At 39.9% G+C, this 72,089-nt stretch overlaps 1 protein-coding gene across 3 annotated transcripts; it reads right to left on the bottom strand.

Moving 5' to 3' along the window:
- Positions 1-24,264: 24,264 nt before the first annotated feature.
- LOC107804866 (uncharacterized) lies at positions 24,265-40,970 on the bottom strand. Of its 3 annotated transcripts, none has more exons than XM_016628802.2 (5): positions 40,835-40,970; positions 40,433-40,530; positions 36,262-36,427; positions 36,057-36,188; positions 34,313-35,985 (listed from the first exon to the last, which is right to left on the bottom strand). In XM_016628802.2, the coding sequence occupies exons 4-5, from the start codon at positions 36,181-36,183 to the stop codon at positions 35,552-35,554; spliced, it is 561 nt and encodes a 186-aa protein (XP_016484288.1). In that variant the 5' UTR covers positions 36,184-36,188; positions 36,262-36,427; positions 40,433-40,530; positions 40,835-40,970; the 3' UTR covers positions 34,313-35,551. The 3 variants fall into 3 exon arrangements, 2 of the variants coding, with proteins under 2 accessions (XP_016484288.1, XP_016484289.1); XM_016628803.2 differs by having other exon boundaries at positions 40,433-40,512; XR_012710399.1 differs by lacking the exons at positions 34,313-35,985; positions 36,057-36,188; positions 36,262-36,427 and adding an exon at positions 24,265-24,590.
- Positions 40,971-72,089: the final 31,119 nt, after the last annotated feature.

The raw sequence follows: 72,089 nt of genomic DNA, 5'->3' as shown, positions 1-72,089 counted from the left end.
TTATCATTTCATTTCGGGATTTGGATGAAAAATTGGGGAAAAGTTGAGAAAAGTTCTTAGGCCTAATTTTGGAATTTTGATCGAGGTTTTGGAATTTGATTTGAGTGATTTTGGTATGGTTAGACTCGTGAGTGAATGAGTGTTCATAATTTGTGATTTTTACTAGATTCCGAGATGTGGGCCCGGGAGGATTTTTGGGCGTTTATCTATTTTCTTACCTTAGCTTCGATTCCTTAAGCTAAATTCGTTGGTTTTAGTTATATTTACATTATGAAATTGATTTGAATAGATTTGGGCCACTCGGAGTTGGATACTCATGGCAAGAGCATGGTTTCGGATTGATCTTGAGCTGGTTCGAGGTAAGTGGCTGGCCTAACCTTGTGTGGGGGAACTCCCCTTAGGATTTAAGATTTGGTACTGTTGTTATATGAGTGTCGTGTACGTGAGGCGACGAGTGCGTACACATGCTAATTGTTGAAAAACCCCATTTTTATTAAGTAAATATCTATGTTTTCTTGTAATTGAGCAATAATTGTACTTGAAGCCTCTTGTTTAGCTTAGGAAAAGCATGCTTATGTGATTTAATTGTCTTACCTGCTTCAATTGCTTACTTGTACTCTGTGCAGCATGTTTAGAGTAGAATTTCCTGTTTAATTCTCGAATAGAACTGTAAATTCTTTCTTGAGACCGTTGTGTGTTTACTTTGGGACTATGGGACGATTTTCCCAAGAGATCCCCTTGCATGTTTATTTTGGGACTACGGATCGGTATTCCGGTAGATTCCCCTACACTTTTACGTTTGGGACTACGTGACGACACCCGAGAGATTCCCCTGTACGGGATATTTACTTTGGGACTACAGATTGGTATTCCGGGAGTTTCCCCTACATATTTATGATTCGGACTACGGGACGACATCTCGGGAGATCCTCTATATATTTACGTTTGGGACTATGGGATGATATCCTGGGAGATCCCATGTTGCTATCTTTGTGTACCGAGTATGTTCTGTCTGATTTTACTCTTATTCGACTGTTAGTGCTTTTAATTATACTACCGCACTTCATATTGTTTTACCTTGTTATATATATATATATAACCAATAGGGCCCTAACCTTATTCGTCACTACCCGACCGAGGTTAGGCTTGACACTTACTGGGTACCGCTGTGGTGTACTCATGCCCTTTCCTGCACATGTTTTCGTGTGCAGATCCAGGTTCTTCTACTCAGCCGTTCTATCAATGAGGCAGGCGACATCAGAGACTTCAAGGTATATCTACCGCGTTCGCAGACCTAGAAGTCCCTCTCTATTCTTCCCTATAGCTTTAGACTTCCTATATTTTTCTCTTGATTAGACATTCTGGAGATAGAACACTATGTAGTATCTATAGCTTGTGATTTCATGAGATTCCGGGTTTTGGGACTTGATTTGGTTTTGAGAGTGAGTATTTGTATATGCCGAGCGGCATCTTAAATGCTTTTATTATGTTTTATCCGCAGTTGTTGCTAGTTTCGTATTTCACTTCCTTTTTCGCAATTTATTAGGCTTACCTAGTCGTAGAGACTAGGTGCCGTCACGACAGTTCACGGAGGGCTAACTTGGGATGTGACAACGGTGTTGCTTTTGCGACAAAAGTTCCGCTTCCGCGGAGAGGCACGGAAGAAATGGACCTCGCACCTGCGGAAAAAAGATCTGCTCTTGCAGCATCGTAGGTGCGACACAAGGACTCGCATGTGCGCCAAAGCCCGCTCCTGTGCTCAAATCTCGCATCTGCGTGCATGCAGGTGCGCTATAAAATCCGCTTTTAAGGTCTTCCTCTCCCAGCTCTCACCTCGCATCTGCGATGACAATGCCGCTTTTGCGGCTCCGCACCTGCGCCCATGACTCCGCAGGTGCGGTTACACCTGAACCTCTACCAAACCAGCCTTAGCCAAAATTTCCAAAATGTTTCGAACCTCGTCCGAAACTCATTCGAGCCCCTTAGGATCCCGTCCAAATATACCAACAAGTCCCGTAACATAATATGAACCTACTCGAGGCCTCAAATAAAAACGACGAATCGCACAATGGACTTTGAACTTTTCAACATTCATAACTCATACCGAAACATAGCAAATCAACCCAGAATGAACCCAAAATTTTGCACACAAGTCCCAAATGACATTACGAAGCTATTCCAATTCCCGGAACCACAATCTGAATCCAATATCATCAAAGTCAACTCTCGGTCAAACTTATGAACTTTCCAAACTTTCAAATTTTCAACTTTCGTCATATAGTGCCGAAATCTTCTAGGAACATCCAAATGCAAATCCGGGCATACACTCGAGTCCAAAATTACCATCCGGACATAACGGGACCATCAAAACTCCAATCCTAGGTCAAATACTAAAAAGTCAAACTCTTCCAACTCTTCCAACTTAAAGTTTAAACAGTGAAATTCATTCTTCCAAATCGATACCGAATAACCTGAAAACCAAAATCGACGATTCACATAAGTCATAATACATCATACGGAGCTACACAAGACCTAGCGAGCGAAGTGTAAATACCCAAAACGACCGGTCGAGTCGTTACAGTTTTGTTGGAAATTTAGTGAAAGAAAAAAGAAGCAGACCAACTTTTCCTACTAATTTTATGACCTTGTCCTCATTTTTCTTGTTTCCTTTCCACTTGAATGTGTTTTCAGATGTTGGTTATCAAAAAATAGTTCTGAAAATGACTTCTCTTCCTTTTGGGCGAAAGTATTTTCAATAATCTGAATTCTTAATGTCACATTACTGCTCCAATCAACATTTGAACATTGTTATCAATTTTAATCGAAAAGTTTCATCAACACACTATTCAAATTTGTTAACATTATAATCAGTTATTAATAAATTATTTGTTAGAAAATATGTTTCGCGCTCCAATTATCCTGATTCTGTTCTATGATTTTCCCGTGAGCAATATACAGTAAAAGCTTTTACGCGTTGGTAAGACATGACATACACCTACTTTTACATTTGTCAGCAAAATATGCCGATAGATACATTTTGTACGGAGTTCATGTGGCCAATAGGAAAAAATTTAAGTTGAGATGTTTAAGTGAAAATTTGTAAGGAGCTCAGGTGGCTAATAAGAACAAATTTTGGTTGAGGTGTCTAAGTAAAATTTGGTGCCAAATTTAAAAGGGTTGCGTATATATTTGGCCTTTCTTAAATTAAACGAGCTCCAAGCCACATTAGCGTTGAAAACTTTTAAAGAACCATGTCATTTACTTATCGGTGTCTCCACTAGTACATTAGTTTTCAAAAATAATATATCCTTCTGCACCCGAAAAGAATAATTTCAAATGAAGTTTTACTAGTGGTAAATTGTCTAAGAAAGATATTTCTTTTGTTTGTATCGCAAAAGTCACTTTATTTTGTCATTTTACCTACAAGGTCACTCACTAGATTCAAGTCATTTGAGCTAATGTAGCAATTTGTTTTTTTAATTTTAAATTCAACTATTTAAAAGATAACAAGACTCACTAAAATTATTTTTGACCCACTCCCAAATCCTGTATGGGTCAAAATCTTGCTGAGAAAATTGGGCGTGGGAAGATCGTAAGGTAAAAACACTATATTCTGATTTGGACAGATAGGCCAAGGTCGACCAAAGCCCAACAACGAGCAGTCGTTGAGTAAGCCATAGAGGTCGAGTAGCGAAGAGTAGGAATAACGGCTAGTGTAGTCTTGGAACTAGTGATAGGAATATTCTCCTGAATATTCCTCTTGTTGTACTTTTTAGAGTTTATAGAGAATATCCCATATAAATAGAAAGATAGGGAGAACAAAAGGGGCACGTGAGATTGAATATGAGAAAACGATTATAAGGAGTTGATCTTTGAGAGAGAATACAACGTCTACCTTTCCATAAGTGATTGATTTTATCGATTATTCTTCCTTTTCACTCACATGATCAAAGAAAGCATTTGTATTGGAAAAAATTGAGTTTACATATTAAAGTGGTGTAAAGATGACGTGTCATGACACATAGACTGGTCAAAGAGTTACAACTGGTGTCACACCTCCTTTTTGCGCGCCCGCCCCGAAGGGTTAAATGCGCGGGTGGAGTTTTTCCAATTTAAGTAACAATATTCGAAATGGGATTATTTATTTAATTCAGAGTCGCCACTTGGGAAAGGTTTGGCTTTTGGTGTCCCAAGTCACCGGTTTATCTTGAATCCCAAATCGAGGAAATTTTCGACTTTTCCAAATGAAGTCTGCGAACCAGAAATTCTAAGTAAGGAATTTTGTTGACCCGAGGGAAGGTGTTAGGCACCCTCGAATCCCGTGGTTCTAGCACGGTCGCTTAAATTGTTATAATGGCTAAATATCTGATTTAAATACATGTTATGACTTACGTGCTTTTATTAAGTTTAAACCACTTTTATCATTATCACTTATTTTTATAGAATTGCAACATCGTGAAAATGCATCTCGAACCACGTCACAATCAATGCGCCCGTGATCGTCAACACATTTGGACTTCGTTGAGATTTGGATTTGGATCACATCAATGTGCACCCGAATTTAAGAATATGGTTTAATTAAGCCGCGCCTAAAGAGTCTAACGCGTTATTATTTTTGTGGAAGGCCATGAAATTCGCTAAACGGCCTATCCTGCACTCTAAATAATTATTATGGTTATTTATTGAGGGCCACGCAATTTTGCATTTTTGTTTGGCGAGGCTCGCCTCTATTTTAGAAAAGGATATCCTAAAGTGGCTACATTTCTAACTATGTTCAATCTAAAATAGAAGAAAGAAGATACATGTCAATTCAAGTATATGCTTTGGGCCTAAATCTTATCAATTTCTAATTAGTTATTTGTAAAGTAAAAGACGTCCTACTTTTATGAGAAATGTTCTACTTTGATAAAGAAATTACGTGACAAATGCTATGCTCATATCCAAAACATCTCTTGAATTGAATTCAAACTAGACTCATTTAGGCTAGGTTAAGGGAATTAACCCACTAAGCATTATTATCACTGGGGGTTCGAACGCGCTCCTATATACTGCCTAGCGGGTTTTGACGAAAGAAACTAAAATAAAACAGAACATCATTGTGTAAGGTGGAAGTATCCTATCCTATGCATATCATTATAGCTAAAACAAGAATCTGATCAGTCACTGTGTCAAATATTTGTACATCCTACGTACCACACCATTACTTAACCCATATCAACAAACAACTATAAACTAAGATACAAGAGGCTAAAACTCAGCTTAAGCATTAACTAACTGGCATTTTTACTATTGAATTATACACTGATCAATTCATACGAAAGGAGCAATAGACCACGAGCATTACAGACAGACATTTAAACTTCTTGGAATTCCTTTCATTTCATGCTTTCGAACGGTTACAGTTTACACCCACATAGGATTTGAAATGTGTACCTGGAATGCTGAAATGCAAAGAGGAAGAAGAGAATGACAGGGAAAGGTCAGCAGCAGCAGGAAACCAAATAACAGCAGCAGCAGCAGGTAACCAAATAGAAACAAAATCCCAGTGCAAGATGCAGTTATAGCCAATGGGCAGAGGCAACAAAAATGACAGCAACAAGCAGAGAAGTGGGCTCAGGATTCAAACGGTCCAACTCCAAAAGAAGGCAAACCAATAAGAACCAAAACAAAAGAAACCTAGCTGATACTTGAGGGGAAATCAGCACTTATTTGAAACAGGTTAAACAAACTGGGAATCGAACAATTAGCAGGAAGAAAAGACAGTTTCTGCTTTCTGTATATCCACCCTCTATCTCCTTTCTTTCCAAAATCTAAAACCAATCTTCAGTTTTGAAATTATACTGAAGTTATTAAAAGAAATCTTTTCCAGTTCCTGTTTTCAGAATTTGAACTCTCAGATGTTCCCTCTCAGTGTCTCTCTCTATCTCTGTATGCTCTGTCTGTATGTATATATATCTGTATGTATTTCAACTCTCTCTTTTAAAAATTCCTCACAGTGTGTGTATTTTTCTCCTCTCCAATCTTCTGGGTTCTCTGACCTCTAATCCTCTCTTTATAAGCCTTCGCATTACCCCTTTTAACAGCCTGTTTAGACTATCACCATACCCCTCCCATGTGCCTTCCATTTTCAGTTCCACTTTAGCTAATTAAGTATTAACCCCATCATTCCCCTGGCAGGCTTAAACTTTCCCATTTTATTAACTAAAAGCAAGCATGGGCAGCAGGATGTAGTCTGACAGCACATGCTGTCAAACCATTTTTAAATCCAAAGCCCTTTTATGCAGGAAACAGGCTGTGCACAATGCACATGCTGTGCACAAGTGCACATGCCATCAACTCAGATTTCAATTAACAATCTACCCTCAGATTCAAATATAGCAACTATAAGTGAACCTACTTGATCCTTACTTTGATTCAAACAAAGCTGCAGCAAGCAACATGTGCAATCGTTAACATTTGAACTACTGAAATTAATTGACGACATTTGTCGACTCGACTATACTAGTTATAACTCATACAGTCGTAACCAAAAATCAAACATTTAACAGTATCGACAAGGTTCGCATTACACTGACTGAGCAGAATTGTGCTTCGAGGAATCGGTTAATCAGTACAAATTTGGAATTCAACTAATTGCTCAACAAATACATACATACACACTATCAGGACAAGTAGAAAAGGACACTTAATCAAACAACAAGGGTTCAGGCAAAGTAGACAGGACACAATTAATAGAAACTCAAAACAAAACAGACTTCAACAATCACGAACAGCTTTTAAAACAAATCACACGGACTAAAACAAGTAAAGGAAAGAAAGCAAACTCACCTTAAAACTCGAAAAATCAAAAGTTTTGAACTCAGATTTGGACAGACCTTTCTTAAGGCTGAACGGACTTTAATCGAAGTGTTTCTCAGATGAGAAACACCTCGATTAAGGTCCATTAGGCCTTAATTTCTTTGGCTCGAATAAAACACGGACCAGTGACGAAGAATCACAAAGTTCCAAAACTCAGATCTGGGATTCATGCTTCCCTGATCAGATTCGGACCAAACCAAGTTTGGTCACGAGGGGGGTCTGGGGAGTTTCTGGTGTGAAGCTGGGGTTAAACGGTGTAGATCGAGTTTTGACTCGAATCTTCAAATGAAGATTCGAGGACCTAGAGGATGATTCGAACTAAACGGTCAACAGGTCTATGTTCAGGGTGGTGAGGGGGTTCTATGGTGTTCAGGGCGAGGTCACCGGCGTTCATGCCGCCGGTTTTCATGGTGGAGGATACAGGGGCGGCTCTAGGGTTTGATGGGGATGAGGTTGAAGACGGGAGCTGGGGTATCTGATGGGGGGGCAGGGTAAGGTTATAGGCTTATATACTTATATATGGAATGGGTGGGTTGATCTCAACCGTTAGATCAAACTAGGTCTACGGTCTGGATCTGAGGGCTTAAGTGGAACGGTGTCGTTTCGAGGGTAAAGGGTTTGGGTTGGTCCGGGTGGAAACGGGTCGGGGCCATTAGTAGGTTATGGGAAATGTGATCTTGGCCGTTGATCAATCTGAGATCAACAGCCCAGATCAGGCTCAAACATTACGACGTCGTTTAGACGTCTTTGGTGTCAACTGGACAAGGGCCGGGCAAGCCTGGTTCTGGGCTGTTTGTTTGGGCCAATTTTAATAAATTGGCCCAATCCGGAAGAAGAAAGGATCTTTTTCTCTCTTTTTTTTTAATTTTTATTTCTTTTTCTTATTTATTTTAAAAACAAAACTAAGCAAAAATCAAATTAAAATTAAATACACACTCAATACAATTATTTGCACACACACTAAAGATATTTCAAAACAGGTAAAATCAAACAAAACAAAATCACGGACAAAGATGCCTGTTTATGCCTTTCTATTTAAACCATGTTACGGTTCAGATTATGCATGACACGTACATTTTTTTTGTATTTTGTTTTAATAAAGTAAAAATGGGCCAAGGTCATAAATAATTAACGAAGTGCCATAAAAAAAATTGTACAACAAGATCAATTGTCGTTATTTTTCATTTCTTTTGGAGCGATTGTCCCGTGAAACAAAAATCACGTGCTCACAGCTGCCCCTCTTTGTTCGGAAACACGAAGAGTTTTCGTGCAAAGATAAAGTGAGCGTGTATGAGCGATTTTTGCCTATGGACCACTCCGTATGAAGCATGTTTTTTTTGAAAGATCTGACCGAATCCTGCTTCAAAGATTTCCTACATATCCTGGGCTAAACAGGAATCAGGTCAATGTAGTTCGAGAAGTTTTGGTAGCTGGGACTACCATGGGATTGCAATGCTTGTTGCTGCTGCTGTTGCTGTTGTCACTGCTGCGTCACTGACCGCCTTATTACAACCAAACGAAAATTGGAAACTGAACTAACTACTTATATGCATGTCAACTGCTAGTTACAAGATTCCTATCTATGATTCTTTTACGACTTGATCTTGGGTCTTAGCTGATTCTGCTTGTAGACTCCGACCTGAATCTTGATGCTTGCGAGTTGCGGCGACTTGTTTAATCTCTGAGATACTAAGTGAGACGCGATCAACAGGGTTCAGGACCTTAACCAAATGTTGGAGTCAATCCGCCTTCCATTTATTCCGATATCTCGGGACATCTTCTCTCTTTTTCTTCTTTTTCTTCATTGATTCCGAACTGGGACTCATCTCGTGGGTCATTTCGATCCATGTGGGTCGAGGTTAGACCTGCGGGAGAAAACAAACGAACGAAATTTTCTGCCCCTGTTTCACTAGGAAAATTTCGTTAATTATTCGCCAGGAAGTTCATAAAATTGATGAAAGAGGATATGCATGCTCAGTTCAGGGTTGGAGCCCTAATACCGACTAGCTGGGGAAAGGTTCAGTTTAGGGTTTAAAACCCTAACGCCGAACGAAGGAAAAATTCAGTTTAGGGTTTAAAACCCTAATGCTGATTAAAGGAAAAGTTTAGTTTAGGGTTTAAAACCCTAATGCTGACTAAAGGAAAATTCAGTTTAGGGTTTAAAACCCTAATGCTGATTGCATGGAAAAGCTCAGTTTAGGGTTTAAAACCCTAATGCTGGCTGAAAGGAAAAAGTTCAGTTTAGGGTTTAAAACCTTAATGCTGACTAAAAGGAAAAGCTCAGTTTAGGGTTTAAAACCCTAATGCTGGCTGAAAGGAAAAAGTTCAGTTTAGGGTTTAAAACCCTAATGCTGACTAAAAGGAAAATTCAGTTTAGGGTTTAAAACCCTAATGCTGATTACATGGAAAAGCTCAGTTTAGGGTTTAAAACCCTAATGCTGGCTGAAAGGAAAAAGTTCAGTTTAGGGTTTAAAACCCTAATGCTGACTAAAAGGAAAAGTTCAGTTTAGGGTTTAAAACCCTAATGCTGACTAAAAGAAAAATTCAGTTTAGGGTTTAAAACCCTAATGCTGATTGCATGAAAAAGCTCAGTTTAGGGTTTAAAACCCTAATGCTGGCTGAAAGGAAAAAGTTCAGTTTAGGGTTTAAAACCCTAATGCTGACTAAAAGGAAAAGCTCAGTTTAGGGTTTAAAACCCTAATGCTGGCTGAAAGGAAAAAGTTCAGTTTAGGGTTTAAAACCCTAATGTTGACTAAAAGGAAAATTCAGTTTAGGGTTTAAAACCCTAATGCTGATTACATGGAAAAGCTCAGTTTAGGGTTTAAAACCCTAATGCTGGCTGAAAGGAAAAAGTTCAGTTTAGGGTTTAAAACCCTAATGCTGACTAAAAGGAAAATTCAGTTTAGGGTTTAAAACCCTAATGCTGATTGCATGGAAAAGCTCAGTTTAGGGTTTAAAACCCTAATGCTGGCTGAAAGGAAAAAGTTCAGTTTAGGGTTTAAAACCCTAATGCTGACTAAAAGGAAAAGCTCAGTTTAGGGTTTAAAACCCTAATGCTGGCTAAAAGGAAAAAGTTCAGTTTAGGGTTTAAAACCCTAATGCTGATTACATGGAAAAGCTCAGTTTAGGGTTTAAAACCCTAATGCTGGCTGAAAGGAAAAAGTTCAGTTTAGGGTTTAAAACCCTAATGCTGATTAAAAGGAAAATTCAGTTTTGGGTTTAAAACCCTAATGCTGATTACATGGAAAAGCTCAGTTTAGGGTTTAAAACCCTAATGCTGGCTGAAAGGAAAAAGTTCAGTTTAGGGTTTAAAACCCTAATGTTGACTAAAAGGAAAATTCAGTTTAGGGTTTAAAACCCTAATGCTGATTGCATGGAAAAGCTCAGTTTAGGGTTTAAAACCCTAATGCTGGCTGAAAGGAAAAAGTTCAGTTTAGGGTTTAAAACCCTAATGCTGACTGGCTGGGGACAAAATTCGAGAACAACCACTAACTTCTTTTTTTTTTTGAATTTTCTTACTTTAGTATAAGAAATAAAAAGGGAGTTTCGTGGAAACTTACCTTTCGATTGAATTCCTTATTGCCAAAATGTTTCTTGCACCCATGTACCTTCTTCTTTGGGCGACACCTACTTCTTGCACGGTTGTCTTGGATTAAACCTGTTTGAACTTTTCAGACAAAGAACAATTGTTAGTTTGGAAATGACGGTCGGTTTGGTGACCTTGATCATTCCCAGTTGCTTTCGTGCGTCTTTATTTCTATTGTGAAATTCCGCCATTGATTCGATTTGAATGGCGAAACCCTTTAGACTGCTCAGGCTTGTATTTCCAGATTCTGCAATGATTTGCCTCGTAAGGCCTCCTTTTCTTTTCTCTCTTTTGTCCCGTTTTGATTGAAGGTTCTCAACGGGGATTTTATTGGAGGTATTCTTGTGGGAATTTGTACAAAAGGAAGCTTTGTGGGGGGGGGGGGATATTTACAAAGTGGATTCTTTGTGTGGAGTTTGTACAATGGGGCATGCTGGGTATTTCTTTTTTTTTTCATATTGGGGAGACTCTGTGGGAGATTGTACAAAAGGAAAAACTCTGTGGGGATTTGTACAGGGGGAGACTCTGTGGGGATTTGTCCGAAGGCGGACTTGCTGGGGAAGATTTCAAGATTTCTCTCTTTCCTCTTTACTCTAAGACACCGTCAAACGTCATGATTCATCAGGCTTGGGCAATCGTACCAACGAGATGAGGCGCTTTCCTTCATGAGACGGGATTCCGTGCAAACAAACCTGCCACCTGCCCTTTCCGGTGTGTCCTGAACTTGGGATTAAAACACAAAAGGGATTCGAAGGAAACAAAGAAAGGAGAAAACAAATCAGAAAACAGAGTGTCCTTTTCAGGACGAGAAAGACTTATCTGAGGAAGATAACGCTGGCTTTAAAGGACATGACATGCTCTTTGGACTGGACGTCTGACCTTCCAAGAACTTGCGTTTTCCTGAACCCGAACGGATCTGTGATTCCAAACCGGTGGCATTTTGCCGAAACCTTCTTGGGGTGGAGTCATTCTTTTTCGGCCAACAGCGCCCTTTGCGGGTTTTCGCTGGCTGACCTCTCTCATTTCTCTTCCTGTCATCGCTTGATAGCACTCTTTGCGAGTTTTTACTAAACAAGCTCTCTCATTTTGGTTTCTCTACTCCCGTCGCCTCGTGGTGCCCGAAGGTTTTCACCGCCGAGACTCTCTCATTTTATCTCTCTCAATTCAGAGTGTGCTGGTCTCCATTTGTGACGCTTATTGGTTCCCCACCATATTTGGTAATTGATTTGAAGGCTTGGTAAAAAGAGGTAGATGATACTAACTTCTCAACTGCTCGACGTGCCCCGGTTTCAATTTCAGGGTGGATGGGATTTTATTGTTGGTGTGACTGAACCTCAGGGAGAGGCTGCCTACGTATCCTTTCGGAATCAAGTCAAACGTAGTTCAGGCCTTAATCAATGTTTTGTTTTGTTTTCTTTTTTTTTTTTTTTTTTTGTTTTGTAAGCGGCTCAAAAGTTGGTAGAGAGAATTGGGTAGTGTTTGGGGAGTAGTGGGGAACAAAACCTTCGCCATTTTCAAACGTGTCAGGACCACTGGAGTATGATTTAGACGTAGTATCTCTTGACTGCATCTGCATTTACTGCTGTGTCGGGGTCATTTCCTTCGATATCACCTAGATACAATGCTCCTCTTGGTAATATCTTCCTTACGATGTATGGGCCTTTCCAATTCGGAGCAAACTTCCCTTTTGCTTCCTCATGATGCGGCAGAATACGCCTCAGTACCAATTGTCCTACTTCGAAATTCCGGGGTCGGACTTTCTTGTTGTAAGCACGGGCCATCCTTCGTTGGTATAACTGTCCGTGACAAACTGCGGCCATCCGCTTTTCATCAATCAACGTCAATTGCTCTAACCGAGTCTTGACCCACTCGCTGTCCTCGATTTCTGCTTCGACAATGATTCGAAGCGAAGGAATTTCTACCTCTGCCGGTATTACAGCCTCGGTCCCATAAACCAAAAGATAAGGAGTCGCTCCCACCGATGTGCGTACCGTAGTGTGGTACCCCAATAATGCAAATGGTAACTGCTCATGCCATTGTCGGGAACTTTGGATGGTCTTCCTCAAAATCTTCTTGATGTTTTTGTTTGCCGCTTCCACAGCACCATTGGCCTTTGGCCGATAAGGCGTGGAATTCCTATGCGTTATTCTGAATTGCTCGCATACGTCTCCCATTAAGTGACTGTTCAAGTTTGCTGCGTTATCTGTAATGATAGTCGCAGAAATACCGAAGCAACAGATAAGATTTGAGTGTACAAAATCCACCACAGCTTTCTTAGTGACCGACTTGAGGGTGATAGCCTCTACCCATTTTGTGAAGTAGTCTATGGCAACCAGTATAAACCTGTGTCTATTCGAGGCCTTTGGTTCAATTGGTCCAATGACGTCCATGCCCCAAGCGACAAATGGCCAAGGTGCGGACATGGGATGCAGTTCCGTGGGAGGTGCATGAATCAAATCACCGTGCACCTGACACTGATGACATTTCCGAACGAAGCTAAAGCAATCCTTTTCCATGGTCATCCAGTAGTAGCCTGCTCTAAGGATTTTCTTCGCTAAGACATACCCGTTCATGTGAGGTCCGCACACACCTGCGTGTACTTCGTGCATGATCTTTCTCGCTTCCTCGATATCGACACACCTTAGGAGATTGAGGTCCGGGGTCCTCTTATATAACAATTCACCGCTCAAAAAGAAACCACTTGCATGTCGCCTAATGGTCCTCTTTTGATCTCCAGTAGCGTGCTCGGGGTATTCTTGCGTCTTCAGGAACCTCTTGATGTCATGGTACCAAGGCTGCGTATTTGATCTCGCCTCGATTACACTGCAGTAACCGTGTCTTTCCTTGATTTGGATTTCCAAAGGATCGACGTGGGCATTGCCCGGGTAGGGTAGCATTGAAGCCAAAGTAGCAAGTGCATCTGCCAGTTCATTGTGACACCTCGGAATATACCTGAACTCTATTGATGTAAAGCGCTTGCTGAGGTCCTCCACATGTTGTCGGTATGGGATAAGTTTGACATCCCGAGTTTCCCATTCACCTTGGACTTGTCGGATAATCAGGTCAGAATCTCCCATAATCAGTAAGTCTTCGACATCCTGATCGATTGCCATATGCATGCCCATAATGCAGGCTTCATACTCAGCTGTATTATTTGTGCAAAAGAAACGAAGTCTAGCTGTGGCGGGATAATGCTGACTAGAAGGCGAGATCAAAATTGCCCCAATCCCTACACCCTTGGCGTTCACGGCTCCGTCAAAGAACATCTTCCAAACATGAGCTTCCTCCGAGATCACTTCTACGGTGTTTACCTCTTCATCTGGAAAGTAGGTATCCAATGGCTGGTATTCCTCATCGACCGGATTTTCGGCCAAATGATCTGCTAATGCCTGGGCTTTCATTGCCGTGCGAGTGACATAAACTATGTCGAATTCCGTAAGCAAGATTTGCCATTTAGCCAGTCTCCCAGTAGGCATTGGTTTCTGAAATATATACTTCAAAGGATCCAACCTGCTTATGAGGAACGTAGTGTGGGCTTGGAGATAATGTCTCAGCTTTTGAGCAACCCATGTGAGAGCGCAACATGTCCTTTCCAGCAGAGTGTATTTGGCCTCGTAGCCGGTGAATTTCTTGCTCAAGTAGTAGATTGCTTGCTCCTTCTTTCCGCTTACGTCGTGTTGCCCGAGGACGCAACCGAAAGAGTTCTCCAAGACTGTCAGATACAAGAAAAGTGGCCTTCCTGGTTCTGGAGGGACCAAGACCAGGGGATTCGAAAGGTATTCTTTGACTTTATCAAAGGCTTCTTGACACTCAACTGTCCATTTGATCGCCGCGTCTTTCCTTAACAGCTTGAATATGGGCTCGCACGTGCTTATCAGCTGGGCAATAAACCGACTGATGTAGTTCAACCTGCCCAATAGACTCATCACGTCTTTCTTTGTTCTCGGGGGAGGTAGATCCCTGATGGATTTTATCTTAGTTGGATCTAGCTCGATTCCTCTCCTACTTACGATGAAGCCCAAAAGTTTGCCCGACGGAACTCCGAAAGCGCATTTGGCTGGGTTTAGCTTCAAGTCTACTTTCTTAGTCTCTCGAAGAATTTCCTCAAGTCTTGGATGTGATTATCCTGCATCCTGGACTTGACTATCACGTCATCCACATATACCTCTATTTCCTGATGCATCATGTCATGGAAAATGGCAGTCATGGCCCTCATGTAAGTAGCCCCAACATTCTTCAGACCAAATGGCATGACCCGGTAACAGTAGGTGCCCCAAGGCGTGGTGAAGGCAGTTTTCTCGGCGTCCTCTTCATCCATCAGTACCTGATGATACCCAGCGTAACAATCTACAAAAAACTGTATCTCGTGCTTGGCACAATTATCAACGAGGATGTGGATGTTGGGCAGCGGGAAGTTATCTTTAGGACTTGCTCTGTTCAGATCTCGGTAATCTACACATACCCGAGTTTTCCCGTCCTTTTTTGGTACTGGAACCACATTCTCCAACCATGTTGTATATTGGACTACCCGGATCACTCCTGTTTTTAGTTGCTTGGTGATCTCCTCTTTAATCTTGTCACTGACCTCAGTTTTGAACTTTCGTTGCTTTTGTTGAACTGGAGGACAATCAGGATGAATCGACAATTTATGAACCACTAGATCAACACCTAGTCCCGGCATGTCATCATATGACCAAGCAAACACATCTTTGAATTCAAAAAGAAGTTGAATTATTGCCTCTCGCGTTTTCTTGTCCGTGTGAATGCTTATCTTGGTCTCCCGGATTTCTTCCGGGGTTCCTAAATTTACCGGTTCAGTGTCATTCAGATTTGGCTTAGGTTTATTCTCGAAATATTCCAACTCTCGGTTTATCTCCCTAAAAGCCTCTTCCGCGTCATATTCTGGTTCTGGGTTCATTAATTCGCAGTTAAATAACTCATTGTGATCTGGGCGTGAAGTCCGCAAGCATGTCATATTTAAAGCCGCATTATTAGGACTGAAAAGAAAGATAAAAGGAAAAATAATAAAAATCAGAACAACAGAAAGAATGGGAAAGCAATGATGATTTTTTTTATTTTCTTTGGAAAGTTGGAAGACAACAATGTTTACAACTAGGGATTCAAAACAACAACAAAAAAAGAAAATGTTCAAGTTATGTCCTGGAGATAACTTGCGACACAGGAAAGGTGGCAGGACAGGTCTACCCGGACTTCCGTCTAGTCGGGAATGGCGTGGCCTCCTAGTTTTGGAGTTTGGCGTTTGGTCCCATGTACATCATCTCAGCAGTGCTTGCGCCTTCACCTGGTTGAACCATGTGGACCTCGTAGAGAATCTCTCTCATCGCCCCACATATCTCCTTGATTTCCTCAGTTGTGAAGATCTCATCATCTTCTTCCTCAGCGTACCTTGGCCTGATGAAAGTTGCATATAAATCCGGCAGCGGTTGAGGTAACTTCCAACCTTCATTTTTCCTTTTCTTTGCCCATTCTTCGTCTGCTGGAGTAGGTTTGAAACCTAGTCCAAAACGTTTCTTGACGATTGGCAAAGTAATGGGTTCTGTTATTCCCTGAAGGGTTCGCCCAAGCCCCTTCCCCGGCCTAAATCCATGCCGGATCATCTCTTTGGCCACCATAAACGAGGCGTTAGACAGGAAAGGCTGGGGGCAGGGTATTCCCTTTTCGTGCTGCTCTGCCAGTACAACCTCGAAAGCTTGATAGACCGTATGTTCGCTTCCTTCTCTTGGTTCAAGGTACGGGATGGATGGGTCCCGATAAATGGCATGCTCATCTTCCCCATGGACCACGATCTCTCGGTCTTCGTACTCGAACTTCACCATCTGGTGAAGAGTGGAAGGAACGGCTCCTGCCGCATGGATCCAAGGTCTGCCAAGGAGAAAATTGTAGGATGTGTCCATGTCGATTACCTGGAAGGTTACTCGAAATTCGACTGGTCCTATGACCAACAACAGGTCTATTTCTCCCATGGTATCTCTCTTGATGCCGTCGAAAGCTCTTACGCAGACATTGTTGCGTCGGATTCTTCCTGTCCCAATTTCCATTCTTTGTAGCGTGGAGAGCGGGCAAATGTCAACACCTGATCCTCCATCCAACATTACCCGCTTGACATAGTAGTCTTCGCATTTAACTGTTAGATGCAAAGCCTTGTTGTGTGCTGCTCCTTCCGGGGGTAAATCATTCTTGCTGAAAGAGATTTGGTTGACGGCGAAGAATCTTTCTGTCATCCGCTCTAGTTGCTCCACCGAGGTTTCAACTGGTACATATGCTTCATTCAGGGTTTTCAGCAGGATCTTTTGATGCTCGGTTGACCTCATCAATAATGACAGCATGGATACTTGCTCAGGGTACTTGCGCAGCTGATCTATCACTTCGTAATCCGGCATTTTCATTTGTTGGAAGAACACCTCCGCTTCTTCAACACTCACAGGCTTCTTTGGCGGGAAGCGCCTTTGCGTGGCGTTGTTCAGTTCTTGGGTATTTGAATACCTTCCAATGAAAGTATTTTCTGGAAGTTCTCCCATGACCTCTTTACCTTTGTACATCACCAAAGTCTTTTGATAATTCCACGGCACTGTGGACGGGTTGGTCATTGGCTTTTGTGGCACGCGTCCGATAACCACTGGCTCATTCAGCCGAGGTGGTTGAATCGTCCCCCGGACCACATAGGCCCCTTTTGGCACGTACATAGGTTTTGTCTTTTTGATTCCGAAGTTCTGCGTCTTCTCAACTTGACCTCGTGGTATGTAAAGAACTCCACCTTTTGCTGGTACCACTTTCTTCTCCACCTTCTTCTCAAGCACTTTATTTATAGCTTTGGCCTCTTCCCCCTTTTCTGGTTTTTGGTTCGTTTCAGGCCTCTTTCCCATGTCGACAATGGCAATTATGGCTTTCAGAGCAGGGTCGAACTCTTTGTCTTCACAAATCATTCCGATCAGCGGCCCATTATTGTGAGCGGGTAATGGATTGTTAGTCACATTTGGGATCTCTTCGTCCCTTAGCACTATTTTCCCCTGCTCTATCAAATTTTCGACCACTCTTTTCAATGACCAGCAGTCGTTTGTATCATGTCCCTCGGCCCCTGAATGATATGCGCATCTGACTCCGGCTTTGTAAGAAGGCGATGTTGGGTTTTGCCTTGTTTGAGGGATTGGTTGCAAGAAACCCAACTGGACCAGCTTTGGGAACAAAGTTGAGTATGGCTCACCGATGGGCGTGAAAGTCCGCCTTCTAGGTGGCTCCTGGGGGCGGAAGTTATTCTGCGGTTGTTGTGGGTTATAGTGGTTGCGGTAAGGAGGTTGATTTCTGGGAGCTGGAGCTGGGCCTCGGTTGGCTTGTTGTGGTGGATGGTTATAAGGTTGGGCATTCATGACCATATAAGGTTGATGAGCATATGCCAAATTTGAGTGGGGGTAGTAGTGTTGTGGGGCTCTTTCCGGAAAATGGGGCCTGGGATGACGATACTCCCTTGCTTCAGAGGCTGCCATAGTCATTTCTTCCTTCTTCTTCCCCCTCGTTGTTCCTCCGGACCCGCTTTGGACGGCCTGGGAGGTCGCCCTTATGGCTGCTTGACTCAGAATTCTACCCGTTTTCAAGCCATTTTCCACCATCTCTCCAATCTTGATCGCTTCCGCGAATGGCTTACCCATAGCTGACATCATGTTTTGGAAATAGTCAGACTCTTGAGCCTGGAGAAAGGTAGTGACCATTTCCACTTCATCCATGGGAGGCTTCACTCTCGACGCCTGTTCACGCCACTTAATAGCATACTCTCTAAAGCTTTCAGAAGATTTCTTCTTCAAATTCGACAGAGAGTTTCGGTCTGGCGCAATGTCGATGTTATACTGGAATTGTTTTACAAAATCTCTGGCGAGATCATCCCATATATGCCATCGGGACATTTCCTGATCCATATACCATTCCAAAGCTATCCCTACTAGACTTTCCCCAAAATATGCCATTAGCAGTTCTTCTTTTCCGCCGGCTCCCCGCAATTGGTTGCAGTATTTCTTAAGATGTGCAATGGGGTCACCGTGCCCATCGTATTTCTCGAACTTTGGGGTCTTGAAACCCGTTGGCAGGTGCACATGAGGGAACATGCACAGGTCGGCGTAAGAGACGCTCTTTTGTCCGCTCAATCCTTGCATATTCTTCAAACTTTGTTCAAGGCTTCTCATTCTCTTGGCAATCTCATTTTGTTCTGCAATTCTGGGGTTCTGATCCTGCCCGGGTGCAAGCTCGTACTGAGGCGGTAGAGGATTAGTACTGGTAGCGAACCTAGTTGGTTCCATTGAGAACGATGGTGCTTGGAATGTAAAAGAAGATGAGTCAAAGCTTGGCTTGTACGTGGTAGGCTGTGCCGTAACCGGGCAACGCGATGCAGTAAAGATGTTCATGCTTGCATCAGTGGATGACATTCGGGGATGAGGTTCAGAAGGCGATCCAGCAGAGAAAGCTGAGGTGGCTGGGTACCCGAATGGGGTAGCAGGATAGTTTATGGGGACATTAGAAGTCCCGCTTGACCTGGAGAATAATTCAGGGAATCCGGGGACGACACTTGGCGGCTCTTTCCCATTATTCCAGTCATCCAGCATTTCCAACATGCGGAGCCGTAGGATTCTATTTTCCTCTGCAGTTGCGGATTTAGGTGTGAGGACGGCTGAGATCGAGCTTTCCTCGGAAACAGGGATTGTTTGCAATGGAATTTCTGAAGACATTTCCACACTTCCTTTTGACCTGGTGAAGTAAGTGTGAGTACTGCTTTTGGCCCGAACAACAGGTAGTTGAACACTTCTCCTTGACCTCGTGAAATATGAGTGCGAGGCCAGACTTTCACCAAACCCACCGTCTTTTCAAAAACCCTGGATATACTCAACGACAAACGCACGGTTAATTTGTAGCAAATAACAGATAGTTAATCTCACGTTGGGCATGATGCACCTATACAGTTAAGTGGATTACTATATGTTTGCTACGAGAGCATGCGTCATTCCGGCATTTTTCCTTTTATTAGTTTTTCCTTTCTTTTCTTTTTCTTTTTTTTCTTTTTGTTTTCTTTTATGTTTTTTTTAATTTATTTTGCAGTAAAAGAAATGCGACCGGATCCGATGAGGATTGCCTACGTATCACGATGCCTACGTGAATCAGATCATTACGTAGTTCGAAAAACACAGATGATCGTAAAAGAAACAACCTCTTTATTGTTGAAATGTTCTATTACAAACTACATTTTGCAAAAGAAAAAGCGAACTTTGAAAATAAACCTAGATTCAAAATAGACTAAAAATCACCCTGATGGGAAAAACGAGCAGAAGATGCTAAGATACAGATTTGACCTATGAACGCATTATGGTTTTGAAAATTGGTGTCCGCGGGGCATCGTTCGGCCTCACCGCGGTCCTAGGCGTGAGATCCCTCTCAAGTAGTCTGCTTAACATAACCCATTACTGCCGAGAGGACGGTAATGCTGGACATGTTCTCGCATCGTAGACATCGTCTGGTGATGGCATGGGCGATGGCCTTGATCCTATCTCTGGCTTGCTTCTTCTCTATGAGTAGGCATTTTATCTGATCGCTACATATCTTGAATACTTGAGCATCCTGTATATGCTGATGCTTCAGTCGCCGTACTTCCAACTTCATTTGGGCTATTGAGTCGTACCAGTATCCGCTCTCTATTTGGAAATCCTTGGCCTGATTAGCTGCTTTGATCTCAAGTGCAGCCATCTCTCTCTTTATTTTAGCAACAGTTTTTTCGTGGTCGTCTTCCAATTGATTCAGGTATTGACGATGCTTATCTGCTCTTGTATCCCACTGTGCTTTGAGCTCTGCTATGACGTTTTCAGATTTCTCCAAACCATCTTGCCATTCTCTGATCTCGCTTTTTAGCCTTTTTATCAGGTGCTCGTCTGATCGACGCCTTGGCTGTTTATCTGCATCCAACCTTATCTGTTTGATCTGGGCTCTAAGCATTTCATTTTCTTGAATTAACCTGTTCCGCTCTCCTAGATCGGTAGCAATTTGCACGTTGTGCTCGTATTTCATGCCTTCTACTTGTTGCTTTAACCTGCTGATTTCGGCACAATAGCCTCTTTCCTTTGCTAACCAATCCCAATGCCTTTGCGATGACTCGGTGAAATTCCGGATGTGGGGTCTCTTAGCTGGCCTTTCATGCTCGAGTTCCCTTCTATACCATGCAAGGTAACCTGGCGCCGTTTCTCCTTTGGCTCGATCCCGCACGCAAGTATCTGATTTCAAATATTGACCCTCATTCCAGATTTGGCGAATCTTTGCTTCTGGGAACTGTCCGTTAGGACTTATCTCAACTGCTTGAGCGCTAAGATCTTCCTCATGAGGTACTGTCTGGCATCTTCCGAACTGTCTCAAAACTCGGCCGGGTGCGTAAGGTTGAATGCTCTTAAGCCCCATCAGCAAGATATGAGTTTTAGCCGCCGACATATATAAGATCTCATCAACGGGCAACCATCCAAACGTCCATTGTATTTGGCTGGCGGTAAGAGCTTGAAAGAACGAGGTCCATGCCAGGACTCCTTTGGGCAAAATGATCTCTTTGGTTCTCGTGTAAGATTCTTCTATGCGGGTCTTTTCCGGGGAACCATGGCTTAAAATCTCGGAATGATGGCAGAGGTGCTCGGTCATCCATATCTGTAGGAGCAAGTTACAACCTTCGAAGAAATTTCCCCCAGCTTTACAAGCTGTGAGAGCTCGAAAGATGTCGGATACCACCATAGGCGCGAGAGTACTGTCACTTTGCGTGAGTAAAGTACTGACGACCCCAGATATCTTCAAATCAATGTTTCCATCTTTCCTTGGAAATACCAGAAGGCCCAGGAATATTATCATGAACGCTACCCGTCTGTGCTCGTCCCACTTCTGACGAACTCCTTTGCTGCACAGTTTGTTGATTGGATTATTGAATCCCCCCTCGTGACCGTACCTATCATATATGAAGCATGGAGTACAGAATCCGGCTGCTAGATCCGGGTTGTGGACTGTTCTAGGTATTTTCAATGAATCCAGGAACCGATGTACCGTGACGACTCTCGGGGCGACCAAGTATTTTTCCCTCAACGGAAGTTCAGTATTCCCGATGTATCCGGCCATTTCTTCCAAAGTCGGGGTGAGTTCAAAATCAGAGAAATGGAAAACATTGTGCGCCGGGTCCCAATAGGTAACCAAAGCTCTTATGATATCTCCCCGAGGCTGGATTTCCAATAAACCCACAAGACCTTTCAGATATTTCTTAACCTCATTTTGTCCTTCAACACCTAGATCATTCCACCATAGCCGTAACTTGACAGGGATTTTGGTCATTATTGAAAAATGTTCATTTCGCATCGTGCTCATCCTGCACATTTATTAAGGTGATTTTAACAAAACGAACTGACTCAAATTTTTTTTTTATTTTTACAGAGGGGATCGAGTTTTAAACACGGCCTTTAAATATTTCGGGGGCGAAGATTTTAAGGCTGTGTGGGTCTACTGGATAAAAATGCTAAACAAGACCCAAAGGTGGCTATTTGTGCAAAGTCAGCCTTCCGGCGTCCATTTCGGGAACATTCGGCTATTTATGACAAAACAGCGTCACCCGATTTATTTACGACTCTTTAAAAATATGACACATTTTTTTTATTTATTTATTGATTTTTGGCTATTTAGAAAAATGGGGTTGAACCCGACGAGGGTTGCCTACGTATCTCACATCCGGTGAGAATCAAACCGGCGTAGTTCGGGCATATCATGAATAGAGAAAATCAAATAAACCTAGAAATCAAGAATAAGTATTTTTTATTATTTTTGAAAAAAAGATAAAGACTAAAGAAAATATTTTTTTTTTAGGCAATATTTGGACTATTAGTCTGAATTTATAAAAAGGGTACTACAAAAGAAACAACAAATTTTTTGAATTATGAATTTTCCATTTTTTTTTACTTTTAAATAAATACCTTTTTTTTTTGATTTTGGACGAATTTTTTTTTTTTTGTATTTTTTTTTAACAATTCAAACTAAAAAGACAAATTTTGTTTTTATTCTTTTTTTTTTAGAAAAATTCCGGCGAGGTTTTGACAATACTTGAACATTGGTTTTGTTTTTCCAAAATAAGTAATTATCTCCCCCACGCTGCTATTTTTCTTTTTTTAGGAACCGGTCGACATGCGGAACCGAAGCAAATAAATGCACAAACAGATAGGAATGCAGCATGATGGTCTTTTCATTTCAGGTTGCCTGTCCTAGACGGACCCAACCCCTGTGTTGAGTCCCCTAAGTCAAATGCAACATGATGCAAATAAGCGTTCCTACTAGGGATCCGACATGAAGTCAAGTTATTCTAGGTTCGTAACCTAGGTATTTGTTCTAGACTGTGTACCCGAGCGGACAACTCGAATCGAGGAAGGGGCTACGTACCGGGGACCCGCGAGATCGTCCGGCTTTGTAACTTGTCCGACCTCTTTCTTATTTCAGGTATTGACACTAACAGAATAGGGAGTCTCGACCAGCGAGCTTCTCCCCGGAGGTAAGAAGAGAAGGGTTTCGGCACAGTTTATATACAGTTCAGATAATATCAAAGCGGTAAAAACAACATTTGGCACATTATGCAAAAACATGTAATAAAGATCAGATAATAAAGCCAAATATAACAATTATTCTAAGCTCGAATTCTTGAACCCTGAACCAGTGGTTCTGGGTTAATTGTCCCCAGCAGAGTCGCCAGAGCTGTCTTACACCTCCTTTTTGCGCGCCCGCCCCGAAGGGTTAAATGCGCGGGTGGAGTTTTTCCAATTTAAGTGACAATATTCGAAATGGGATTATTTATTTAATTCAGAGTCGCCACTTGGGAAAGGTTTGGCTTTTGGTGTCCCAAGTCACCGGTTTATCTTGAATCCCAAATCGAGGAAATTTTCGACTTTTCCAAATGAAGTCTGCGAACCAGAAATTCTAAGTAAGGAATTCTGTTGACCCGAGGGAAGGTGTTAGGCACCCTCGAATCCCGTGGTTCTAGCACGGTCGCTTAAATTGTTATAATGGCTAAATATCTGATTTAAATACATGTTATGACTTACGTGCTTTTATTAAGTTTAAACCGCTTTTATCATTATCACTTATTTTTATAGAATTGCAACGTCGTGAAAATGCATCTCGAACCACGTCACAATCAATGCGCCCGTGATCGTCAACACATTTGGACTTCGTTGAGATTTGGATTTGGGTCACATCAATGTGCACCCGAATTTAAGAATATGGTTTAATTAAGCCGCGCCTAAAGAGTCTAACGCGTTATTATTTTTGTGGAAGGCCATGAAATTCGCTAAACGGCCTATCCTGGACTCTAAATAATTATTATGGTTATTTATTGAGGGCCACGCAATTTTGCATTTTTGTTTGGCGAGGCTCGCCTCTATTTTAGAAAAGGATATCCTAAAGTGGCTACATTTCTAACTATGTTCAATCTAAAATAGAAGAAAGAAGATACATGTCAATTCAAGTATATGCTTTGGGCCTAAATCTTATCAATTTCTGATTAGTTATTTGTAAAGTAAAAGATGTCCTACTTTTATGAGAAATGTTCTACTTTGATAAAGAAATTACGTGACAAATGCTATGCTCATATCCAAAACATCTCTTGAATTGAATTCAAACTAGACTCATTTAGGCTAGGTTAAGGGAATTAACCCACTAAGCATTATTATCACTGGGGGTTCGAACGCGCTCCTATATACTGCCTAGCAGGTTTTGACGAAAGAAACTAAAATAAAACAGAACATCATTATGTAAGGTGGAAGTATCCTATCCTATGCATATCATTATAGCTATAACAAGAATCTGATCAGTCACTGTGTCAAATATTTGTACATCCTACGTACCACACCATTACTTAACCCATATCAACAAACAACTATAAACTAAGATACAAGAGGCTAAAACTCAGCTTAAGCATTAACTAACTGGCATTTTTAGTATTGAATTATACACTGATCAATTCATACGAAAGGAGCAATAGATCACGAGCATTACAGACAGACATTTAAACTTCTTGGAATTCCTTTCATTTCATGCTTTCGAACGGTTACAGTTTACACCCACATAGGATTTGAAATGTGTACCTGGAATGCTGAAATGCAAAGAGGAAGAAGAGAATGACAGGGAAAGGTCAGCAGCAGCAGGAAACCAAATAACAGCAGCAGCAGCAGGTAACCAAATAGAAACAAAATCCCAGTACAAGATGCAGTTATAGCCAATGGGCAGAGGCAACAAAAATGACAGCAACAAGCAGAGAAGTGGGCTCAGGATTCAAACGGTCCAACTCCAAAAGAAGGCAAACCAATAAGAACCAAAACAAAAGAAACCTAGCTGATACTTGAGGGGAAATCAGCACTTATTTGAAACAGGTTAAACAAACTGGGAATCGAACAATTAGCAGGAAGAAAAGACAGTTTCTGCTTTCTGTATATCCACCCTCTATCTCCTTTCTTTCCAAAATCTAAAACCAATCTTCAGTTTTGAAATTATACTGAAGTTATTAAAAGAAATCTTTTCCAGTTCCTGTTTTCAGAATTTGAACTCTCAGATGTTCCCTCTCAGTGTCTCTCTCTATCTCTGTATGCTCTGTCTGTATGTATATATATCTGTATGTATTTCAACTCTCTCTTTTAAAAATTCCTCACAGTGTGTGTATTTTTCTCCTCTCCAATCTTCTGGGTTCTCTGACCTCTAATCCTCTCTTTATAAGCCTTCGCATTACCCCTTTTAACAGCCTGTTTAGACTATCACCATACCCCTCCCATGTGCCTTCCATTTTCAGTTCCACTTTAGCTAATTAAGTATTAACCCCATCATTCCCCTGGCAGGCTTAAACTTTCCCATTTTATTAACTAAAAGCAAGCATGGGCAGCAGGATGTAGTCTGACAGCACATGCTGTCAAACCATTTTTAAATCCAAAGCCCTTTTATGCAGGAAACAGGCTGTGCACAATGCACATGCTGTGCACAAGTGCACATGCCATCAACTCAGATTTCAATTAACAATCTACCCTCAGATTCAAATATAGCAACTATAAGTGAACCTACTTGATCCTTACTTTGATTCAAACAAAGTTGCAGCAAGCAACATGTGCAATCGTTAACATTTGAACTACTGAAATTAATTGACGACATTTGTCGACTCGACTATACTAGTTATAACTCATACAGTCGTAACCAAAAATCAAACATTTAACAGTATCGACAAGGTTCGCATTACACTGACTGAGCAGAATTGTGCTTCGAGGAATCGGTTAATCAGTACAAATTTGGAATTCAACTAATTGCTCAACAAATACATACATACACACTATCAGGACAAGTAGAAAAGGACACTTAATCAAACAACAAGGGTTCAGGCAAAGTAGACAGGACACAATTAATAGAAACTCAAAACAAAACAGACTTCAACAATCACGAACAGCTTTTAAAACAAATCACACGGACTAAAACAAGTAAAGGAAAGAAAGCAAACTCACCTTAAAACTCGAAAAATCAAAAGTTTTGAACTCGGATTTGGACAGACCTTTCTTAAGGCTGAACGGACTTTAATCGAAGTGTTTCTCAGATGAGAAACACCTCGATTAAGGTCCATTAGGCCTTAATTTCTTTGGCTTGAACAAAACACGGACCAGTGACGAAGAATCACAAAGTTCCAAAACTCAGATCTGGGATTCATGCTTCCCTGATCAGATTCGGACCAAACCAAGTATGGTTTGGTCACGAGGAGGGTCTGGGGAGTGTCTGGTGTGAAGCTGGGGTTAAACGGTGTAGATCGAGTTTTGACTCGAATCTTCAAATGAAGATTCGAGGACCTAGAGGATGATTCGAACTAAACGGTCAACAGGTCTATGTTCAGGGTGGTGAGGGGGTTCTATGGTGTTCAGGGCGAGGTCACCGGCGTTCATGCCGCCGGTTTTCATGGTGGAGGATACAGGGGCGGCTCTAGGGTTTGATGGGGATGAGGTTGAAGACGGGAGCTGGGGTATCAGATGGGGGGGGGGGCAGGGTAAGGTTATAGGCTTATATATGGAATGGGTGGGTTGATTTCAACCGTTAGATCAATCTAGGTCTACGGTCTGGATCTGAGGGCTTAAGTGGAACGGTGTCGTTTCGAGGGTAAAGGGTTTGGGTTGGTCCGGGTGGAAACGGGTCGGGGCCATTAGTGGGTTATGGGAAATGTGATCTTGGCCGTTGATCAATCTGAGATCAACGGCCCAGATCAGGCTCAAACATTACGACGTCGTTTAGACGTCTTTGGTGTCAACTGGACAAGGGCCGGGCAAGCCTGGTTCTGGGCTGTTTATTTGGGCCAATTTTAATAAATTGGCCCAATCCGGAAGAAGAAAGGATCTTTTTCTCTCTTTTTTTTTAATTTTTATTTCTTTTTCTTATTTATTTTAAAAACAAAACTAAGCAAAAATCAAATTAAAATTAAATACACACTCAATACAATTATTTGCACACACACTAAAGATATTTCAAAACAGGTAAAATCAAACAAAACAAAATCACGGACAAAGATGCCTGTTTATGCCTTTCTATTTAAACCATGTTACGGTTCAGATTATGCATGACACGTACATTTTTTTTTGTATTTTGTTTTAATAAAGTAAAAATGGGCCAAGGTCATAAATAATTAACGAAGTGCCATAAAAAAATTGTACAACAGGATCAATTGTCGTTATTTTTCATTTCTTTTGGAGCGATTGTCCCGTGAAACAAAAATCACGTGCTCACAGCTGGCAAAGAGGCACGAGTTGCAACAGATATGAGCATAAGCAAAGGAAGAGGCACGAGCGGTTATGTAAAAGACTCAGCGCTCATACTTATTTAAGTCCAAGAATTAAGGGGAATGAATCTGACACTACATTGGAGTATAGATACAATATTTATTGAGCCTTGAATAGTAAAAACGTTAGAAAATCTGTATTAAATGCAATGAATATGTAACGTAGCATTTAATGTCTTTAATTGTCCATAATGGACTATTTATGACAAAGGCAAAACGCATATCCCCAAAATAGTTATAAAAAGGGGAGAATGGGTCAATTGTAACACACACGAAAAACTATCTGAATATATTGGTTACTTGTTTTCTTTTGATTATATCATTGCTAGTAAAATTACTTTCTTCTATACTTTCTTTGATTATCAGTAACCCGAGTTCTTCTAAATTATCGCTTAGACCAAAATCCCAATTTTTGGTTAAACAAATTGGTTCTGTTACCGGGAATTTGATAATCTAACCTCTTTTAGCTTAACTTTCCTTGTTGCATCAACCATGTCGAACAACAATGACAACATTCAAGGAAACCAAGGAAACCAACAACTTCAGGGAAATCCACAGGGTAATCAAACCCCGGTCCCTTCTCCATGAGGCTCTCCTCGGAGGTCTCGTGAAGGATCTCCTAATGGATCTCATACAAATGGAAATGCTCAATTTGAAAATGTTGAAGCTATCAATGAAGCTTTGCAGAAACTAATTGCTGCACAGGTCAATAAAGCCCTTGAGGCTTTTGCTAGCCAGTTACCTGCTGCACCACCCACACCCACTCCAAATAACAACACTTTGGAGAACCCTCGTTCCGGGCTTGTTAATTCAGGTAGCGGTGGAACCCCCAGCGAATCACAGGAGGGAGAACCAGGTAACTTAGTCAATTCTGATTTACAAAATTTAGTACTAACATTGCAAAAACAGTTCAAGGAGCAAAGTGACCGCATAGAGCAAATACTCGAGGTGCCGCCCGTAATCAAAGGGATAGATACGAATAAATATTCGCAACAACCCTGGAAGCCAAGTGCTGCTCCCCTCCCAATTCCAAAGAAATTCAAAATGCCTGATATTCCTAAATACGATGGAACAACAGACCACGAGACCACGTGACAAGCAGGAGATTGAATCAGTATTAGTTAAAAAATTCGGTGAAGCACTCACCAAGGGTGCATTAACATGGTATTCTCTTTTACCCGAAAATTCTATAAATTCTTTTGCTGAGCTTGCAGATTCTTTCATCAAAGCACACTCGAGAGCTCAAAAAGTCGAAAAAGAATGGAAGATATTTTCAAGATCAAGCAAGGGGACTCAGAATTGCTTATGGAGTTCGTGGACATATTCCAACGTGAAAGAATGACATTACCACGTGTACCTGATAATGGGGCAGCTATAGCTTTCACAAGTAACTTGAATGAAAAGAGCTCAGAAGCTACGAGGCGACTCAAGGAAAGTCTTCATGAATTCCCAGCTATAACATGGAATGACGTTTACAACAGGTATAGCACGAAGCTAAGGATAGAAGAAGATACTGTTCCATGATTCCAAAAAGAAGAAAAAGTAAGTTTGAGACGGGCGGAAACTGAAAAAAGATCCAGTAAAAATAGGTACGAGCCATACATGGGACCTACGGGAAAAGATTCACGGTCAAAACAAGACAATCAAAGGTATTATCATAGATCAATAAATAGAGAGTCAGGCTCTTCATCAAGATTTAGGAATGATCGAAACACCCATGAATCACGAGATGATGATAGAAATTTGAAGGCGAGATTTGGCGGTTACAATTTCAATGTGAGCACTTCCGAGCTCGTAGCTGTTTGAGAAACATGGGTGATAAGGTACGATGTCCAAAAGAGATGAGATCGAATCCAAACAGGCGCAACCCTGATCATTGGTGTGAGTTTCATAATGATCACGGGCATAAAACAGCAGACTGTAGATTTTTACAAAGTGAAGTTGATCATTTATTAAAACAAGGGTATCTCACCGAGTTATTCAGTGAGAAAGGTAAGCAAGCTTACATGAAGAATAGGCAGGAACCCCCTAAACCACCTTCTCCCAAAAGGACCGTCAACGTTATAAGCGGGGGTGAAGACATCAATAGCGTAACGTACACTGCAGCTAATAGAATTTCCAAAGTCACAATTACCCAAGGGAAACGGGTGCGACATGTATTAGAGGAAGACAACATTACATTTGATGATGCTGATGCGGATGGCGTACTATCTCCTCATAACGATGCCCTGCTAATATCTTTAATTGTACATGATACTAATGTGAAACGAGTTTTGATTGATCCAGGTAGTTCCGTTACCATTATTTTGCTAAGAGTATTACGAGAGATGCAAGCTGAGGATAAATTAATACCAAAGGCGCCTACTTTATCTGGATTTGATAATTGTAGTGTTGTGACGAAATAAGAGGTAACACTCACCACATTCGCAGAAGGAGTTGTCAAAGATACAAAGTTTCAAGCAGTAGAGATGGAGATGGCTTAGAATATGATCCTTGAGAGACCATGGATCCATGAAATGGATGTCGTTCCTTCAACCTTGCATCAAGTTATTAAATTTCCATCACCATGGGGAATATGTCAAATCCGCGAAGATCAACAAACATTCAGGAGCATCAACTCTGTAGAAAATTCAAGTACGAAAAAAGAAGAAAAATAGCAATTACAGAAGACAGTTGAGGGCACCACTGCACAAACCTCAACTGAACAAGGGCGGACAGATGTGGATTCAACGCCTGATACCATTCAAGAACCAGAAGAAAACGAAAATATCAAAACAAAAATTGAAGAACTGGAGGCTGTGATGTTATTTGCACAATGGCCTGATAAGAAAGTCTATGTAGGGGCCAATCAAAGCCAAGGCATGAGAGGTAAGTTATTTTTGAAAACTAACGTGGACTGTTTTGCTTGGTCCCACTCTGACATGACAGGAATACCCCAGAGGTAATGACTCACAAATTGAATGAAGAACCAACGCACCCTCCTGTCAAACAGAAGAAAAGAAAGCAAGGAACTTTCAAGAATCAGATGATTCAAGAAGAGGTTCAAAAATTACTAAAGATTGGATTCATCCGCGAAGTAAAGTATCCTAATTGGTTAGCCAATACTGTTGTAGTTCCAAAGAAGAATAGAAACTGGCGAGTTTGTGTGGATTACACAGATCTTAATAAAGCTTGTCCTAAAGATTCTTTTCCGCTACCACATATAGATCAACTAATTGATGCTACTGCAGGGCATGAACTACTAAGTTTTTTAGATGCATATTTAGGGTACAATCAGATCAAAATGGATCCAGTAGATGAAGAAAAAACTTCATTCATAACAGATAGGGGGACTTATTATTATAAAGTAATGTCTTTTGGTCTTAAAAATACTGGGGCAACATATCAAAGGCTGGTTACTAAAATGTTTCTAGAACATTTGGGAAAAACCATGGAGGTTTATATAGACGATATGCTCGTTAAAACTCAACATTCGAGAGATCATATATCACACTTTTCTGATACATTTCAGATTTTATGCAAATTTAATATGAAATTAAATCCAGAGAAATGTGCATTCGGTGTCGCGTCAGGTAAGTTTTTGGGTTTTCTTGTTTCTAACCGTGGTATTGAAGTGAATCCCGCACAAATTAAGGTCATTGAAGAAATTCCTGATATGCTTTCAAGCAAAAAAAGAAATGCAGAAGTTGACAGGAAGAATTGCAGCCTTGGGAAGATTCATTTCTAAATCATCAGAAAAGTGCTTTAAGTTCTTTTCAGCTCTTAAAAAGCAAGATCACTTTGAATGGAACGAGGAATGTCAGTAGGCACTCAAAAATTTGAAGATATATTTATCAAATCCACCATTGCTCGCAAAACCAAAGGCTGGGGAAAGACTGCTCATCTACCTTGCTGTTTCAGAAGTAGCGGTAAGTGCTGTTTTAGTCCGTGAGGACCAAGGTAAACAATCTCCGATCTATTATGTTAGCAAATCTTTGTTAGATGCAGAGACACGGTACCCTCAGTTGGAAAAGCTTGCACTTGCATTAATCATGCCATCTAGAAAATTAAGGCCTTATTTTCAATGTCATCCTATTGCTGTAGTAACTGCTTATCCATTACGCAATATATTACATAAGCATGAAATTGTCAGGTAGGTTAGCTAAGTGGGCTATAGAATTAAGTGAATATGATATCACCTACCAACCTAGAACTGCTATAAAATCTCAAGTATTAGTTGATTTCGTCGCTGATTTTAGCCAAGGGATGCAATTGGAAGTAGAAAAAGAGTTGCAGGTGTTCAACGGAGCTAACCCAGGAACTTGGACCTTGTTTTCTGATGGTTCATCTAACGTAAAGGGTGCTGGTTTAGGGATTGTTTGGTACCACCTACGGGTGAAACCATTCGACAAGCCATATAATGTCATTCTATAACTAACAATGAGGCAGATTATGAAGTTGTGATTGCATGTTTAGAACTGGCATGAGAACTTGGCATAAATCAGATTATAATGAAAAGCGATTCACAGCTCGTAGTTAATCAAATGCTGGGGGACTTATACGGCCAGGGAAGCAAGGATGCAACAATACTTAGCGAAGGTACGGGATTTGATAAAGCAATTTCAAACATGGAAAGTAACACTAATACCAAGGGATGAAAATGTTGAACCCGACGCCTTAGCTAATCTTGCATCTGCGGCGGATGTGGAAAGCAATGAAAATGCTTCAGTTATTCACTTATTTCATTTAGTTCTCGGCCCCGATAGGAATGAGGTAAATTTTAATAACTTAACTTGAGACTGAAGGAACGAGATTGTTGCTTTTTTGTAGTATGGTACCGTCCCTAAAGATAAGAAAAAAGCTCATGTCGAAAAAAGGTTACTCGATATTGCTTAAAGCAAGACAATCTTTACCGAAAAATGTTCGGTGATCCCTTAGCAAGATGCCTCGGACCTTCTCAGAAGGAATACGTAATGAGAGAAATACACGAGGGCCATTGTGAGAATCACGTAGGAGGAAGATCATTGGTAAGAACCTTAATTAGGGCATGTTATTATTAGCCCAAAATGGAAGAAGAAGCGAAAATTTTCGTGGCTAAATGTGATAAATGCCAAAGGTACGGTAATAATATGCATAGGCCTACGGAGTTACTACATCCGGTCATTGCACCATGGCCATTTATGAAGTGGGGAATGGATATCGTGGGTCCACTACCACAAGCAAAAGTTCATGTAAAATTTTTGGTCGTACTCACTGATTATTTTACTAAATGGGTGGAGACAGGAGCATTCAAACATGTGCGAGAAAAGGAAGTTAGAGATTTCATTTGGCGGAATATCATATGCCGATTTGGTGTGCCAAAGGAAATCGTGTGTGATAATGACCCTCAGTCTATAGGTGCTCAAATCACAGAGTTCTTTTAAAGTTGGAAAATTAAAAGGATTACATCCACACCTTATCATCCGGTGGGTAATGGGCAAGTTGAGTCAACAAACAAAGTCATTATCAATAATTTAAAGAAACGTTTAGAGGAATCCAAATGTAATTGGCCAGAAGTGTTACCTGGTGTTTTATGGGCATACCGCATAACAGTGAAGACAAGTACAAGAGAAACACCATTTTTTTAGTTTATGGAGCTGAAACTTTAATTCCAGTTGATATAGGAGAGCCGAGTACAATGTTCACACATGCGTCCAAAGAATCTAATGACGAGGAAATGTGTGTAAATCTTGATTTACTTGAAGGAAAAAGAGAAGTTGCGCTAATAAGAATGGCAGCACAAAAGCAGGTCATAGAACAATACTATAACCGAAAAGCACGCCTCAGATTCTTCAAAATTGGGGACTTCGTGCTCAAAAAGGTTTTTCAATCTACAGGCAGCTAATGCAGGAAAATTAAGTCCAACATGGGAAGGACTCTATAGAATTCGTGATATTGCAGGAAAATGAGCATACGAGCTGGAAACAATGGATGACAAGATACTACCTTCACATTAGAATGTTGTTCATCTGAAGAGATACTATTTCTAAGGAATACCCGCGGTCAGGTATCCATATGTCTTTAATTTAATTTTTGAATTGTTAAAATTTTACTAACAATTTTAGATGATAGGCAAAAAGCTAACCCGTACTAAATGATGAGTCACGACCTGCAAGGCACGTGGAATAAATTAAAGTTCCTTGCCTAGGGTTACAATTATTCTGATAGAAATTCAAACGGGTTAAGCAGTCTTCAGCTATAATCGTATCTCCGAGTCCCGTATATTTTTTCTTTACAGGGAAAGGACCAAATGAGAGGAACAATCAAGTGCTCAAGACTTCATACTTCAACACTCAAACACTTGGGGGACTAGATAATATACACGGGCATGAGTATAAGAAAAGGCAAAGAAGATCAAGCCCTGAAAAGTTCACTCATTGAATAAGTCAAGTGCAGAGCAAAGTCACGAGCTAAGGCCAAAGAAAAACCTTACCATAGTTAGGGTAAAGGCTATGTACTGAAATGAGTTATAGATAAAAACCTGTCACGAGCTAAGGCCAAAGAAAAACCTTACCATGGTTATGGTAAAGGCTATGTATTGAAACGGGTTATAGATAAAAAGCTCGTGTTTATTTTTCTTTTTTAAATCTGTTACAAGGAAAACAGTTACGAGAAAGTTATAGATGTAATTCAAATACGTGTAAAGTGTTATTCAAAACTAGACAAAGTTCAAATAAAAACATGTCAAAGTTATTTCAATGAAATATGTGTATTCCTATTTCTTTTATCGTATGATAATACCATTATGAAGTTGAGACGTCTTCTTCATTAAGTGTCGAGTATAAAAGGGCCCTCTTTTATAAAATTCATGATTAATGTAAATATTCATGAAGTCAATAGAAGCATTTTTTAAAGAATAAAAATGCAAATTATTCTATAAGTCCTTAGAAATAAAGGAAAGAATAAACTAAACGAAAGTTCAAGAAAACTTCTTAATATTAAAAAGCTTAAGACTAAGTACAAACTTAGTCATAAACTGCAAATTGTTTATTCAAATTGCCCCATGAAAGGCCCGGGGACTTTAATTTCCAAAACAAACCCTCAAATAAGACCAAGGGTTTTACCACAATTTTTCCAAAAAACAAAACAACACAAAGAAATTCAAATGACTTAAACTTATCACTAAGAAGATGTGGGAACTGAAGTAGGTGCATCAACAGCAGCGGGCTCAACTGGGCTTGAAGAAGTTGGGATACCCGTATCAACTTCAACATTCACGGAAGCCTCAGACACGGGAGAAGGAAAATCTTGAGTTTGCTGAGCCTTCTCAATAGTTTCATTGATTTTAGCTAACTCAGATTCCAAGTTAAAAGTTTCTTGGCTAGCCTCAACTAGGGTATCACGGCGAGAATTCAAAAACGCCCAACTCACTTCAATGGTAGACTTATCCCCAAGGATTTCGTAATCTCTTTCCCAGTCAACAATTTAATTCTTTAACTTTTCATTTCCAGCCAAGGCAGACGTGTAAGAAGCTTGAAGAGAGGTATGAGAACTTTCTAAGGCACAAACCTTATCAGTAGAAGCTCGGAGGTTTTCTTGTGCCTGAGTCAAATTCTACACGAGCTCACCAGCATAAGCTTCTTTCTCACCCAAGAGAGCCTTTAACTCTCTAATCTCTTCCCTAGCTTTTGACAGCTGCTCTGAGAAAGAAGTTTCAAGACGAGCTTTTTCTTTATCTACTTGACTTGAGGAAGCCTTTTCAACTGCCAACTCCGTAGTCAAGGCCTGAACCTGCTACTCCAAGGTACTCTTACTTTCTTCTAAATATTCCACATCAATCTGAAGGCTTTCATACTGTTCCTTCCAATTTTACGCCCTAATTGAGAATCACGCACTAACTACTCTGAGAGGGCGACCCTTTTCATCATCTCCGTGCCAATAAGATTGGCCTTAAAAAGGGATAAATAAAGGGAAATAAGAACCCCAAAGATAGAAAAATTACAAAGTAAAAGTTTTAAAAAAAAAACAAAAGAGAAGGGGAATGCCTTTAGAGAAGCGTGCACAATGTCATTCATCAAGGTCAAGGAACTATGGCTCTCTAGTATGGCTTTCTCAATTGGTCAAATTAAGGGCTTTAGATATACATCTGTTTGACCCGATTTCCTTAAAAGATTGCCCTCACCGGGGACTTCAATGATCACTTGCCTCATAGCACCACTCCTGCTTGTGGAGCCAACTTCAGCACGGGGGGTGATTGGAGGAGCAATTATTGAAGGAGGAACAATAGAAGTAGTAAAGACAGTCTAGGGAGGAATGGAAACAGCCGAGATCAGCAAAGAAGGAGTCACAGACACGAGTGTAGAAAAAGAAGCCAGGGGTGCTTCATCAAGAACTGGGCCTAAGCCTTCACCACCAAACTCGCTGATGAAAAGCTGCTCAACAGAATCATGAGCAGCAATGGGAGCAGTGTCATCATCAGAAATTACTACCGGGGCCTCAACAGACTCGGTAAGGAGAGTAGAACGGCGAGGGGATGCTTCTTCTTCATCATCAGAAATGATGCGTCTTCGAGCCCGTGGCCTTGTTACCAAAAAGCCCCCATCTTTCTCTTCTTCAGAGCCTTGGTCATCAACGACTTTACTTTTCGATGAAGAACCTAAGATTATTTCTTGGGCCCTTTCCAAAGAGATGCGAGAAGTCGCGACCGCCTCAGCAGTGACTCCTCGAATAGCAAATCCTGATAGAAAGAAGGATTGAAATAGGTTCAGGAGATAACAATATGTAAAGTAAAATAAAAAAGACTCTTACCATGAGTTTTTACTTTCCAACCAAAACGTTGAGAAAGGGTTTTCCAAGATCTACCATCCATTGGTGCAATCTTCAACAGCTTGTCTACCCAATCACGAAAATTGGGAACATCTTCCACAACTCCCATGGTTGCTGAAAAAGAAAGGCAAAATTAGAAAAATTAACAAAGTTGAAGAAAAAGGTACGAGAAAGTTAGAAGACTCACGTGCAAAATTTCACTTCTCAGGGAAGGGAACGTTCTCATCACCCCTAAACCAACAGTGGGAGCAGCGACAAACCGGGCATACCAGCCACGGTCTTTGTCATCTTCAGGGCTAACTAGAACTCTTTTGCTCCTGGATACTAGTGTAAAAACACCATTGCGAAAGAGTCTAGAGGAGTAAATGTGAATCAGATGCGGGAAAGTAAAAGGCACAATGGTTGTGTTAGTCAAATGCCTCAAATAGGCAACAACCCTCCATATTATTGGGCCAATTTGACCTAAGCAAACATCAAAGAAACGACAGAACTCGAGAATAACAGGATCAATAGCAGGTTTGAATCCTAAAGTGAAAGGGTACGTATAAACAAATGAAAATCCGGTTAAGTAGGAGGTAATTCTTTGATTCGGATTGGGAATAATGATAGGAAAGTCATGATCCCAATGGCAGTCTCTACGAACTAAAGAAATCAAACCTTCAGTGATTTGAGTGGGATAGATATCAGCGTGATCTAAAAAAGATACTTGATTTCTAAGAGATTCTCTGTCGTTATAGAAAGATAGTCCCACAGGAACTATCTCCTCTACTAGAGGTTCACGAAGAGGTTCAGAAGATTCCTTACCTCTAGAAGAAGATCTGTATGAAAGAGAAACTCTAGTTCTAGATGAAGGGCCAGAACTAGGTGAAGGAAGGGAAGAACCACGCAAGGATGAAGATCCTAAATTACGAAGCCTACCTCCTCTTCTGCTCCTACTGGGGACATCAGGGAAGTTATCAACTATGGGGACCCTTCTACGGTTAGGGTTTAATGAAGACATGATGATACGATGAAGAAGCAAATAGAGATTTGAGAAAATTGGATGTTCAAAAAACTTTATGTGGTAAAGACAAAGAAGGAAGTTATATTTATACTGATAAGCAATCGCCAAAGGAAAATGTACAATGATGGAAGGACCATAATAATGATAACTGACACTTCGTGAATAGTGAAACTGTGAAAAAGCCTTAAAAAGTGCTGCAAAATTGCAAAACTAATGAAAAGATGACACGTGTGAAGAGTATTAAATGGAAGTGACAATTAAAGCATCGATTCTGTCATAGCATTAATGGTGATAAAAATCCTTATTTTTAATGAAATCCACTTCCTAGATATTGAATCGATGAATAAATGGCAAGTTAGGGGACTATCTGTATTGAGAAAAATTGAGTTTACATATTAAAGTGGTGTAAAAATGACGTGTCATGACACATAGACTGGTCAAAGAGTTACAACTGACAAAGAGACACGAGTTGCAACAGATACGAGCAGAGGCAAAGGAAGAGGCACGAGCGGTTATGTAAAAGACTCAACGCTCGTACTTATTTAAGTCCAAGAATTAAGGGGAATGAATCTGACACTACATGGGAGTATAGATACAGTATTTATTGAGCCTTAAATACTAAAAATGTCAGAGAATCTGTATTAAATGCAATGATTATGTAACATAGCATTTAATATCTTTAATTGTCCATGATGACCTATTTATGACAAAGGCAAAACGCATATCCCCAAAATAGCTATAAAAGGGGGAGAATGGGTCAATTGTAACACACACGAAAAACTATCTGAATATACTGGTTTACTTGTTTTCTTTTAATTATATCATTGCTAGTAAAATTACTTTCTTCTATACTTTCTTTGATTATCAGTAACCCGAGTTCTTCTAAATTATCGATTTGACCGAAATTCCACTTTTTGGTTAAACAACATTGCTTATATTCTTGTTTACTGCCATATTTCGTTGTCAGAAGGAAGAATCTTCCACATCATTTGATATTTGGGTGAAGTGTTCTTCCTATTTACATTTATTGCCATTTCTCGTATTTATTGCTCATTACTCACTCTTCATTTACTCTCTAAAGTGCACATTTAATGATTGATTAAACGATTCTGAGCATTAAATAATCGGTATCACCCAAACTCTAAGCTAGATCTAAGAATTATTATGCTTGACTAGGATTCACCTTTCACCTCAGTTATCAGTTAATTAGTTTAACAAAAAGTACAATACTTTTTAGTCAAACAAATCCGACCCATCCTTTATACATATTTAATTTTACTAGTCTCTATGTTCGTGCCTTGTACGAATATCTTTTGTATACCAAAAAAAGGCATCAATATTTAATATTCTTTGTGAGCGTAACAATTTAAGTTTGTTAAGCCTTAATGATTATACAAGCCATATCTCAAGATCAAAAGACATTAATAACTTGGGAAAAAGTATTTGGTCATCATGTCTTTATCTTTGTTTTAGGATTTTCTATTTTAAATTTACAAATTTATATTTACAACATTATTAATTCTTAACCATCGATATTATTTTAAACAGATATTTGTTTGACTGCACAAAAGAAAATAGGATTGCCAAATTTTTTGCTTATAGGAATATATATATTCTTTCTCCAAATATGATTTCATTGCCATTCTTCAGAAACTTGTAATAAAAAAGAAAAAGCTGCAAAATATTTTTTAATCTTAATATACAAGATATCCCGTCAAGGTTGCACACTGAATTTTCTTTAAGAATTTTCCATTCTGTCTCGCAATAACTTGTTTATGTATTAATCACAGCCTTAAATATCTTACGCTCCTTTTCTGTAGGAGACAAGCAGTCAGCTGGGAAATTCTAGAAGACAATTTGACTTGGGGTACTCAGACAAGCAGTCACAAAAATACATTATTCAAATAAGAAGGAAGCAGTCTATTACAGAATTACTTATACGAATTTTGTAAATTAAAAAATTCAAATAAACTGAAGGAAAAACAATCACACTCAAATCTTCCAAGCAAATTGCAATCATGACAAGTAGTAGTGGAAGAAGAGCCAATGTTGTAGGAAGTGTAGAATCAATGCCTAGAACGAATTCTTGAAACCTCTAGATGCTCTAATGTGTTCTTGCAAAAGATAATACCCAATAACTAGGCAAATCAACATACCAATCCAACTATTCCTAAAGGTGTCAGCCAACAAACTAGGAGCCACCACCATTATAGTTAAACTATATTGCTAGCTTCAGAATACTAGCTTAACAGATTTTTATAATTCAGAAGACTAGCTTCAGAAGAGTAACTTCAGAAGACTTACTATAACAAATTATAAAATTCTAGTGATTAATCACGTAACTGCAGAGATTTTTCTCAGGCATATTTTCAAACACTTCATATGCCATCAAAAAATCCAGATTTCACATAAAAAAATAACAACCCAATAGTCTATTATCAAGAAGATGAAAGTTAATGATAATATAAACACCATAATGATAAACAGGTTTAACATATCTTACCCAACTAGACCCAAAGTGTCATGAATCTTATTTTTTGTTCAATTCAAGCGTTTTAACCTGTAGTGCTTCCGTGAACATGAGACTATAGCTTCAGTGAGCATGAGACTATATATTTATGAAACTTAACACATAATCTTTTTCAAAAGAAATTGCCAACAAGGCTTTTACAAAGCAAATTCTTATGCATGAACACTAGACGACAACCCAAAACTCAATTTATAAAATTTTCTTTAGTTCAAGTTTTGCCCACATTAGTTATGCTTCAATCATATCAATATTTTTACTCATCTAGAAAAATATCAAAGAAAATATAACTAATCAATTATCATATCAAATAATATGCATTTGAGAGCAAATGAAGAAACTACCATTATAGTCTCTAACTTAATACAAATACCACCTTCATCTACCAGGTGCAAGTATATATAGTTGCAAAATGCATCTGCTGTTGAAAGTTTTGTATTAAATAATATGTGTACATATATATATATATATATATATATATATATATATATATATATATATATATATATATATATATGCATCTATCTTAAATTGATAGGCTCTAGATTCTATTTTTAGATGGTCAAGAAAGCATTTTACATTCAGATTATTGATTAAGTGCTCAAATACACACATCTAATTCTAATGTAAAAAATGTGTAGAATGTTTCAAAAGAACATCATTCGCAAAGAAGTATTATGTTTTCTTATAATCATACAATAACATATATGTGCCTTATAAAATAAAAAACTACATGTCTATTGATTTAGGCATATAACCATATAAGAACAAAATAAGAATGGAATGTCAACATGTAAAAGGCCTCTCAAGAAGAAGCTTTTAACTTACCCAGAAAAAGAAATAGTTGAGATTCTGTGAACACCAAATAGGCTTCAAATGATTCTTTCTGTGTTATTTTTTTTGTATTCCTGTAGATTATCAAATGCCTGAGAGAAATTCGAGATGAAATCTGAGAATACAAATGTGAAATCGCTGAAACAATAATTATCCCTAACTACATGTTGAAAATTTTGTCTTACAAAATCATTATAAAAAAACCCAAATGCAAATATATCTTATATAAATCAATATGGGTTTTCAATTAGACATATGATAGTAACAAAATAAGAAGGTTTTCTGTTAGATTATGGAAGAGAAATCGTTCGTTCCATTGTACCTCCACTAAATCGATTACCGCAAAGCAATTTCTTTCCCCAAAGAAAACCGAAAAGATTAGGGATTTTAATGTACCTGACAAATGAGATTCACATTTTGATTTGAGGGATTTCGATTAAGGTGAAATTTTAGCAGAAGAGTACTGATTTCTAGAGAGGTCCGATTTTAAGAGAGTTTTGTGAGCTTATGTTCTTCACTTTAATTTGTGCTCTTCGATGTGTTCGAGAGTGTTTAATTAGGAGAGAGAGATCTATTTTTATTTTCCTTTATTATTTTAAAAGTGAATAGGAGCGGTCCAGTCGCTGCAAGACAGATTTAGCGGCGACTTCTCAAAGTCGCCACGAAAAATGGGACTGAAAATTTTAGCCACATCAAAGGCGACCTAGAAAAAGTCGCTGTTAAATATTTATCATCTGTGGTGACTTTTAAAGTCACTGCTAATAATATAATTGTTGTATATATATGATTGTTGTTAAATATCGCCATTAATAATCCAATTTCTTGTAGTGAGATATATTTGATTCACGTTACAATTAGAAGTAAAACCGTTCTCTAGCAGCTTAGTATAGGTATTTAGTTACTATCAACTTGACTTTAAATCTGAAAAGAGTTTGTCACGACCCGAATTTCTTACCGTCGAGATCGTGATGACATCTAACTCTTCCAAATGTTAGGCAAGCCAACACATAATGATTTAATTGCTAACCGCTACCCAAAATAGTAAATAATATTAATTAAGCCAAAGTAAAGTAAAGAAGTGCGGAAATTTATAATAATCCAAAAACTACTATACGACTACCTAAAATCTGGTGTTACAATCCACGAACTTCTAAGAGTTATTACAAATAATGATTTAAAGAAAATACATGTGTTCTCGAAATAAAAGAAAACCTGGAAACTAGGATAATTGGAAAGGGACTCCAGGGTCTGCGAACGCCGGCAGATCTACCTTGGATCTCCTGATGGACCGAAGGCAGCAACCCAACTCTGATCAATGCGGAGCAGGTATCAAAATCTGCACAGAAAGTGTAGAGTGCAGTATCAGTACAATCGACCCCATGTACTAGTAAGTGCCGAGCCTAACCTCGGCGAAGTAGTGACAAGGCTATGACACGACAATAACATTAGTTAAATCATGTACGAGAAGATAGCAACAAGTGAAAATTTAGCAGATATTAATGGGAAGGGGGAGGAACATGCTGAGGGGAATATCAATTCTTGAAATAGTACAGTAAAGAAATGCAGTAAATAATATGCCTTACACCTATGAAAGTAGTAACACAGCAAACAAGTGCACGACATCCCCCTTCGTGCTTTTACTCTCATTCTCACCATAAGAAGCAACAGAAACAGTATGACATCACCCTTCGTGCATTAGCTCGCTCATAACATGGCACGACATCACCCTTCTTGCATTACCTCTCTCATAGCATGGCACGACATTGCCTTTCATGCATTATCACTCGCAGAATACGGCACGGCATCACCCTTTGTGCATTGTCACTCACTCACAATACATTGCACGGTATCACCCTTCGTGTTTTACACTCTTCCTCACCCAAACAACAGAACAGTAACATCCCGGAAAGGGAATCATCAATAACCAACCTCGTTTCAATATTTAACTTCATAATATAAATCTCAACTGGAGTCAATACTCAACCAATATCTACTTCCAGGAAAAACATGATAAGATTTGTTTAACATGAATAATATCCAGTTTAAGCAAGAACAGTACGAATAAAGAATACAACAGTCACAAGTAATAGACTCACTCACATGCTATGACTCGATATCAACGTATAGGTACTTGTCGCCTCACCTCTACGACGTATTCAACAACCAAATGCATAGCAAATAAGGCAACAACACCTAATCCCTCAAGGTAAGGTTAGCCACAACACTTACCTCGATTCCACGGCCGAACTCAAGCCTCAATCACCGCTTTACCCTTAGTTCCACCTCCGAAACACTCGTATCTAGTCATAATTAACTTAATAATATTAATTACCGCTAAAGAAATTAATTCCAATGCAGAATTATAAGTTTCCCAACAATTTCCCAAAAAGTCAAAAATCGAGATTTTAATTTCCAAGGGAGCCTGTTTTGGAGTGGAAAGGTAATACGGCGTCGCTGAGAGGAAGATTTATTTCTTATCTCAATGTAAGGATGATGATCAGAAAGGGCTGTATTTATCACTTAATTCGGGTTCAAGATGTGGAAGTAGAGTCACCAACCATTCAGTCCATACTTGTGGTTAATGAGTTTCCTAATGTTTTTCCCGATGAGCTTCCGGATCTCCCACTATAGCGAGAAATTAGTGTTCTATTGACCTACTACCAGATACTCATCCAATATCTATTCCTCCTTATAGAGTGGCCCCCGTAGAGCTGAAAGAGTAGAAAGAAAATCTAAAAGACTTGCTTGAAAAAGGTTTTATCGGACCTAGTACATCACCGTGGGGAGCACCTGTGTTGTTTGTGAGGAAGAAAGATAGCTCCTTATGGATGTGTATTGATTCTAGACAGTTGAATAAGGTGACGATCAAGAATAAGTACACGCTCCCGAGGATTGATAATTTATTTGATCAGTTGCAAGGTGCCAAGTATTTTTCAAAGATAGATTTCAGGTCTAGGTATCATCAGGTAAGGGTTAAGGAGAAAGATATTTGGAAGATAGCATTCAGGACCATATACGATCACTTTGAGTTTCGTGTTATGTCATTTGGTTTAACCAATGCCCCAGTAGTATTCATGGATTTGATGAACTGTGTGTTCAGGACCTTGTTATATTTGTCCGTAATTGTATTTATTGACGATATACTGGTGTATTCTCGCTCAGAGGCTGAGCATGTTGATTATCTGCATATTGTGCTCAAAGTTCTACAAAAAGGGAGGTTGTATGCAAAATTCTCTAATGTGAATTCTTGTTGAACTCTGTAGCTTTTATTGGGCATACCATTTCAGGTGAAGACATCCGGGTGGATACAAAAAAGATTGAGGCAGTAAAGACTTGGCCTAGACCCACAACACCGATGGAGGTTCGTAGATTTCTTGGTTTGGCATGCTATTACATGAGATTTGAGAGGGATTTTCTTCCCTTTTAGCACCCTTTACAAAGTTTACTGAGAAGGGAGCAAAGTTTTAATGGACTGATTCTTGCGAACAAAGTTTCTAGGCATTAAAGGACATATTAACTTCAGCACTGGTTCTAACGCTCCTAGAAGGGACCGATGGTTATGTGATCTATTGTGATACTTCAGGCATTGGATTGGGTTGTGTGCTAATACAGCATGGTAAAGTCGTAGCTTATGCTTCTAGACAACTAAGAAAGCACAAGAAGAACTACCCAACCCATTATTTAGAGTTAGCCATGGTGATTCATGCACTAAAGATGTAGAGGCACTACTTGTATGACATTTATGTTGAGATCTATATGGATCATAAGAGCCTCCAGTATATCTTCAATCAAAATGAATTAAATTTATATCAAAGGAGATGGTTGAAGCTACTTAAAGACTATGACGTTCATATTTTATACCATCCGGGGAAAGCGAACATAGTAGCCAACGCCCTCAACCGTAGATCTTTGGATAGACTGTCATATTTACAGCCGGAAAGGAGGGAAATACCCCATGAGATTCACCAGCTAGATAGTCTTGGAGTTCGGTTACTGGACTCAGGTGATATTGGAATTACTATTCAGGATACGACAACATCCTCTTTAGTAACTAAAGTGAAGGAACGCCAGTACGAGGATCCTGTGTTAGTTCATTATAGGGATACCACCCAGAAGGAAAAGACACCATTTGAGATTACAGAAGATGGAGTCCTCAGATATCGAAGATGATTTTGTGTCCCTAATATTGCAGGGCTGCATCAGCAGGTTATGAGAGAAATTCACTATTCTCATTATTCTATCCATCCAGGAGCGACAAAGATGTATCATGATATCGGGGAACTATATTGGTGGGATGGAATGAAAAAGGATATAGCAGAGTTTGTGCTTAGTGCCCTAACTGTCAATAGGTCAAGATTGAACATCAAAAACCTGGTGGGTTATTGCAGGCTATAGAGATTTTGACTTGGAAGTGGGAAGTAATCTATATGGATTTCATCGTAGGCTTACCTCGTACCCAGCATAAGTTCGATTCGATATGGGTGATTGTTGATAGGCTTACAAATTCAGCCCATTTTTGACTGTTCGAACTACATATTCCCACAGAGTATTATGCAAGGCTTTATATTAAGGAGATAGTATGACTGCATGGTGTCCCTGTATCTATTATCTCGGATAGAGGAGCTCAATTTACAGCTAACTTCTAGAGGTCCGTCCAAAAAGGATTGGGGACTCAAGTAAGTTTTAGTACAGCATTTCATCCCCTGACAAATGGACAGGCTGAGTGTACTATTCAGACACTGGAGGATATGTTACGAGCTTGTGTGATTGACTTCAAAGGTAGATGGGATGATCATCTTCCACTTACTGAGTTCGCATAAAATAATAGCTACCATTCCAGTATTCAGATGGCTCCATACAAAGCTCTTTACGGATATAAGTTTTGGTCACCTATAGGGTGGTTCGATGTTGGGGAAACTACGTTAGTAGGACAAGAACTGGTACAGCAGGCAATCGAAAAAATTAAGCTTATACAGGAAAGGTTATTAGCAGCTCAAAGCCGTTAGAAGTCTTATACGGATAATCGACGGCGGGACTTGGAATTTTAGGTTGGCGATTGGGTATTCCTAAAGGTATCACCGATGAAAGGCAAGGTTCGGAAAAAGGGGAAAACTTAGCCCTCGGTACATTGGACCATATACGATCATACGCAAGGTAGGCTAGGTAGAATATAAGTTAGACTTGCCTTCGGACTTGGAGTTTGTACATCACCTCTTTCATGTGTCTATGCTACGTAAATGTATCGGAGATACTTCCAGAATTGTGTCAGTTGACGAAGTTCAGGTCATAGAGCAGCTATCATATGAAGAAACTCCCATTGCTATACTAGATAGACATGTCCGGAGATTAAGAACTAAAGACGTAGCTTCGGTGAAAGTACTTTGGAGAAACAACAATGTGGAAGAAATGACTTTGGAGGTCAAGGAAGACATTAAGTCTAGATATCCCTACTTATTTCCTCATCCAGACAACGGTCCAACTGAGACATCACAACCTTAAGGTATGTGTACAAATTCTTATGTTAGTTATTGGCATTGGTCATGTGAGGCCATTGTCGTTATTGATGATTGTGGTCCTATGTGGCATTGAATTATGAGCTTCTACAGGGAGAATTGGTAGTAGTGTTGTTACAAAGGTGACTCTGCCAAAGTTATATAGATCCCAGGGAATTAAATATTCGAGGACGAATTGTTCTAAGGGGGGAAAGATGTTACATCTCGCATTTTTGTACGTTAAAAGTTTCATCTTAAGTAAATTGACGTAGAATCAGGGATGAGATTATCTTGATATTAACGTATTTATGCTAATTATAATAAGCGATAAGTAAGTGTCGTAAAGGATAAAGGGTACACGAATTAAAGAAAACTAGTTTCATTGAAGGTTGCCGATTCGGGATAAAATACAAGTCGAGCAATAATACCCAATATTTATGGACTAGTACAATACAAGGTACCATATGACCATGATAGTATGATATATAAAGTATATTAAAAATAAATAGAATTTTAAGTAATTTTAGATAATTTTTAGTTATACAGGCAATTAGTTAATTATCGGGTAACGGGACATTACCTAATTAACTAATAAGTGGATAAAGATTAATAATTTCAACCCCTCCCCCAAAACGTGGCAGCTAACCACATGATAAAGAAGTGACTAAGTGTCACATTAGCTTAGGTGACTATCTAGGAAATAAGACATTACGTGTAAGAGACAAGTCTACCTAGTCTGTTCGTCATAAGATTTAATAAGTCTATTAGTAATAGAAACCATACACTTTCCTTTCAAATTGGAAAGTACTTCAAAAATAGAAGCTAAACCTAAATCAATATATCACTTTAACATTCTGATAATTTGCCAAGAACAAGAGTAAGGAATTGCCAAAATACAAGGCCTTTCGCTAGCCATCCTTGTGATTTTCAACAAAAACGTGAACTATTGCAACTAAAGGAGAACGGTGCAACCTTTTCCAAGAACATCATACGGATTTTTTCCCCTACTCCAGGTATGTTAAGGTCATCCCTTCTTTCTTTTTGGCATGATCTATACGACACAAATGAAACAAGCAAATGCACAACTTCTATCAATTACTCTATTCGTAGAAATGCTAGAGATGTGTATATTCTTGTTCTCCCATAATTCTTATTATTCTATCTTCTGTTCATGGGTCTCAGAAGAATACGCATTTGATAAATTTTATCCGAAAGGCATATTGAGTTTTATGGCATTCCGAGAAAATCTTATTACCTTATTTCTTATGCATTTCACGCATTTATACATATACATTAACACATGACAAAATGGCGTTATATATGTGTATATATGTATATTATATTTATATGGTATATGGGAAAAAGTTATGGCGTTATATACGCACCACCACCTGATCAGAACATCAAGTAAATAATATATGCATGTAAAACAATTATGTTGAGAAGGAATCAAGTATTGAGCAAAAAGAATGCAAACTTAAAGAGGTGCAAGCAAATATGGCACAAGAGTAAGAAGCTCTTCACTAAAAATTAGAGAAGCCGTCAATAAAAAAAACTATGAGCTGGAGATAGGTGCATATGCAATTGGGTGTTGGTGACAAAGTGCATTAACGGGAGTTGAAGACAAGCGCTTCAACAAAATTGGTTGTTGGTGACCAAATGCACTAACGGGAGTTGAAGACAAGTGCTTCAATAAAATTTGGTGTTGATAAAAAAGTGCATCAACGGGTGTTGAAGATAGGTGCTTCACCGAAATTGGTTGTTGGTGGCAAAGTACATCAATAAGGGTTGGCGATATATGCTTCAAAAAAAGTAGAAGATAAGTGCTCCAATAAAACAAAAGTCGTATACCACTTTGAATTAAGAGAGAAAAGTGTGAGAGTTCCAAACAACATTTTGGCCCAAAACGCTCTCTAGCAAACCCTAAAACGGTGATCACCAAGAGAGAACTGGCGCTGCCCTCCCATGGCCACTTCGGCCGGTGACCAGCCTTCTACAATGGCGGCGCTGCCCCCCCCCCCCCAACCTTCCTCCACCATTGCCCAGACATCTACGATTACAAACAACAATCCCCAACCCATGGATTATTCCAATAAGGATTGTGAATCAGATTGGATAATCGGAGCATTGAAGTCCAGTTTCACGGCTTAGAGGGTACAACAATAGTTGAACATCAGACTTGCTTGACAGAATAGGCCACAGGTGCATGTCATGGTCGTTAGAGTTGGTATCCAATCTTATAGGTTTCTCCTTTGTAGTTTTCTTGTTAGGAATCATCTCTTTCCCTTGTCCTTTACTCTGTTTCTTTTGTCGTGTTTACTTCCTTTTTCTGAGTCTATTTGGTCAAAACAAGTGAGAAATGACTTCAAAATTTGCCACCAGCTTTCCAAGTGCACAAAATAGAGCACATCAAAGCGTCATAAGTCAGGAAAGAACAACAAGCGCACTGAGCTAGTAACGATCAACATGCTTTGGGATCCTTGTGAAATACAAAGCTTTGGTACATATCAATCTCTGGACAATGCAACAAATGGAGGGTGTTAGGTGAACGAATCAAAGGTATCTTCTATGGTAAGATTCACAAAAGTGGTTAACCAGTGGCAAGCGAGGTCTTCCAAGCGGAAATCAAAGTTATCATGGCAAGCGAGGGAGCAGTAGACCTCAAGGCCAAGGCCAGTGGTTTAAGTCAAGGAAGAACAACATACACACTGAGTTGGTAACAATCAACATGCGTTGGGATCCATGTGAAATACAAGGGACAAAAAAGGTGGTAAACCAGTGACAAGCAAGATCTTCCATGCAGAAATCAAATTTATCATGGCAAGTGATGGAGCAATAGACCTCAAGACCAAGGCTAGTGATTTAAATCAGGAAAGAACAACGTGCGCATTCAAGTTGGTAATAATCAATATACAGTGGGGATCATGTGAAACACAAAGGTTTGGTAGATGTCGGTTCATGAGCAATGCAACAGATAGAAGGTATTGGGTCTGAATGGATCAGAGGTATTTTCTGTGATAAGGGTGACAGAGAAAGTGGTCAGTCAATATACAGGCAAGGTCTTTCAAGTTGAAACCAAAGTTAGCATAGGAAGTGAAGGAGCAATCGCCCTCAAAGTCAAGGCCACAAACCAACCACCATATTTATAAACTCACACGTTTTCTTTGTTTGAAACAGGGACGAAAATTGTGTCCAAATCAAAGCTTGGAAGTTTGAATTTTTTTTTCAAGTTTCATGCCCAAATTTTGTCAGCACAAAGGCAGTTATAGAAGGGGAAAGGAAATATTGTTCGATCTGTAGGAACCCTCAATGAGCAAAAGCATAGTTCAGAGGCAAGGAATTTTATCCATTCTGTAGAGATCCTCCAGAAAGAGAGCATGGCTCAGGTAAGTTCATTCTCGGCTCTTCAGGACCCTCCTGGATAATGGGATTTAGTTTTAAGTGCTCAGGACCCTCCTGGAAAATGGGGCTTAGTTTAAAATTCAAAACAATCATCAGTAGCAAGATCTGGCATAAATGTATTACAAAAGAATATAAGTTGGTTTCAAAATTTTCATTCTGGTGATAGAATTCAGTTAGGAGTTGTCAGGACCCTCATGGAAAATGGGACCTAGTTTAAAATTTAAAACAGTCATGAGTAGTAAAATCTAGCATAAATGTACCGCAAGAAATATAAGATAATTTTAAAGTTCGCATGTGGGAGATAGGATTCAATTAGGAGTTTTTAGGACCCTCCTGAATAATGGGACTTAGCTTTAAGATTGATGTTAGATAACAAGATGTAGCGGAAGTAATACGTTAAGAAGATATAATTTAGATAAAAAATTATCGTTTAATTAAGAGTTGTCAGGACCCTCCTGAATAATGGGACCTAGTTTTAATATTGCCATTAGATAACAAGATTTAGCGTAAGTTCTGTTCTAGGGTAATATAATTCAGCCGTAAATAAATGTCACTCTTAGGATAAAACTTGACTTTTGATTTTCAGGACCATCCTGGATAATGGGGAATAGTTTAAGACCCTTTTAGATAACAAGATTTAGCAGAAGTCATACCTTTAAAACATATAACTTAGATTTAAAACTGTCGTTTAGTTAAGAGTTGTCAGGACCCTCCTGGATGATGGGATCTAGCTTTCAAATTCTTAGAATATTTGGTAACATTATTCCGTTTAACACTCACAGATTTGCCCAGCTACCAAACTGGGTAGAAATTTTCTTCGTTTTGTCTATTTTTGTTGATATCAGGTACCCACTTGGAGAACAAGGAAAAGCTGTTCAAGTTCAGCAATCATGCGCCCATCTGGAGAGCAAGGGAATACAATTCAAGTTCAGCAATCAGGCGCCCACCTGGAGAGCAAGGGAATACAATTCAAGTTTCAGCAATCAGGCGCCCACCTGGAGAGCAAGGGAATACAATTCAAGTTTCAGCAATCAGGCACCCACCTGGAGAGCAAGAGAATACATTCAAGTTCAGCAATTAGGCGCCCACCTGGAGAGCAAGGGAATACAAATCAAGTTTCAGCAATCAGGCGCCCACCTGGAGAGCAAGGGAATACAATTCAAGTTTCAGCAATCAGGCCCCCACCTAGAGAGCAAGGGAGTACAGTTCAAGTTTCAGATTCAAGTTCTTATTAATATTTGGTAACATGATTCAGTTTACACTCACATATGTGCCCAGCTACTAAATTGGGGCAGAAACTTTTCTTTGTTTTTGTGTATTTTGTTGAAATCAGGCGCCCACCTGAAGATCAAGGGAATACATTCAAGTTCAGCAATCAGGCGCCCACCTGGAGAGAAAGGGAATACATTCAAACTCAGCAATCAGGCGCCCACCTGGAGAGCAAGGGAATACATTCAAGTTCATCAATCAGGCGCCCACCTGGAGAGCAAGGGAATACATTCAAGTTCAACAATCAGGCGCCCACCTGGAGAGCACGGGAACACATTCAAGCACAGCAGTCAGGAGACCGCCTGGAGAACAAGGGAGTACAATTTAAGTTTTAGCTTTCAAATTCTTGGTTTGTCTATTTTGAAGTCAGGAGCCCGCCTGGAGAGCATGGGAATACTTTCAAGCACAGTAGTCAGGAGCCCGCCTGGAGAACAAGGGAGTACAATTCAAGTTTTAGCTTTCAAATGCTTATTGATATTTGGTAATGTGGTTCGTTTTACACTTACATATGTGCCCAGATACCCAAACTGGGGCAGAAAATTTTATTTGTTTTGTCTATTTTGAAGCCAGGAGCCCGCCTGAAGAGCACGAGAATATATTTCAAGTTTAGCAGTCAGGAGCCCGCCTGGAGAGCATGGGAATACATTCAATGTTAGTAGTCAGGAGCCCGCCTAGAGAGCAAGGGAATACAATCCAAGTTTTGGTAATCAGGCATCCACCTAAAAAGGGAAAGCATCTCAGATTGCAATTTAAGTCAGCAACAAAAGAAGCTTGTGGCAAGAACGCGAGTCAACAGTCTGAGGCGATCAACAGAAGTTAGTCACAGTAAAGAAAAAAGAGAGAAAGGCAAGAAGTTAATCCAAATGCAGAAGTTGATGAAAGATGTGGGATGCTTAAGACATGGCTGAGGTCACAAGTACTGCCTGCCCAGTTTGATCCGAAAAGCTGAAGAAGAACGAGCTAGCACCTGTAGCTAACGAGCGCCAAGGTTCAAATCTAAAGTCTGCATGAAGAACCATTCAAGACTCAAGATCAAGCTTCAGAAGACTTATAGATAGGAATCTTGTAACTCGTAGTTGAAAGGCTTAGTTAGTCTTTTTCATTTGATTTTGATGTAATAACAGGAACCGCGGACCGGAATCTCGACGGCACCTCAATCGGCTCTCGAACTCATCACTCCATCACTTCATCCACTTCTGAACTACACGCGACCTGATTCCCTTATAACCCGGGATATGTAGGCTGTCCAAAACTAGGACTCAGTTGCACCTTTTCTTTTTATTTTATTCCACTTTTGAATAAGGATATGGTCAAAAATTAGGCACATGGTTCACTTTATCTTTGCCCGAAAACTCTTCGTGTTTCCGAGCAAAGAGGGGCAGTTGTGAACACCTAATTTTGACCATATTTGAATTTTCCCACTTATCTCTCCAATAACTCACTTCTCACCCATCTTTCCCACTTTCCCTTGTCCCCTACGCTGGCCCCCCCACTCTCTTTTATTTCCTCACATCCATCCCCTTTGTTCCCCACTTCTTGTCCCCCACTTTGTTCTTCACTCACAATCCCACATCCCCACTCCATTCCACTCATAATTCCACTAAGACAATTCCCATTTCTCCACTCAAAACCCACGTTCTCCACTCCAAATGGGAGGAACAAAAAATTACCAATTTTCTTCTCTATAAAGAGACAACAAAGACTTAGTGAAAGGGGGGAGGGAAAAAGGAAAAACAATAATTCAAGTAAGAAGAAACGAGAGGAGAAGTTCAAAATACAGAGACGAAAAAAAAGGGATGACTTATTCTTAACGGAGACAGAGGGTATACACTCGATATACGATCAGTATACATTCTATATACAATAGAGATACTCTCGATATACACTGGATATACAGAGGCAACCAACGAAAAGAAAGTCTTTTTCCTCTTAAAAATTCTACATCTAGAGCTTAACATCCACCATGAAAGAGCCATGAGAGCTCATCATTTTCACCTGAAAAACACCCCATAAGACACCCCAAAGTCCTAGCCAAAACCTAACTAAAATACAATGAAATTCCAGCGTGTAATCACAGTCGAAAAACCCATGTGAAACGTCACTGCTTCAGCCGCCTACCCGCCAGATCTCTCACTAGCTTCGTCCGCACTGTCGTCGTCTCCCATCTCTCATCCATTGCTGCTTCAACCTGAAGCTAGCTCCTAAACCACCCTTTAACGCCACGAAACAGCCCCAAGGTCTTTGAAAATCCAAGCCGTCGTTGAGGTGGTCGTCGATGAGATCGATGATGTTTGGTTATAGTTCTAATGATTTGCTGTATTGGTTGGAGGAGGATTTTTATCATCATATCAAATAAGTACTTTGCTTTGCAATACTACAGGTTCTCTTCCTTGTGTTTATTTTATCTCATATTCGTTTTACTTGTTTGGTGAAAGATCTTGATTATATTTTGCTACTCTGTATTGGTTTTGTTCATGTAATTTGCATGGTATGGGTGTTCCATCTTTTATTTTGTGTGTATAGTAGCTTTTAGGAGTGGATGAATTACTCCTAGCTAGGTTGAAAAAACATACAAGGGACTATCTCATGACTGCCATTCATTTTCGTACAGTTTAAGCACTAGTCAATAATTTTTACACTATAAGACTTTCTCGTTGAATGTATTTAACTATTTGTGTTAAGTTAGGAAATGAGTTCTTCTTTTTGGTTGAGTAATAGTAAGTACTACTGTTAGTGAATTATCTTTTTTTCTAGTTTTAATCCTTTGTCCATTGTGGTAAATAAATCATCTTTGAAGGAAGTGTATAATTCATTTTACAAGGGGCAATTTTCACAGAGCTGTAGTACAAAGTTGGCTCGAGAATAAAAAGTATATTTTGCAGCCCTGTTTTGTAATTTAGTCACTCTTTAATTTACTGTTGTTCTTGATATGTGTATATAAGCAATATAGAGTAAATAATGTTTTTAGTTTGCTTTAGGCACGTTAATTATATAATTATCATGGCTACTAAAATTCGGGAGTACATTTTATGTGGCCCGATTCTAATTTCCAACAATGTTATATAAAATGTGTCGTGAACTACGGGTGCATTTTATGTAGTGTGGTTTACGATGAGTTTTAAATAACTTTGAATTTTTCCGGAAATATTAAAAGCGACTAAACTATTAGTAGTATTTTTTGCTTTTTACTTTTTTTTTTGCTTTTTGCTTTTTGCTTTTTGCTTTTTTGCTTTTTGCTTTTTGCTTTTAGTACCAATTATGGGTCTGTATGATCCATTTTCACGTTAGGACCATTTTGAAAGATCACTAAATGAAAAAAAGTGTTAGAATAAGATTTTAATTTAATCCCAACAATTCATCTCATATATTTTGTTTTAGTAGCCTCTTTGTTAATTAATTTCACATTGAGACTTTGGTACAAAAGCATCTGCACTATGTTGATGATACCTTGCACGAGGGGCCCAATTATAATATTTTTACTTATTTCACTCTTCTTTTAAAATAAACCTCTATTGGAAAAATTGCTAAGTATATGATTTCAAGTGTTTAAACTGAAATTTGATGATTTTACGTTGAAACTGGTTTTAAACTGTGAAGTTGACCTGTTATCCTGTTGTTTTCTTCAGTTATATGATTTTTAACTGTCCGTCACTACTTTCAGACCTTATTTACTTTAGTTACTTACTGAGTTGGCGTACTCACCTTTCCCCTACACCTTGTGTGCAGATCCAGGTGCCCGAGTGGCAGAGTGAGTGTCCTCAGCTGATCCAGAGGTTGCCGGAGATTACAAGGTAGCTGTTTGGCATCCGCAGCCCTGTTTTCTCCTTCTTATATTGTTATTTTCCGCATTTTCTACGCTTATGTTGTATCATACAGTCGTTTATATAGTAGAGGCTCTAGACTCATGACACCAGATATTTGGGGCTGTGTAGTTCATGTTTATTTGACTTCCGTTATATTTTGTTATTTTTAAATACTTATTATGGAAATTTGGTATTTAAACCCGTGTTAGAAAAATGGTTTTATAATAGAAATTTTTTGTAGTTAATGGTTTGGGTTGGCTTGCCTAATAATGTGATAGGCGCCATCACGACCGATTATTTGGGGTTATGACAAGTTGGTATCAGAGCCTAGATTGCATAAGTCTCGCGAGTCATGAGCTGGTTTAGTTGAGTCTCTCGGATCAGTACAGAGTCGTCTATATTTATCCTCGAGGGGCTGCAGAACCTTTAGGAAAATTCTTCATATTCTTGAAATTCATGTCATGCGAACTTGTTGATCCGAATACTAAACTTCTGTTATTCCATTCTCTCATAGATGGTGAGGACACGTGATATCGGGCAGGGTGGACGACTACCAGTTCCACCAGTTGGGGCCACCAGAGGCCGAGGACACGACCGAGGCCGTGGTAGGGGCAGGGCAGCTAGGGCAGCACCTTGCAGATCCACCAGTTGCCCAAGTTTAGGATCAAGTTCCAGTTGTGGATGCTAGAGCAGCACTAGCTCAGGCACCAGTTGTGCCCATTGTGATTTCAGGCCTTCATGAGGCTTTAGCTTAGATCTTATCAGTGTGTACCATTTGGCTCAGGCGGTTTCAGTTACTACGACCGCAACTACTTCTAAGGCTAGGAGAGGCACCCAAACTCCGGTTGCTCGCACACCTGAGCAGGTTGTGCAGGGACTCCAGACACCGGGGTCACCTCCAGCCCAGCCAGTTGCACCATTTCAGGAGTTTGTGGTACCAATTATATTGGACGATGAGCAACGTCGACTAGAGAAGTTTGGTAGACTCAAGCCTCCGACTTTTAGCGATGCAGAGGACGAGGATGCCCAGGGGTTCTTGGATAAGTGCTAGAGGATGCTTCGTACAGCGGGGATCCTAGAGACTAGTGGTGTAGCTTTTACCACCTTTCAGTTTTTCAGGGTTGCTTTCACTTGGTGGGAGGCGTATGAGAGGCGTAGGCCTGTTGGTGCAACACCCCTTACTGTGCAGCAGTTCTCTGTTCTCTTTCTGGAGAAGTATGTGCCACAGTCTCGCCAAGAAGATCTATGCAGACAGTTCAAACAGTTGCGTCAAGGAAAGATGATTGTGATGCAGTACGAGATGCGGTTCTCTGAGTTAGCTCGTCATGCGGTCTGGTTGGTTTCGATAGATAGAGAGAGGATTATGAGGTTTATTGATGGTATCACATATCAGCTTCGAATTCTCATGACTAGGGACAGGGTGACAGGAGCTACTTTAGAGGAGGTTGCCGACATCGCCTGTGAGATTGAATCGGTTCGCCACCAGGAGCGAGATGAGAGGGAGAACAAGAGGCTTGGGGATATGGTGGCTTTAGTGGTGCTCCTTCGAGGGGTCAGTTCTATCAGGGTAGAGGCCACCCATTCAGACAGGCTCATTCAGCTCGCCCAGGTTATCATGGGGCATCATTGGGTCATGGTTCTAACAGTTCTCATCAGGGCCACTCATCACTCAGTGCCCTCTCAGCCTAGAGTTCGTCTCGTTCTCTATTAGTGCAGGGTTCTTCCATGCAAGGCCCTTCTACTGGTCATTCTAGTGTTAGGGGTTCCTTTAAGTCCCCATCTCTAGCACTGGGGAGTTGTTATGAGTGCGGAGAGTTTGGGCATATGACGAGGCAGTGTCCTCGTCTTCATGATGGTCCGTCTCATCAGAGGGGTCAGCCCTCGACTTCTGCTCTAGTTACTTCACCACCCGCCCAGCCAGCTAGGGGTGGAGGTCAGTCAGCTAGAGGTCGCCCTAGAGGGGGAGGTCAATCAGGTGGTGGTCAGGACCGTTTCTATGCTCTTTCGGGTAGACCAGATGTTGCTGCTTCAGATGTCGTGATTTCAGGTATTGTTTCAGTCTGTCATAGAGATGCCTATGTATTATTTGATCCTGGTTCCACCTTTTCTTATGTGTAATCATACTTTTCCTATTACCTGGATATGCCCCATGAGTCTCTTATTTCACCTGTTTATATATCTACTCTAGTGGACGATACTGTTGTCGTGGACCGTGTGTACCGGTCATGTGTGGTAACTATTGGGGGAATGGAGACCCGTGTGGATCTTTTATTATTGTGTATGATGGATTTCGATGTCATTTTGGGCATGTATTGGTTGTCTCTGTGTCGTGCTATTCTGGACTGTCATGTTAAGACAGTCATATTGGCTATACTAGGTGTGCTACGAATTGAGTGGCGAGGTTTGACTGACTATGTTCCCAGTTGAGTGATCTCATTCTTGAAGGCTCAGTATATGGTTGGGAAGGGATGTCTTTCGTATCTAGCCTTCGTGAGGGATGTCGGTGTTGATACTCCCAGTATTGATTCTGTTCCAGTTGTCAGGGATTTTCCCGATGTGTTTCCTGCAGACCTGTTGGGCATGCCATCGGATAGGGATATTGATTTTGGTATTGACCTAGTGCCGGGCACTTAGCCCATTTCTATTTTGCCGCATCGTATTGAACCAGCGGAGTTGAAGGAATTAAAAGAACAACTTCAGGAACTCCTTGATAAGGGGTTCATTCGGCCTAGTGTGTCACCTTGGGGTGCGCCAGTTCTATTTGTAAAGAATAAGGATGGCACTATGAGGATGTGCATTGATTATACGCAATTGAATAATGTAACAATTAAGAACAAGTATCCTTTGACTCGCATTGATGATTTATTCGACCAGCTTTAGGGGGAGAGAGTGTTCTCCAAGATTGATCTTCATTCGGTTAACACCAGTTGATGATCAGGGACTCAAATATTCTTAAGACAGCTTTCATGACCCGATATGGTCATTATGAGTTCTTGGTTATGTCATATGGGCTGACAAATGCCCCAGCATCGTTCACGAATTTGATGAACATCGTGTTCTGACCTTATCTCGATTCGTTTGTCATACTCTTCATTGATGGTATTCTGGTGTATTCGCGTAGTCAGGAGGAGCACACGGAACATTTGAGAGTTGTGTTTCGGAGACTGAGGGAGGAGAAACTTTATGCAAAATTCTCCAAGTGTGAGTTTTGGCTAAGTTCGGTGGCTTTCTTGGGGCACGTGGTGTCCAACGAGGGTATTCAGGTTGATCCGAAGAAGATAGAGGCAGTTCAGAGTTGGCCCAGACCGTTCTTGGCCATAGAGATTCACAACTTTCATGGTTTGGCATGTTATTATCACCGGTTTGTTTAGGGATTCTCATCAATCGCATCGCCCTTGACCAAGTTGACTTAGAAGGGTGCTTCATTTGTATGGTCGGACGAGTGCGAGGAGAGCTTTCAGAAGCTCAAGACAACTTTGACCACAGCTCTAGTGTTAGTTTTGCCATCAGCTTCAGGTTCATATACTGTGTATTGTGATGCCTCTAGAGTTGGTATTGGTTGTGTTTTGATGTAGGAGGGTAGAGTTATTGCTTATGTTTCATTTCAGTTGAAGCCCCTTGAGAAGAACTACCCCGTTCACGATTTAGAGTTCGCTGCCATAGTTCACGCATTGAAGATTTGGAGACACTACCTGTATGGTGTGTCTTTTGAGGTGTTTACTGATCATCGTAGTCTCCGGCACTTGTTCAAACAAAAGGATCTCAATTTGAGGCAGCGGAGGTGGTTGGAGTTGCTTAAGTATTATGATATCACTATATTGTACCATCCGGGAAAGGCCAATGTGGTGGCCGATGCTTTAAGCGGAAAGGTAGTGAGTATGGGGAGTTTGGCATATATTCGAGTTGGGGAGAGACCTCTTGCAGTTGATGTTTAGGCCTTGGCCAATCGGTTCGTAAGATTAGATATTTTGGAGCCTAGTCGGGTATTGGCTTGTATGGTTTCTCGGTCTTCCTTATATGATCGCATCAGAGAGTGCTAGTATGATGATCTGTATTTGCTTGTCCTTAAGGATAAAATTTAGCATGATGATGCTAGAGATGTGACTATTGGTAATGATGGGGTGTTGAGGATGCAGGGTCGGATTTGTGTGCCCAATTTAGATGGGCTTCGGGAGTTGATTTTGGAGGAGGCCCATAGCTCGCGGTATTCTATTCATTCGGCTACTACGAAGATATATCAGGATTTGAGGTAGCACTATTGGTGGAGGATAATGAGGAAAGACATTATGGGATTTGTAGCTCGGTGTGTCAATTCTCAGCAGGTGAAATATGAGCATCAGAGATCGCGTGGCTTGCTTCAGCAGATGAATATTCCCGAGTGGAAGTGGGAGAGGATCACCATGGACTTTCTTGTTGGACTTCCAAGGACTTTGAGGAAGTTTGATGATGTTTGGGTGATTGTGGATCGGCTGACCAAGTCCGCGCACTTCATTCCTGTGTGTACTACTTATTCCTCAGAGCGGTTGGTAGAGATCTATATCCGGGAGATTGTTTGATTTTATGGTGTCCCAGTTTCCATCATTTTAGATAGGTGCACTTAGTTTACATCGCAGTTTTGGAGGTCTGTGCAGCGAGAGTTGGGTACTCAGGTTGAGTTGAGCACAACTTTTCACCCTCAGACGGACGGACAGTCAGAGCACACTATTCAGATATTGGAGGACATGTTGCGTGCTTGTGTCATTGATTTCGGAGGGTCATGGGATCAGTTTCTACCATTTCCAGAGTTTGCTTATAACAACAGCTACTAGTCGAGTATTCAGATGGCTCCATATGAGGCTTTGTATGGGAGGCGATGTAGATCTCCAGTTGGTTGGTTCGAGCCCGGTGAGGCTAGGCTATTGGGGACAAACTTGGTATAGAATGCTTTAGAAAAGGTGAAGGTGGTTCAAGAGAGGCTTCATATAGCGCAGTCGAGGCAAAAGAGTTATGCTGACAGGAAGGTTCGGGATGTGTCCTACATGGTTGGTAAAAATGTTCTGTTGAAGGTTTGGCCCATGAAGGGTGTGTGAGATTTGGGAAGAAAGGGAAATTGAGTCCGCGGTTCATTGGACCTTTTGAGATGCTTCGGAGGATTGGGGAGTTGGCTTATGAGCTTGCTCTACCACCTAGCTTATCGAGTGTGCATCCAATATTTCATGTTTCTATGCTCCGGAAGTATATTGGGGATCTGTCTCATGTTTTGGATTTCAGCACGGTTCTGTTGGATGATGATTTGACTTATAATGTGGAACCAGTAGCTATTTTGGGTCGTTGGGTTCGAAAGTTGAGGTCAAACAATATAGCTTCAGTGAAAGTGCAGTGGAGAGGTCGGTCCGTGAAGGAGGTTGCTTGGGAGACCGAGCGGCAGATGCGGAGCAGATATCCTCACCTGTTTGAGGCTTCAGGTATGTTTCTTGACACGTTCGAGGACGAACATTTGTTTAAGTTGGGAGGATGTGACGACCCGACCAGTCGTCTCATAAGTTATCGCTCTGTTTTCCCCATTTCTGCTTCTTTATGCTTTGTTTATCCGTGTTATGTGGTCTCGGGTTGGTCGGATCAAATCCAGAATGATTTTGGTAAGGTTTGAGACACTTAGTCTCTTTTGAGGAAGCTTAAATTGGAAAAGTCAATCGGATGTTGACTTATGTGTTAGAGGGCTCGGATGTGAGTTATGATAGTTCGAATAGCTTCGGGAGGTGATTTGAGACTTAGGAGAGCGATCAGAATGAGTTTTGGAGGTTCAAAGTAGATTTAGGCTTGAATTGGAGAAGATGATATTTTGGCGATTTCCGGTTGGGAGGCAAGATTTTGATATAGAGGTCAGAATGGAATTCCAAGAGTTGCAGTAGTTCCGTTGTGTCATTTAGGATGTGTGCGCCTAATTTCAAGTCATTCGGACGTGGTTCGGTTGGGTTTTTGATCAAAAGCGGAATTTGAAAGATTTTAGAAAATTCGGCTTGAATCCTATTTGTTTTGGTTGATTTTGATGTTGTTTGAGGTATTTTGAAGATCGGAACTAGTTTGAATAAAGTATTAGGATATTTTTGTGCTTTTGGTGAGGTCCCGGGGGCCTTGGGGTGATTTCGAATGGTTAACGGAGAAGTTTGGACTATGTTGCAGCTGCTGAAGTTGCTGCTTCTGGTATTTCTGCACCTGCGGATTGGGGAGCGCAGGTGCGGCACCGCATAAGCGGAGGAATCGATCGTAGAAGCGAAAAATGGCTGATGAGCAGCGACCGCAAAAGCGGTTATGGTGACCGCATATGCGATATCGCAGATGCGGAAGTGTGATCGCAGATGCGATTTTTGGCTGGATAAGTGATTTCCTCAGAAGTGGATGATGAACTGCAAATGCGGTAACGCAGAAGCAGAAATATAGCTGCAGATGTGAAAATCCCAGGCCAGAAGTTATATATTGCTTTCTTCGCGAATTTTTGCAAAGTGCTCCATTTTGAAGACAGGAAAGAGACTAAGGCATAGGATTTGAAGAGGAATCAAAGGATATCAGTTGGGTAAGTTCCATAAGCTTAATTACTTGAGTTTAAGATTATTTTTGAGTTGTTTAGTCATGATTTTAGTGGAGATTAAGGAAGAAAAACTAGGGATTAGGGCTTGAGATGAAGAGACCTTTAAATGGGGATTTGAGGGGTTATTTGGACTCCGATTTCAGTATTCTTGATATGTATAGACTCGTGGGAAGATAAGGATTCCGTTGATATGATTTTTAACGAGTTTCGAGACATGGGCCCAGAGGCCGGATTTAGCCAATTTCGGGATTTTTGGTATTATTTGATTGTTTTCGCTTGGGCCTCGTTCCCTTAGCATATTTTGACGAGTGATTCTGATTTTGGATAGATTCGACGCGAGTGGAGGTCGATTCAAGGGGAAAAGGCATCGCAGAGTTGTATTTTCACCGGTTTGAGGTAAGGAACCATTGTAAATCTGGAACTGAGGGTACAAACCCCAGTATTTGACTTGTTTTTATAAATACGGTGATGCACATGCTAGGTGACGAGCGTGTGGGCATGCACCAGTAGGGATTATGACTTGGTCCGTCCCGTAGCGACTATTAAGCCGCGTATTTGATTTGGAACCTTATGATATTTCATACATTAGCTATTTATACTATATTATGGGATGTATGCCATATTTGGCGCCTTGTGTCGACCTGTTGAGACCCTTAGGGTCATTTTTACTGTTTTTCCTCACTCTACTTGTTGAAAGCATATCCCCAATCATGCTTTACCTGTTTAAATGATTAAAACTGGTGTTATCACTCCACTTCTAATTGTGAGGACTGTTTGGGCAGAGTTCCCTAATTTCTATTGTTCTGTCTGAGAGGATATGAGGTTAATGACTGAGAAGTTGAGAACATAATAGTGAGGATATTATATGTATATATTATGGATCGGGCTGCACGCCGCTGCGATAGTTATATGGATCGGGCTGCACGCCACAACAATATATATACTGGATTGGGCTGCACGCCACAATAATATATTAGTTGGATCGGGTTGCGCTCCACGATATGACGCTTGGGCTGTAGGAGCCCCTTCGGAGTCTGTACACCCCCAGTGATCGTAGTCGACAATAAATTATGGATCAGGTTGCATGCCGCATCCGTTACTATGATTTCTAGTACTATGAGATATTAATGAGCCTGAGTATTGAGAGCGAGTATTGAGTGACGAGAATTAAGTCACGAGTGACTGCCCGAGAGACCATATTCTGAGTAATACCTTGCCCGAGGGGCCCAATTATAATAGTTTTACTGATTTCACTCTTCTTTTAAAATTAGCATCTGTTGGAAAAAATTGCTAAGTATATGATTTCAAGTGTTTTAAACTGAAATTTGATGATTTTACATTGAAACTGGTTTTAAACTGTGAAGTTGACCTGTTATCCTGTTGTTTTCTTTAGTTATATGATTTTTAACTGCTCGTCACTACTTTCAGACCTTATTTACTTTAGTTACTTACTGAGTTAGCGTACTCATGTTACTCCCTACACCTTGTGTGCAGATCCAGGTGCCCGAGTGGCATAGTGAGGGTCGTCAGCTGATCTAGAGGTTGCCGAAGATTACAAGGTAGCTATTTGGCATCTGCAGCCCTATTTTTTCCTTCTTATTTTGTTATTTTTTGCATTTTCTAGACTTATATTGTATCAGACAGTCAGTTATATAGTAAAGGCTCTAGACTCGTGACACCAGATATTTGGGGATGTGTAGTTCATGTTTATTTGACTTCCGCTTATATTTTGTTTTTTTTAAACACTTATTATGGAAATTTGGTATTTAAACTCATGTTAGAAAATAATTTTATAATAGGAATTTGTTGTAGTTAATGGTTTGGGTTGGCTTGTCTAGTAATGTGATAGGCTCCATCACGACCCGGTATTTGGGGTCGTGACAATATAAAAGGGTGGGAATTGGGTATAAACGGATTCATATTATTTTAATGCTGATTTATTATTCGGGTGGTTAGGAGAGAGATTTAGGCCATTAATATTCATAAACATCGATAGTATATACTTCAGGCACGTTTTTAATAAATCAATCCTCGTGATTGTATACACGTTCGCGTGACATAACTCCGATATTCACAAAATAAAATTGGAGTATGCGTTCGCGCAACTTCGACTAAAGTTTCTTAATGTTAATAAAGCGTTATTAATTATGGACACGTTCACGTGACATGATTTTTGGCACGCCAAACAAATGGGTACACGTGCGCGTGACCTGTTTTTAAGATAATTTCTTAATTAAAAGAGGCAAATGCACATAGGTTTTAAAATGAGTAATTAGACAATTTAATTAAGCCAAGTATGATCAAAGCGACCGTGATAGAACTACGGAACCGGGGAATGCCTAACACCTTCTCCCAGATTAACAAAATTCCTTACCCAGATTTCTGTGTTCGCAGACCATAAGTAGAGTCAACTTCCTCGATTCGGAATTTTAAACCGGTGACTTGGGACACCATAAATTATCCCAAGTGGTGAATATGAATTTTAATAAATAATCATGTTTCGGTTGTCAGTTTAATTGGATAAAACTCCCTTATATACCCCTTCTCGGGTGGTAAAAAAGGAGGTGTGATAAATCTGGCGACTCTACTGGGGAAAAGAACCCAGAACTTCTGGTTCAGGGTTCAAGAATTCGAGCTTGTTAATATGATTTTTACTTGGCTTCATTTATTGATAATATTATTGTATTCTGCGAACCTTTTGTGCTAACTGTTGTCTGTTTACCGCTTTAATATTATTTGAATTATATACAACTGTCTTCTTACGCCACCCTTCTGAGTCTTCTGAAAATGGTGCAAACATTCGCGTGGCCCGCTTTTTTTGTGGAAGTTCTACCAAATAGAACGAGGCGGGGCCAGAAACAAGGCCGTGTAGACTTCAGTGCTTCCGGTACGTTACCCCCTCTTCGGCTCGAGTTGTCCGCTCGGATAAGCCAGGTCAAGAACACAACCCCAGATTTTAAACCTAGAATAACATAACCTCATGCCAGATCCCTAGTAGGAAAGATTGTTGCATCACGTGCATTTGACTTAGGGGACTCAACACAGGGGTTGCGTCCGTCTAGGACAGGTGTACCCACAAAATAAAAGACCATCCTAATGCATCCTATGTGCTACATGTTGCATTTCTTCAAGGGTAAAATGATTATTTGGCGGACCAATGATAGTTGAGGGCAAATGAAAAAGAAAAAAAAAAGAAAAAAAGAGTGAAGTGTGAAAATAATGCAAGTAGGGCCCAGTTATGTTTTCTGTCACGTTTTTTAAGAAAAAGACAAAAAAATGAAAAACTCAAATTTTTTTTTGCAAATTTTCATCTTTTTTCGAAAATCAAATAAAAAAAATAGAAAAGAAAAGTCCAAAAAAGAGTTTACATGTTTCATCATTTTTTCAAAAAAAAAGAGAAAAAAAACATACTTTTCTCTAAATTAGTTGTTTTTTTATTCTCACCCATATCCAATCTGCCCGAACTACGCGAACCTGATTCTCGTCTCTCGGGGTGGGATACGTAGGCAACCCACATAGAGTCTGATCTTCCTAGTAAATCTTAGGTTCTTGTCTTCGTGGGGTCTTAGTCAAATCTTGCATTTTTAGCTACTTTTAGCCACATAGGTTAATTTCAGAAAAATTGTCACAATCATGTCTTGTATGTGTCTAACAAGAAGGGTTATTGTCTCACATAGCGTTCTAGGTCTTTAACTTTATTTGGTCTTAATTTTCTCATACAGGTGTGGATTTACTTATCGGAGTTTGAGCATGACAGACGCTCTAGGACCATCCAGTCATGATCGCTCATTCAGGAGTTGCTTAAGGAGATTTTTCTTTTTATGTTTTGAGTCTGTTTTTCTTTTTATGTCGTCCTTTACCTTCTAGTTTTGTACAGTAATGTCTATTCTTTTGTTATTGTATTTCCTATTTTGTATTGAAAAAAAGATGTGTAATAAATCCAAAATCCAAAAAAGAGATTTTGCGTTTTTATATTTCTGTTAGATGTTTTCTTTAGAATACTAATTCTAGAAGTTCAAAAAAAAAAATCTTTTGTGGTGTTCCTTAGGAAATTAATATCTAGAACTCAAAATAAAAATGCTTTTATATTTCCTTGAGTATATTAAGACTAAAAATTCAAAAAAAAAAAAGAATTTTCTTTTAGTATCTCTTTAAAAGTTTTCTTTAAGATATTAATTCTAAAAATCCAAAAAAGATTTTCTTTTGAGGTTCTTCTTAGGGAAATTAATGAAAAATAAATAAAACAATATTCTTTTTACTTTCACTAGAACTTTAGGATATTGTACACAGAAGAAAAAATATATACTTTATATGTTGTTTATCTTCAGAGTTTCTCCCTTAGGTAATTAAAAATTGAAAACCAAAAAGTTTTTTTTTATCTGGTTCATTTCTTGTTTTGAAATCTTTCCTCGGGATATCAAACGAAAATTCAAAATATTTTTCTTAGGTTCATTTTTTTGATTTCTTTCCAAAAAAAAGAATCAAATAATATTTCTCTCTTCTAGGGTTTTTTCCTTAATAATTTCTCATAGAGTATCTGTTTCCAAAAAGATATATGCTCGTTTAAGCTTGAGTTTAGAATAGGTTATAGAGCATTAAGTCTAAAAAATTCAAAAAAAGGGGGATTTGCTTCTTTTATTTCTCTTTTCTTATCAGAATAGTCATTAAGGTAGATAAAAGAGAAAAAGAAAAAGAGAACGTTAGTTTGTTTATTTTATTCCCGATTTTCCCGAAATACGCAAAGATCTGATTCATGAGGCGTCATGATACATAGGCAACTTACATAGGGTTAGATCGAATCATTTTTTTTATTTTATTAAAAGAAAAAAAAGAAGAAAAAAGATAGGTGAAATTAGGAGATGTGAGAAATGAGAGGAAAGAAAAGGGTGATAATTAGAAAAAAAAAGGAAAGACAATGAGCAAGCCAAGATGTGCTAGAACAGAAAAGAAAAGAGAAGATTGAAATGAACAAAATTGGGATGATACCAAGTGACCTTGTGACCCTCGAAGTCATTCTAGAACCGTTGATTGTTGCTAGGTGCATTGCAGGCAATGTGATTTTTTAGCTGTTAAATGTCCTAACACTAACGTGATGACTACATTTTGTTCCTTTTTGTTATCTCCATTGAGTAGAAGGGTGGTTGGTTTGTTGTTTTTAAGTAACACATCCATATAACACAAAGTCAAAGAGCAAGGTAGCCATGGCTAACAAAGACTTGGACACAGGGGTTATTGATCCGTCTAAGGGAATTGTTGAATCAGAATCTGAGCTGAAAGAAGAGGTCTTAAGGTTCAAAGGACAGATGGCCGAAATATATCAAGCATTGATTAGTGAGCGTCCTCCACCATCAGTTCCCACTAACTACACTAAAAGACTTGTCACCATTCCGCCACTGTCACAAGTCCAGTATATCTCCCCACAACCTCTTCACACTCCACCCCCCAGAACCACCTCATATCCCGCTCCTTTAACCACTTATGTTTTTGTAGCTTATCCACCTGCCACCTTTCCTCGATTCTCTAGCGAGACTGTGTTCAACATCCCCGATGACCAACACTATTCTCCAGAACCAATTTTCAAGGTCTCGGGTCCATACTCTTACGCTTCTCATTTTGAGCCTCCTAGTGAGACTGCAAAGTCTGCTAAGACAGTGGAGCAAGATAAGATATCCAGAAAGCTGAAAGGGTTTAAAATGTCGAAGTTTAATTTGTATGATGGGCGTGGAGATCCAGTAGCCCATCTGAGGGGTTATTGTAGTGAAATGAGAAGTATTGGTGGGAAAGATGAATTGCTGATGGCGTATTTTAGTGAGAGCCTGACTGGGGAAGCTTTGGAATGGCATACTCGTCAAGATGTCGGTAAGTGGCATACATTGGATGACATGGCTCAAGATTTTGTGCGACACTTTCAGTACAATATAGACATTGTCCCAGACCACTCATCCGTATCTCAGATAGAAAAGAAACCCAAGGAAAGTTTTAGAGAATTTTGGTTCTGATGGAATGAACAAGTTGCTCAGGACAGTCCTCCCATTTATAGAAAAAAATGTTGCTGAGCCCCGCCAACGGCAGGATCCAGTGGGCATTCCTGTTAAACGCTTTCAGCCTCAGTAACGACCCCATGAACATCCCCATGATCCACATAATTCACCCTAGTATTATCCTCCGAACAATGTTCGGTCATCTGTCCAACCACTAGATCATTCCTTGTGGCGAGCGCCAGCACCACATAATGCATTTTTGCCTTCACAACATTTGCGAGCATCCAACAACCCTAGAAAACTGGGGTATGGAGGGAAACAAAGGCAACGAAATGGTTTCACGCCAAACGGATAATCCTATACAATCCTATTTGAAAAGTTAAAACACTCTGGCCTGATTGAGCCGCTCCTCGGCTATACTCCGGACCCATATGCAAAAGGTTTTGATCCTACTGTACCGTGCATGTACCACTCTAATGTCCAAGGTCATAACATTGAAGATTGTCGTTCTTTGAAAAGGGAAATAGAAAGAATGATTCAATAAGGGATGATTGTGATGAAGGACAGTGAGGTGGGGTATGCGAATCCCCTTGGAACTTGCTGGCTGAAGTTAGTTATAATAAAGTTTGTAATGGTCTTGATAATATTGATGAGGAACTCAGTGGCTAAGATGCCGAGATTGGTAATTGGAAAGCCGCTCCTTTCTTGGTTAGTCTAGGAGTAGTCTTGGTGGTTTATTTTATTGTCATTTATGTTGTCCGGGTTATTTCAAGGTTGTAATCCGGATATTGTCTTGTGGCTCAAACCCTTCTATCCTTCGATTTTGCCTAGTTTGTTTAGCCGTAATTCGTTTAGTATTATCTAGGATTGTTCCAGGGTTGTAATTCCAATTTATTTTGCTTGTCTTTTGTTTCAAACCCTTTCATCGTCCGTCTAATGCAATTTTTTATTTTCTGTTATTTCTGGTCATTTTTGTTTAGTTCTCTTTTCCTTTTATTGTTCTTTTCATGCTGACTCTAGTGACATGACATGCACACATAATTCTAGGTCTAGTCTTAAAAGTTAGTCTAATCATGAAACACTGAAATGATTTTGAAGATGATAGGGACACTTGAGGGCAATAAGTACAAATTTGGACATTTTGAGATCATTTGAAGCCCGAACTGTGTGAATCTGAGGCAGATAATTTGGGAAGTTAATAGGATGACAAGAATTCGTCAAAGGAGAGTGCATCCCAGACAATTTGAAGCGAGCAGTTTTGAGTTCAAGTGTACCTTAAGTAACAAGATAAAGTCAAGGGAGTTTGCTCCAAACATACGGAGGGTATCCATCGTGAAGAAGAAACCACCCAACAAGAGTTTTGTACCTGACAAGGCGTTAAAGAGAAGTGTAAGGCATATCAGTGAATTCAATATCGAAGCTGCAAAAGAAATATTGTCTGTGCTCTTCCTTTTTTATTTTCGAGTTGTATGTGTTGTACTTGGCATTTTCAGGGATTGGGAGGCCCCCTTTCAGCTACCCAAACACTTATACCATTCAATATCCTTTTGAGCCTATAATGATTTCTTTGACCTCCCCTCTTTTGGAATCGAGTTAGAGTCACACGAAAAAGAAAAGTTCATGTCCCCATAGGTTTATTTTAGAAAGTTCATTCCAAAAGGAAAATTCAAAAAAAAAAGATAGAAAATAGAGATAAAGAAAAAAGGAAAAAAAAAAGAAAAAAAGGAAAAAAAAAAGAAAAAAAAAGATAAAGAAAAAAAAAGAGTAAAAGGAAAATAGTAACAAAAGTAGTCTTGTGAACTACGTTTGACCTGATTCTTGTCACCAGAAGATACGTAGGCAGCCTTACGGTTCGGTCATACCAAATAAAATATTTCATAATCCCACGAAGTCGAGAGTATGGCAGTCTTTCTTCAAAATTCCATCTCACAAAGAAAACGAAAAAGAGAACCAAATTCCCTTGTTGTAGAAATTGGGGCAAAGTTGTTAGAATGGATTTCAAAAGTTGTAAATTAATTAACCCCGCTGTCTTTGTTATTTTGATACTTTATGATATCATTTCTTTCTTACCCTGTCCAAAAGCCATATTACAATCCAAAAAGACCTCCCAGATAATCTTTGAGAGTGCTGAGTTTAGACATGCCAAGAGTATATGATGTTTTTACCATGGTTAATGCCTTGTCATCTACAGAATCAGAGGAAATAAGAAGAAAAGACCAAAATGAGAGAGTCTTATTGGTGAAAACCTTCACAGGCACCATAAGGCGACGGTAAGTTGAGAGAAAGAGCAAAATGAGAGAGGCTTGATGGTGAAAATCCTTCGGGCACTACAAGTCGAATAAGGATCGTGAATCAGATAGGATAATTAGAGCATTGAAGCCCAGTTTCACGGCGAAGAGGTACAACAAGAGTTGAACATTAGATTTGCTTGACAGATTAGGCCACTTAATCTAAAGGTGCATGCCATGGTCATTAGAGTTGGTATCCACATCGGATTAGTTTCTACTTTGTAGTTTTCTTGTTAGGAATCATCTCTTTCCATTATTCTTTACTCTGCTCCTTTGCCTTGCTTACTTCCACTTCTTGAGTCTGTTTGGTCAGAACAAGTGAGAAATGACTTCAAAATTTTCCACCTACTTTCCAATTGCACAAAACGGGATCTGTCTAGCACATCAAAGTGGCATAAGTCAAGAAAAAATAACATACACACTGAGTTAGTAACAATCAACGTGCTTTGGGATTCATGTGAAATACAAAGGATCGGTATATGTCAATTTATGAACAATGCAACAGATAGAGGGTGTTTGATTTTAACGGATCAAAGGTATTTTCTGTGATAAGGTTAACAGAGAAAGTGGTTAACCAATGACAAGCAAGGTCTTCCAAGCAGAAATCAAAGTTATGGCAAGTGAAGGAGTAATAGACCTCAAGGCCAAGGCCAGTGGTTTACGTCTGGAAAGAATAGCATGCGCACTGAGTGGGTGGCAATTGACGTGCTTTGGGATTCATGTGAAACACAAAGGTTGAGTATATGTCAATGCATAAGCAAAATGCAACAGATGAATGGTATTGGGTTTGAACGTATTAGAGGTATTTTCCATGATAAGGGTGACAGAGAAAGTGGTCAGTCAATAAACAAGCAAGGTCTTTCAAGTTGAAATCAAAGTTATCATGGGAAGTGAAGGAGTAATCGCCCTCAAAGTCAAGGCCACAAACCAACCACCATGTTTAAACTCACAAGTTTTCTTTGGTTGAAACAAGGGTAGGAAATTTTGCCTGTCTCGGAGAAACCCTCCGTGAGCAAAGCAGGTGCCGGACAGGCTAGGCAGTAAGTTCCAGTACCCTCCTCGATAACAGGATTTAGTAAAGTTTTGAGACCCTCGCAAATGACAAGGTATGACGAGAGGTCTACTTTTGGGAAATAAAATTGGGCATTTAAGCTTCTCACTTTGGAGATGAGGCTTGGTTTGAAATTTTCAGGATAAAGGAATTTAGTTTAGAATTTATTTTGATAGCAAGAATCGGTTAACACTCACAGATGTTCTCAATATCAAAATGTGGCAGAAAAGTTTCTTTTCTTTTATCTATTTTGTTGCAATCAGGCGCCCACTTGGAGGACAATGGGAGATGGCACAAGTTCAAATGAAAGTGGGTCAAGCTCACCAATCAGGTGCCTACCTGGAGAATAAAAGGAAAGCAGCAATGTTCCAAGGAAGACGGTTCAAGTTCAGCAATCAGGGGCCCACCTGGAGAACAAGGGAAAACAAGTCAAGTTTCGAGGGATAAGTAGTGCAAGTGTTGGAAATCAGGCACCCACCTGGAGAATAAGGAGAAGCAGTTCAAGGTTCAAGGGAAAACAAGTCAAGTTTCTAGGGAAAAAAAGTGCAAGTTTCAGGAAAAAGCAGTGCATGTGTTGGAAATTAGGCACCCACCTAGAATAATAAGGGAAAACAGCTCAAGTTTTAAGGAAAAACAACTGAAAGTATCGGCAATCAGGCACCCACCTAGAGAGCAAGGGAGTACAGTTAAAGTTTTGGAAATCAGGCGCCCACCTGGAGAGTAAGGGAATATATTTAAAGTTTTGGCAATCAGGCACCCACCCGGAGAGCAAGGGAATACAGTTAAAGTTATATGTAAATATATGTATATGGGATATGGGAAAAGGTTACGGCGTTATATACGCACCACCACTTAATCAGCTGGTATATGATGATGATGTTGCCCACAGTGGTTGAAATATGATTCAAACGGCGTTATATATATATATATATGTACTCAAACGACATTATATAAGTGTATATATGTATGTATATATATGTATATGGGATATGGGAGAGGTTATGGCGTTATTTACGTACCACAACCTGATCAGCTAGTATACGATGATGATTTTGCCCACAGTGGCCGATATGATAAGATGGGATGCCCTCAGAGGCTGATGATGTTATGAAACATGTACCTATGCACGACATGACATTCATACGCATATACATGACGCTAAAAGTAATTTATGATTTACAAAGTTATTCAGACTTGCAGGTTGAGTCATGTACTCTATATTTCTTCCATGTTTCTTATATACTTATTTATGTGCCTTATATGCTCGGTACATTATTCGTATTGACGTCCCTTTTGCCTGGGTATGCTGTGTTTCATGCCCACAGGTCCCAATAGTCAGGTCGAGAGCCCTCCAAGTAGGCTATCAGCTCAGCGGAAGATGTTGGTGCGCTCCATTTGCTTCAGAGTTGCTCATTTGGTTAGTATGATTTAAATGTGTATTGTTGGTATGGCGGGACTCTGTCTCGACTTTTATGGAATTTATGTATTCTTAGAGTCTTATAGACATATGTCGTGTACGTAAAAGATTGTACGGCCTTGTCGGCCTATGTTTTAACTTTATAAAGGATTATGTTGGCCTATTAGGCATGAATGTCACGTATATGTGATGATGTAATAAGGAAGATACGTTACATTGGTACTCGGTCGAGTAAGGTACCGGGTGCCCGTCGCGGCCCATCGGTTTGGGTCGTGACATAACATGTGAATGACTAGTGATTCGGAGCATTCATGAAATGGTTACCGAAAGATTTTGAGGAATTTGGCGAGTCGATTGCGCGAGGTCATGTTAGTGAGGAA

The sequence above is a fragment of the Nicotiana tabacum genome, chromosome 6 (assembly GCF_000715075.1).
Source record: "Nicotiana tabacum cultivar K326 chromosome 6, ASM71507v2, whole genome shotgun sequence".
Taxonomy (NCBI): domain Eukaryota; kingdom Viridiplantae; phylum Streptophyta; class Magnoliopsida; order Solanales; family Solanaceae; genus Nicotiana; species Nicotiana tabacum.
The sequence above is the reverse complement of the archived record's forward strand: the minus strand, read 5'-3'. Positions and strand labels throughout refer to the sequence as shown.

What these genes read in the sequence shown, in the direction of transcription:
- LOC107804866 (XM_016628802.2), bottom strand. Translation starts at nt 36,183, where the DNA reads ATGGGAGTTGTGGAAGATGTTCCCAATTTTCGTGATTGGGTAGACAAG. An exon ending in TTGGAAAGTAAAAACTCATG is followed by an intron (nt 35,986 to 36,056) that starts GTAAGAGTCTTT and finishes TCTTTCTATCAG; the next exon opens with GATTTGCTATTCGAGGAGTC.